This window comes from Leptosomus discolor, chromosome 13 (genome assembly GCF_034619465.1).
Source record: "Leptosomus discolor isolate bLepDis1 chromosome 13, bLepDis1.hap2, whole genome shotgun sequence".
NCBI classification, from domain to species: domain Eukaryota; kingdom Metazoa; phylum Chordata; class Aves; order Leptosomiformes; family Leptosomidae; genus Leptosomus; species Leptosomus discolor.
This window is the reverse complement of record NC_141403.1, coordinates 22,819,743-22,889,711: the sequence shown is the minus strand read 5'-3', so window position 1 is coordinate 22,889,711 and position 69,969 is coordinate 22,819,743. Positions and strand designations below refer to the sequence as shown.

Here is a 69,969-nt window from a genome sequence, read left to right as displayed (position 1 = left end):
GGCCCGCCCACGGGGGGGGGGCGGTGCCGGGGCGGGGCCCGCCCACGGGGGGGGGGGCGGTGCCGGGGCGGGGCCCGCCCACGGGGGGGGGGGCGGTGCCGGGGCGGGGCCCGCCCACGGGGGGGGGGGGGCGGTGCCGGGGCGGGGGCCCGCCCACGGGGGGGGGGCGGTGCCGGGGCGGGGCCCGCCCACGGGGGGGGGGGCGGTGCCGGGGCGGGGCCCGCCCACGGGGGGGGGGGCGGTGCCGGGGCGGGGCCCGCCCACGGGGGGGGGGCGGTGCCGGGGCGGGGCCCGCCCACGGGGGGGGGGGCGGTGCCGGGGCGGGGTACGGGGAAGCAAGGCACGCCGACGGGGGCGGGGCAATAGAGGCACTCCGGGGGGGCGGGGGGGGGGGGGGCAGTGCCGGGGCAGAAAAGGCACACCCGGGGTGGGGGGGCAAGCACGGGATGCCTACAGTGGCCAGTGCTGAAGAACGGCAGCAAGGCACGCTCATTGGGGGGAGGTGCCGGGTGGATTTAGGGCCAGGCACACCCACCCTTGGCAAGGCCACCAAGTTGGGGGTGGCATGGGAAAAACCCCACCTGCAGGCACGGACAGGGGGATGGGCGGGATATAGACAGGTGCACACGTGGTGCACATCCTCACGGCTGCTCGATAATCTCACCTTCAAGTCCTAGGAAGGGAAATGCGGTCACAAACACTCCTCACAAAAAACAGGACGTTCAGAATTCCGGGAAAATCCAGTGCACCTAGAACAAAACAGCAGCGAAACTATCAGTTAACAAACCTGTGTGTTTTAAAACCCTCTTGTCGCCCCTGAACAGCCCCTAGGAAGCTGCTGACGTAAAAACATGAAAAAGGAAAAAAAAAAGCCCAAGCTGCATCCCAGGGCACTCTACTGTGGGTGGTTCTGAACCCTGCCTAGTCCCAGAGTTCTTGCCTCGCACAGAAGGAGCTCCCCGGGCAGAGCCCGGGGCTCATCTACCCCAGGCCCCAACCACCACCCTTCCCCTAATCATAGGGAACTGGGTAAACTGAAACATGGACAGAGGGGACCTAGAAATGCCATTTTCACAAGCAATGGGGAAGAATGAAATCAGAGCTTGTGGGGTGCCAGAAAGGAAAAGACATAGAAAGGAAAGGTAGAAGGTGACACTTTACAGGGCAATGCTGGCAAAAGAGCAAAAAGCATTGGGGAACCAGACAGCCTGAAAGCAGACAGACACAGGAACAGGCAAGGAGGTAGGCAGAGATCTAGAGAACCAGGGCAGGGATGGCCCTGGACACACACAAGGAGACACGTGGCTCCTGGCGCCAACGGCAGACCTTCACCACCCCGAGGCTTTTCTCTCTGTCTCTGCCCCTTCCTCCTCCACAGTGCCAGCTGCCTGACCTTAGGAGTAGGCAGTGGGTGACTCAATGCACTTCTCCCATGAGGTTTTCTGGACATGCAGGAGCTCATGTGTGCAGCCAACAGAGGTGCCAAGGTCCTGGTGCGGTGTTATGGTGGCATTCTCTGTTGTGGATGGGTCGGAGGGATCCTTCCTTGCCACAGGGACTGGCTGGAGACAGCTGCCTGTGGAAAGCCCTTGGTTTGACTCCTCAGCCAGCTCCTGCAGTTGGGCATGCCCAGGCAGCCCCCTTCATAGGCCAAAGCAGGGCCAGCCCCATCATTAGCCTCACTGGCCACACCTGCCCCAGCTGGAGCCCATCAGGAACAGGGGCCTGGCCAAAGCCCCACAACAGCACATGTCCCCCTCCCTGGCACCTGCCCACAGCCACAAGCTCTGCACCCAGGGGCTTGAAAACCATCCAGGGGCACAGAGGAGGCAGGAAAAGTTTACTCACTCCTGCCCAGAACAAACCCTGGCACTGAGCTGGCTACCAGGCTCGGTGCCCAAACACAGCAGGACAACAGGAGACAAAGGAAAAGAAGGAGGAAGGTAGAGAAGAGGTGGGGGACAGGCAGCCAGCAAATGAGATGCTGCAAACAGGAGAGGGACAGGGAGCAGGACAGTAGCACAGAGAGAACAGTACTGGGACACTGAGCAAAAAAACCCAGGGAGAGATGGAGGAATACATAAGAGAGAGGGGGAGCAGGAGAGAGAGGCCAAAGGGACCAGCAGGACCACAAGGCAGGGACAAGACGAGGGACAGGGAAATATTCTAAAGCAATAGGGGAAAAGAAACAGAGGCAAGAACTAACACATAGGGTCAGGAAGACAAAAAGAGGGAGCCTTACAAAGGCAATGTAAAAAGTGACACCATTTCCACCCCCTCTTGACATCCACATTTTCCCTGCCTTCGCACCCCATCTCAGCCTCCACTTTCTTCCAGCCCTGCCACCTCCCCCTGGCTTGAGGGGAAGCCCCAGTGCAATCAGGAAGGTGGTAGGCTGTCCAGTGGGCTCCCACAGCAAAGGGGCCAGGACAGAAAGGCATTGCTGGCCCTCCCCATCCCTGGGCAGCCCTTTCCCAGGCAGCGGAAGGAGCGACAAGCAGGGCAGCAGAGATGGACTGGGATGTGCATGGGAGAACGTGTGACTCACCCCAGCTCCCGGCACCGGCTCAGACCTTCAGCGCCCCAACACTTTTCCCTCAACTCCCCTCCACTGCCAGGCTGGCCAGCGGCTCACACACACAGCCGATGCAGGTACCAAGCTCTTGGCAACATGTGCTGGTGGTCTGCTCCATCATGGACAGCTCAGGGGTATCCTTCCTCACAGGGACCAGCCATTCCATGCTAGAGGCACCTCCAATTCCCTCGTCATCCAGTTCCCCTTTACCAGCTCCCTCAGGCAGCCCCTTTATAGCCCACAGGAGGGCCAGCCCTGTTATTAGCCACACTGGCCACAGCTGGAGCCCATCAGGAACAGGGGCCACAGGCAAGAACAAACACCCAGGGACAAGGAGCTCAGAAGAGGAAGATGTAGGAAGAAAATGTAAGAAGTGATACTGCTTTTCCATTCTCCCACCCACCCCTGCCCTTGGGAAAGCCTGATGGAAACAATGAGACTTCAGGGTGTCCCTGCTGGGTGCCCCTCATTCCCCCTGATACCTACTGGTGATGGCGTTTTGGGCCCAAGGAAGTGCCAGAGCAAAGTTTCGAATGCAAACAGTTTATTGGTGGTTTGCATCTGGAGCAGCAGTTCTTGTAGAGGTGGGGGCAAGGCAGGTGCATGGAGAAGGGGGGGAGGGTGATAAAACATGCTCATGGGAGGCAGGTGCAAGGCACACCCATGGCGGGGGGAGGGGGAGGGGGAGGGGGAGGGGGAGGAGGCAGGTGCACAGGGGGAGGATAGGGTGTGAGCTATGCACACACATAAAGTGGGTACAAAAATCTGTCGGGGATAACCTGACTGAGGAAGATGAAGTTGACCTTGACAGCATTCCAGTATACCCTTGAAAAGACAGAAGAAGTGGATGAAGAATGTTGTAAACAGGTTTGAGGAAGTGATAAGAGACTGAGCAAGAAGAGACTGAGCAAGTAAATACCACAGAGCAGAAACTTGGCAAGAGAACAGTAGGTACAGTGAGAAAGACAGTAGGAGCTCCAGCCAATCATTATGTGAATGGAGGTGAATGGACAGAGCTATTGAGTGAATCATTTTAGCAGCCTTAGTGCATGAACAGGTGGACAGATAAGAAAGGTTATAAAAGGGTATGCTTTTTCTGCTTCACCATCTCAGCCATCTTGGCTTTTGCAACTTAATAAAGACTGCCTTCTTACATATACTCTTGTCATTGTCCATCCCTACCGTGAAAAAAAGCAGGCAAGGCAGGCCCATGGGAGGCAGGGACATGAGAAGTAGGGCCAGGCACACACACGGGAGTCAAGGCCACAAAGATCAGGGTGGCATGGGAAAAACCCCACCTGAAGGCAGAGACAGGGGGATGGGGGGGCATAGACAGGTGGAGACGTGGTGCACATCCTCATGCTACTTGATAATCTCACCTTCAGTCCTAGGAAGGGAAATGGGGTCACAAACACTTGTCAGAAAAAACAAGTTGCCATCCTGAAGGAAGTTCAGAGTTTCAAGAAAATCCAGTGCACCTAGAACAAAACAACAACAGCAACAACAAAATCAGTTAAAAAAAGCTGTGTGTTTTAAAACCCTCTTGTCACCCCTGAACACCCCGTATGAAACTGCTGATAAAAAAAAAAAAAAGGCCCAAGCTGCATCCCAGGGCACTCTCTACTGTGGGTGCTGCTGGAGCTTGCCCAATCCCACAGCTCTCACCTCGCACAGAAGGAGCTCCCTGGGCAGAGCCCGGGACTCATCTACCCCAGGCCCCGCCCACCGCCTTTCCAAACATCCCCCGGGGAAGGGGCCGCCGCGGGGCACAAAGGTAAGAGCGTCCGGTGCGTAGCCCACCCACTGTAGGCGGTAGCAGGAGAGAGAGCGGCAGCGCGCACCCGGAGCTGCAGTACCGTCTTTTGGTCACAGGGTGGCAGCAGGGTGCGCGGAATGCTCCGCTCGGCCTGCAGTACCGACTTTCGGTGATATGGAGGCAGCAGAGAGCGCGGCAGCGCCTTCGGGGCTGCAGTACCGCTTTTCAATCACAGGGTGGTAGCAGGGTGCGCGGCAGTGCCGCAGGGGCTGCAGTACCGCTTTTTGATCACAGGGTGGCAGCAGAGAATGCGGCAGCAGAGAGCGCGGCAGCGTGCCGCCGGTGCTGCAGTACCGCTTTTTTGGTCACAGGGTGACAGCAGAGAGCGCGAAAAGTGCCTTCGGGGTTGCAGTACCGCTTTTCGGTCACAGGGTGGCAGCAGGGAGCGCGGCAGCGCCCTCCTGGCTACAGTACCACTTTTCGGTCACAGGGCGGCAGCAGAGAGCGTGGCAGCCTGCTGCCGGGGCTGCAGTACCGCTTTTTGGTCACAGGGTGACAGCAGAGAGCGCTAAAAGTGCCTTCGGTGTAGCAGTACCGCTTTTCTGTCACACGGTGGCAGCAGAGAGCGCGGAGGCGCCGCCAGGGCTGCAATACGGCTTTTCGGTCACAGTGTGGCAGCAGGGAGCGCGGCATCGCGCCGTCAAAGCGCACGCGCGGCTCCTAGGCTACAGTACCGACGTTTGCTCACACGGTGGCAGCAGAGAACGCGGCAACGCGCTGCCATAGCGCATGCGCGGCTTCCCGGCTGCAGTACCGAACTATGGTCATAGGGTGGTAGCAGAGAGCGCGGCCGCACGCCGCTGGGGCTGCAGTACCGCTTTATGGTCACAGGGTGGCAGCAGGGAGGGCGGCAGCGCCGCCGGCGCTGCAGTACCGCACTATTGTCATAGGGTGGCACCAGAGAGTGCGGCAATGCGCCGCCAAAGCGCATGCGCGGCTTCTAGACTGCAGTACCGGCCTTTGCTCACATGGTGGCAGCAGAGAGCGCGGCAACGCGCCGCCAAAGCGCATGCGCGGCTTCCCGGCTGCAGTACCGCACTATGGTCATAGGGTGGCAGCAGAGAGCGCGGCAACGCGCCGCCAAAGCGCATGCGCGGCTTCTAGACTGCACTACCGGCCTTTGCTCACACGGTGGCAGCAGAGAGCGCGGCAACGCGCCGCCAAAGCGCATGCGCGGCTTCCCGGCTGCAGTACCGCACTATGGTCATAGGGTGGCAGCAGAGAGCGCGGCAACGCGCCGCCAAAGCGCATGCGCGGCTTCTAGACTGCAGTACCGGCCTTTGCTCACACGGTGGCAGCAGAGAGCGCGGCAACGCGCCGCCATGGCGCATGCGCAGCTTCTAGACTGTAGTATCGCTCTTTGCTCACACGGTGGCAGCAGAGAGCACGGCAACGCGCTGCCATAGCGCATGCGCGGCTCTCCGGCTGCAGTACCGCACTAAGGTCATAGGGTGGCAGCAGAGAGCGCGGCAGCACGCCGCTGGCGCTGCAGTACCGCTTTTCGGTCACAGGGTGGCAGCAGGGAGCGCGGCATGCCATTCGGGGCTGCAGTAAAGCTTTTCGGTCACAGGGTGGCAGCAGAGAGCGCCACAAATCGGTGTCACCGCACACGCGCGTGTACCACGCCCCAGTACCCAACCCTAGTCAAATCGTGGTAGCAGAGAGCGCCGCAGGGGGCCGCCAGCGCGCATGCGCGTACCCCGGCCTGCAGTACCGCACGCCCCCCACGCGCAGGCAGCACAAAGCGCCGTTTCACGCAGCACCCCCGTGCGGTCACAGCGGCGCAGCAGCACCTGCGTCTTTCTCTGACACTGGGGGTACAGGGGGACCCGGAGAGGGGTGGGGGATGACTGACATCAAGGGCTCCCCCCGGTATAACCCACAGACGAGCACTCACCTGCCACAGCCCACGAGACAGAATCCACGCTCGATGCCTGCCCCACACCAGATCATCGACGCCGGCTGCCGCACAGCAGAGGGGTGGGGGGTGTCCGCCAAAGGACGGTGCCGTGGCTCTTGCTCGCACTCGGCTCTGCCACGTTCCCCGTCCCGGACCACGCCTGGACGGGCTCCCCAGAGCAACAACTGCCCCTTTCCCCACCGGACAGCCGTGGCTGCTGCGCCTGCGGGGCAGCCCTTGGACGGAGACAGAGCTGGCCCCGTGGGGCGAGAGCGCTGAGCCACCGGCAGGCAAACCTGGGGGTGGGGGGGGTGGGGGGAGCTGCTGCGCAGCACCGGACACTCACAGCAAGACATCGGGAAACAAAAGGCCCCAACCATAGTTCAGCACATTAGAAGAACAACACAGAAGAAAGGAGAGGAATTCAATAGAACGAGGGACAGGAGAGCAGTCGAACTGAAGGAGACCAGCCCGAAATACAGACGCATCCTCTACAAACCAGAGTGATTTGAATACTTAACACTCCATAGAAAGACAAACAGATATGATTTCCAACCCATTCTTAGCAGAAAAGCAACTGCTCTTGCTCATGTTTGACGCCCTTCCTTACAGTGCTGCTGCAGGACAAGGCTGTACACCCCCATCTAGATCTATGCTTACACCTGTCTCCAAAATACAGTTGTTATTTGACTCTGCTCCTGCCCCGCCTTGTTCTATCATGTCACATGATTAGAAACGAAGTACTTCAGAGCGCTCTGTCAAAACACAGGGAAGAAACTCAGTAACATGCAGCTGCCTCTGGCTTGGAAGAATTAGAGAAACCCCTGACCGCTTAAGTACACCTCATATATTACACGCTGTACTGATTCAGCAGCGAGTTTAAACTGCGTTAGTCATTCTGCCAATTATACAATTGTAACTTTCTCTAGAGTTTCATGTATGATAGGAAAAGATCAGTGAAATAATAGATCCCCCACATGGTTATACTTGTTAAAAAGAAAAAAAAAAAACCAGAAATTCAAATCCCCAGGGCTGCAATAGGTAAGGCCACCGAACAGGACTGGCAGATGCGCTAAGGCTTCTGGCTGTACCAAAGCACGCAGAGGAACATTTTTTAATCATATCTTGACCGTTGCAACCGAGAATCCAAAGACCAGCGACGCCATCCACTTTTGGAACACCTGCTGTGCTTCGGTCTTCGGAAACAAATTGACTTTTCTGTTGTTTTGTTTTTCAAAAGAGGGCGAAAAGTCTCGCTGCTCATGATTTCTACAGCCAAGCACACAGAGTCCGACAGGCAGTTCGTACAACGCAATTTCTTTGAAGGAGAAAGATTTCCATTCCGGGAAAATCTCTTTTCCAACTGAAATCAAAGTTACGCACTGCAGGACAATGGTCCCTGGTCCCTCAGCTTCGCTTCCAGAGGGCTGGGGACCCGTGTCCATCCTCAACAGAAACCACATCAACTAACCCAATTACTCCTGCAGTTACCATGTTCCTCCTTGTTGCCTGCAGAAAAAAAACGCCACACACCGCTGACAGCAGTAGTTGTCACACGGGTCACCACAGACCTCCTCCAAACACCCTCCTCCTCAAAAGGAACGTGGCCTTCCGCTCAACTGCTCCGCACCGATTCCCGTGTTGGACGCTGCAGCTGTCATCGCTTGCGGCACCTAAGGTAGCAACAGACAGAGAAATACTGTTACGCTTGGGAGAAATCACCAGCCCCACGCTCTTCCTTGCTGCTCCTTAGCTCACCACCTCAAAAGCTCACCCAGCTCCAAAGGCAGCTGCATAACACCCGCACAACCAAACAGAAACACTTGACCGAGCTGCCACAGGACGCTCCTCTCTCGGACGCCAGCCCGGCTGACAACCGCCTCGCCTCCTCAGGCCGCTGGTCGGTGCACGGCTTCGGCCCTCCGAGGCTACGTGCGTGACCTGCGAAAGCCAAAACAAAAGGCACGTGCTGAGATACCACCCAAAACCACAGCCTGCCTGCACCCATTCCCCTCTCTTCCTCCTCCTTTACCGCGGCCGCCCACCCACCCTACCTCTGCCGGCTGCCACGTTGAGGCTCGGGTACCACCTGTAAAACACAACCAATAAGGGATGCTTATAAACTTCACGAACAACTCAACACCTGAAAAGTAACTGCGCTGCTGCAGCCCACCAGTGCCAGCTCGCCTCGCCCCAGCCACCCATGGTGCCGATACCCCGCTTCGCTCACTGCTTCGCACCTTCGGAATACAACAAACCTACCAAGATCTGTCAGCTGCTCACACAGCCACCGGCCACATCTGCCCGCCGACACCACGCACCGACCTGCCTTCTTACGGCCGCTCCCCTGCCCCTCCTCTAACCCTCTGGTGCACGGCTCATCTCACTGCATCTGAAAATGGCATCGAATGAGTCACCCGGATGCAGAGCAACAGCTTAATGGTTCCGAAGGTCTCCCTTCCACGTAGGAATACCCTCTAGACTCCAACAACAGCCAGCCAGCCATCACAGAAAACCAAAGCCAAAGCAACACCCGGCCCTACGCGTACGACCCTTAACACCTTCTGCCCCGGAAGTCTAACACCGCGGCCCCTGACGAAAAGATACGGCCGCGGCCGCGACGGTGGATGCGCAAGAAGCCGGGCCCCAAGACCCAACATCCACAGGATGCGGAGAAGTCGTCGTCCCAGAAGAGGGCTCTGTGAGAACAGACCGCTCGACAGCGGATACCCCGGCGCATCCTGGACCGCCCGTCACCTTCTTGGACACGAGATGCGCCGGACAGATCTGTGTGTGGAGCTTCTCGCGCGAGACGGGGAGCGCTCGGTCGGCGGTACCCCGGTGAGTCGAGGAGCATGAGACCCTCGGCGTGGCTACCAATGCGCCCGCCTACCGCAAAAGAATAAACCTCCGGAGCATCGAGACCCCCGTAATGTGCGGTATAGCGCACACGGAACAAGCACCACTGACCACCTCCTTACCACTGAACCCCTCAGGGAATCACAGCGGCGGTCAGCTGACGGAAAAACCACGGCAGCTCAAAGATCTAACACAGGCACCTTACAACCACAGAAACCGGTGCTAAACACACAACAGGTGAAAAACAACACGGAAACGTAACTGCTGTGACCGGCACTACGACACGTCTCATCGGGTGCGTCATGAAAAAGTCAGAAACGGAGTAACGGGAAGGCTCGTGTGCCTGGGCCTATGACAGAAGACAGACCCCAGCCAGAGACTGTTACCAGCACAAAGAACACAGACCCTCTTCTCTGAGAAGTTCTGGGGAAGATGCCTTCTCGAGAAACGCTCAAGCTCCGTATACAGGCGAGTACAAGATGCTCACCCTAACCCCCACTGGACAATCTCGCCATCAGTCCTATCAAGAGAGAAAAATCAGAGTAGATCAAGACATCAGCAACTTACACAGCATGCAGTAAAAATGGTGGGGAAAAAAACTAAGGTTCCATCTCCCATAGTCAGGAATTCCAGGAAAACACAATGCATCTAAAATAAAAAAAATAAAAAAAGGCAGGCTATTAAATCATTTTGCCACCCCCAAACCCTCAGTGGAAACCCGCCAGCCTGAAACAACAAAAACAACTGCATACAAGGGTACTTCCTACTATGCCTACAGTCAAACCTTGGCTGGTCCCGAAGCTCTTCCCGCACAGCGATGCCTCCGCTTCTCACCGTGACCAAACCCTCGACGCCTGCACAGCCGATCTGGGTCCAGAGCTGCCGCCGGTGACTGGACCAGCGGAGCACCCACACCACAGCAGCCCCGAGCAGAACGGGCTCCCTGTGCAGAGGCCAGGGCTCGTACACCCGGGGCCCTGCTCAACGCCCTTCCCGCAATCCCCTGGGAAAGGGGCTGGGGCGACCCCCAGCAGACACAAGGGCGGCCAGAGGAGCAGCAGGGCGTTTCCTCACCTGCCTCTGTGTTATGGGGTACAAAGCACTGAGCAAAGACAGCAACCCATACCGCAAAGGACAACAACTGCTCTTCTACTGCATCTGTGGCATCAGCAACGTGACCAGGCAGGAAACTAATGGAACCACTTTAACTAGGAGAATAAGGACACAAACCTGAGCCAGACGCAGTCACCAACATCCCCAGGGGAGGAACCGGCAACCGAGTCCTCAGCACTGCCCCTGGGAGACATAAAGAATGGCCAACTGTTGTCCACAGCGATGGCCACCCGTCTCCCCAGGCAGGAACCCCTCCTTCTGCAGGAGCTCCTGGAGACGCCCCTCCTGCCCCAGACCGATGCCAACGGCACCCGCGCTTATGGGGCAATAAAGCACGTTCATGGGTCAGCTTGCTGCCGCCAGGGCAGGGTCTGGACAGGAATCGCGAAAGAGTGAGAAAGAGAAGGGGGGGAGGGAGGGGGAGGCGGGGGACCCCTGGACACACGACACCTGAGAGTCAACAGGACAGAGAGGGAGGTATTAAAAGGGAGGGACTGGGAGCTGGGAAAGGGGGAGAAAGAAAAAGAATTGCGGCAAACTACAGGGCTGAGAAGGAAGAAAGTGAACAACAGGGACAGGGAAACGGCCAAAGAGAGCCCAAAGAAAGAAAATATGCCGATGGCCTACAGGACAGAGAGGGAGGAGTGAAAAAACAGGGAGCCAGAGCCAGGCACAGAGAGACCGAGACAGAAAAAACAGCAATGGGGGGAGGCGGGGAGGGAGATGTGAGGATCTGGAGCCAGACAGAGAAACAGCAAAAGAAAATGACAGCGATGGGCTCCAGGGAGGAGCGGGAGGAATGAAAAGACAGGGACGAGGAGCCGGACCCAGTGTGACACACGCAGGAAGCATAGCAACAGCTGGAGGGCAGAGAGGGAAGAATTAAAACACAGGGACAGGGCGCCAGAGGTGGGGTGGGGAGACAGATAAAGGGGGAGGGGGCGGACAGAAAGACAGGCTACAGGGAGAAGCAGGAGGAATTAAAATATTGGGATCCAGAGCCGGACAGAGAGATGGAGAAAGCAGCACAATCACCACAACCTACAGGGCCTATGTCCTGGTTTGGGCTAAACCAGAATTAATTCTGTTTTAGTGCTTTAACTTTTCAGTTATGTCTCCTCTAACTAACAGCACTTTCTGAAATCGCAGCCTGTTTTTCCAGACAGTGACTGCTTCTGGCAGTGATAAGGCCTGATGCTTATAGTTCGTACCAAGGAGTGGTATGCAGAGAGGCCCTTGCTTGTACTTGTTCTTGTAGTGACCAAGGTCACTGCTGAATCTTGTACTGCGTGTTGGGGTGCCAGGAGTGAAAAGGGTCACAAGCACAAAAAAGGCCGCCCCTGCAGGGAGGAGCGAACTGGACAGGTGACCCAAACCTGACCCACAGAGCGTTCCACCCCATAGACGTCATGTTCAGTGTAAAGCTGAGGGATCACTAGGGTCTCTCTCTTCTTCGATGGCCAACATCTGAGGAGGGCTCTGTCTGTCCTTCTGTCGTCGATCCCAATCCGTGCATCCCCAAATCCAGTGCCTGAGCCCAGCTCCTGCATCCCGTCCCTGTTTGCTGCCCAGTCCAGCCTGCGACTGCCCCAGTGCCAGCCCTGCAGCGTGGTGGTGATGTGTCGTCATCAGGGTGGGGGAGTTGGGTTCAGTATTGGTTTTGTACATATTTGTACATATTGTATATATTTCCTTATTTCCTTATTCTTATTATTATCTTTTCTTTTATTATTATTATTTCATTAAAGCTGGTTTAGTTTTCTTTTCCAAACAGGAAAGTCTCTCTCCTTTGGTCTCTCTCCTTTTCCCTTTTGGGAGGGGAGAGGGGTTAATAGAGAGCGTCTGTCATTTGTTAGTGGCCGGCTCAGCCTCAAACCGTGACAGCCCGGAAGGAAGAAATTGAAAATAGGGAAGCGGGAGCCATCCAGAGAGAGATGCAGAAAGGGAAGATAGTGGGGAGCTGCCACACGGCAGCAAGGGAAGAATTAAAAAGGTGGGGCAGGGAGCTGGACAGGGAGCGATGGAGAAAGAAACAAAGACCCGCGATGGGCTACAGGACAGAGAGGGAGCAACTGAAGACTCGGGAAAAGGAGCAGGACAGAGAACGGAAAAACAGCAGCGGACCACAGGGCACAGAGGGAGGAACCACATATGTGGGGAGAGGGAACCGGCCAGAGAGAGATGAGGACAGACAGACAACAGCACTGGGCTACAGGGCCGAGAGGGAGAAACTGAAAAACGGTGACCGAGAGCTGGGAACAGGAGAGACGCAGAAAACACCAAATCGCAATAGGCCACAGGACAGAGAGGGAAAAAATAAACATCTGGAACCAGGAGCAATCTACAGAGAGATGTCAGGAAACGGAAGTTTCAAGAACAATGCGTACGAGGCAGAGAGGAAGGCATTTTTAAAAGTGGGTAAAGACAGGGACAGGGAGCCCAACAGAGACAGAGAGAACAAGAAAGCAACAACGGGCTGCGAGACAGACAGGGAGGAATTGAAAAAGCCCGGCAGGGAGAGACGGCAAAAGGAATGAAATCGCGACACGAACTTCAAAACTGACAGGCTGCAGGGAAGTGAGGGAGGAACTTTAAAAAATCTGGATCTTGTGCTGGACCAAGAGAGACTGAGCAAATAAAAATGGTGAGGCCTAAGAGGGCACAGAGGAAGGGATCAAACAACAGGGATAGAGAGCCAGACAGAGAAAAGTCCCGACAGGCTTCCAGAGAGAGGGGGGAATTGAAAACTAGAGACCAGGAGCTGGACAGAGAGAAAGCGAGAAAGGAAAAAAAAAAAAACCAACAAAACCGCATCAGGCTACTGGGCAGAGTAGGAGAGTTTGACAACGGAGATCATGTGATGGACAGAGAACGAGGGGGAAAGGAAAGACACAACAAGAGACACGGCACAGAGGAAGAAAGAGGGACGGGGAGCCGAACAAACCAAGAAGGCAAAAGAAAAACATAGCGACCGGCAAGAGGGAAGACTTGGAAAAACAGGAACAGGGAACAAGATAGGTGAGATAGAGAAAGGAAAAAATACTAACAGGCGACAGGACAGAGAAGGAGGAATTCAAAATGAGGAGCAGGGTAAAGAGAGACGGAGAATGAAACAGACTGGCAGCGTGGTACAGAGCCGAGAAGGAAGACCTCGACCAACAGGGACAGGGAGCCGGACTGACAGAGCCAGAGAGAGCAAAAATACCAACTAGCTACAGGACCGAGAGGGGGGAACGCAAACAGTGTCTGGGAGCCAGACAGAGATGGAGAAGGAAGAAATAGCCACTGGCTGCACAGCAAAGAGAGAGAGGACCTAGAATATGAAGACAAGGAGCTGCTCAGAGGGAGAGGGAGAGAGCAGGTATGGGGGGGGGAGCAGGGGGGAATCACAGCAGCTCGTGAAAGACGGGGGGCCAGGGGAGGGACAGGGAGGGCCTGGGACACACAAGCGGGCTGACGGGGCCCTGAAGGCCCAGGACTCACCGCATCTCTTGCTCTCAGTGCTGCCAGGAGAATTTGCCTGTTCAGACGCTTCCTTCTCTTCCTCTTCTCCCTTCCTCTTCTGTAGCTCCGGTCACATGGTGGTTCTCCACCTAAAAGATTACATAGCTGTCTCAACTCTTGTGAAACAAGGCTTCCTAGACATGTAGCCTCGCTCCCTCATGCCGTACCGCGCCTTGGGTTACGCACACGGACCCTCCGGGGCACACTGGCAGGCTCGGTCTTGCCTGCAGCGGGAGGCAGCTGCCAACCGGATGGCCTTCGATTTCTTCTTCTTTACCTTTCTCTGGCCTCTCCAGCTTCAGCCGCAGCAGCTCCTGTCCACTGTCCACAACCAGCAAGCACTCCACCCATCCCTTTTCGCCGCGACGAGAGCGAGGCCAGGCAGAGACAACCCAGGCAAGCCTGAGGTGGGTGCAGACAACAGCATCCCCAGGGGAGGAAGGGACAACTGTGCCCTCAGTGCAGCCTCTGGGAGACAGAAAGAAGAAGCAGTGATCATTATGACCGCAGATCATCCCTGGCCAAATCCCCTCCTTCCGCAGCATCTTCTAGAGATGCTGCTTCTTCCCTGCACTGCAGCTAATGGCACCCACGTTAAGGCAGAATCAAGTGCATTCGAGGGCCAGCTTGCTGCCATCACAACAGGGTGACCTGGGGCTGCGAGACAGGCTGCAGGGGAGGTGCTGGAGCTGGGGGCAGCTGCGCAGGGCGAGCGGGGCCGGGGGAGGCTCAAGGGGAGCTCTGGTGAGTCGGAGAGGCGTCCGCCTCCCCCTCTTCCCTCCCACCAGCTCCCGGGAGCTCCCCGGGGCTGCCCTGACCCGGCTCGCCCCGAGCAGACCGGCTGCCTGCCGCAGCATGGGCTTTGAGGCTTCCCGTCCCGCCACCCCTAGCGGCCAGCAGAGACCCCCGCACCCGCCGAAGGGACTCGCTCGCCTCACCGCCTGCCTCTGCCCTCACCCGCCGCCATGCTGCTCTCGCGCATCGCGCATGCGCCGGCCGACGACGGCGCGCCGGAAGGGCCACAGCCGGCGCGCGTTCGTCGCGCTGAAGGGCCGCGCTTCGGCCGCGCGGCAGCAGCGGCCGCCGGGCCGCGCATTCCCGGGGCGGTCCTGGCGCTGCAGTCCCGCGCGCTGCGCGCCGAGCGCCCGCCGGCCCCGCGCCCGTGGGGCGGGAGCGGCGCGACCCGACCGGGAGGCATCGGCCAGCGCCGGGCACCGCCCGCGAGCACCGCGGCGGCAGCAGGAGGACACGCCCCCGGCGGGGCAGGGGCGTGAGCGGGGAAGGGGCGGGTCTGAGCTTGGGCTGGGGGCGAGGGGCAAAGTCGGGGGGTGCAGGCGGCACCCGAGGTCCGGAAGCAGAGGGGCGGCGGGAGGGCGGTGCCGAGCATGGCGGGGCGGAGGGGGCACAAGGCAGGAGGTTCGGGGGGCACGTCCCGCAAAAACCTTCCTCCGTGGGAATCACTTGGGGGGGGGGGGGGGGGGCAGGGGGGAGGAGACCCTCTTGGCCCCGGACTCTCCCCACCGGACAGCCCCGGCTGCAGCACCCACATGACGTGCGGAAAAAAAAACTTTACAACCTGCAAGGTTGCACAGTAGGTATGTTTATTGCACGCAGATGCACGGGGGATCGCTCCACCACAAACGTGCACGCCCATGGTGGCCGCTTGTCCAGTATTTATACAATTAAACCACTACGTATTCCAGAGACACCTATACATATTTATGATCTATCCCCGAAAAGGCAGTTCCTTCCGGTCACTCCATTTCCATAATCTCCGCCTCGGGCCCCTCCTTGGTGCGCTTGCGCAGTCCCTCCAGGTGGTCGTGAACAGGGGTCTTAAGGGATGAAGGCCGTAGGTCTTCCTCGCTGTGTACTTTTCACCTCTCCCCTGAAATCTCTAGTTTGGCTGAGCTTGCAGTCCCAGACCGGTTTTGGCCTGGTCTGTCCTTGAGTGTACATCTGGCTACCTCTTGTTATTGTTTGAAGATGGATGTTAGCTAGCTCTTGTTAGCCCTTATCTCCTCCTGCCTTTGACACCTTTGAACCATGAATTACATCCTTGGTTTTGTCTTTTCTGTTTCCCTTTATCAGCTTCTTTCTCCAGCATTCCGGGCCTCCTTTTCAGGTGGTTTGCAGGGGTTAGTAATTAATTGCCTACTTGCATGCATGTTAGTTTTGGGAAAGCAGGTTTTAATAGTTTTAGCGTTTTCTATGTAGCTCTCTTAATATTTTCGATATATCTTTGGTTAGAAAGTATATTTTTTATATGGCCCCCTATCACACAGGGCCCCCGCTGGAGACAGAGCCAGGAGCCTCCGGCCACAGGGCTGGCGCCACCGGGCGAGCACGCTGAACGGCCGGCAGCCAAACCTGGGCGGGGGGAGCTGCTGAGCAGCACCAGACACTCACAACACGACAGCTCAAGAACAAAAATCCCAAATTATGTCTCAGCATATCAGAAAACTAACGCAGGAGAAAGCAGAAGAATTCAGTGAGAATGAAGGATAGGATAGTAGTTGAGCTAAAAGAGGTCAGCTCAAAATACAACACGTCTTTTCAAAACCAGAGCCATTGGTACCCTTAAAAAAAAAAAAAAAAAATCAATATTAGATACCACCCCCCCTCCCCAAGACCGCAGGACGACCTCGTACCATCATCGGATTCACCACAACAGCTACAGCCCTTGCACCGCCGCTGCTGCTGCTGCACGTCTCGCTTGCTCGGTCAATAAATGAAAATGTAAACGTAAAACTTCATAAACATAATACATTCAAGTTTGAAACTTTCTTTAAAGAAAGAACAAATCTCAGTCACTCACTTTATACCAAAAAAAGGCACGTGGATGTTCATGTACGTCCAACAAAAATGCTTACGCTACAAAAGTATTTGATTTGATGCTTACGTTAACCGAACTCACCTAGCTGCGAACAGATACCATTAAATCACCTGTCTCCAAAATACTCTGTTCCCATCCGACTAGGGGGTTTCTTGTGCATTACAGAATTAAGAGGGACACCTGGGCAGCTGCACCACCCAGGAGAGATGCCACCGAACAGCCACAGAAACGTGCCATTGAAAGCCAGACAGAAATAAAACACTATTAAGGGCACATGTGCAATGACTCATCCAGCTTCTCCACTCAACAGATGCTACAATCAAAACTGCATACAGCCTTTTGGATCTCATCCTCAACATACTCCTACAACTGTCACACGGCCCTTGTAGTGCCTGTACTTACAACACTGCTCCAGGGTTGTGTAAAATAGATCCTCCAGCAGGCTTGAAGTTCTAGAGGAGAAGGAAAAGGTCATCAGGATTTTGATGCAGTAAACAAACTACTTAGAAGCATGTTTAAGGTTTGCACTTTCAGCAGCCTGACATCAAGAAATACCGATACTGTATCTGCCCAAATACTCTGTTCATATGGAATCCATGCTATCTGATCCCTTCCTGCTCCTTCATGAAAAAAATTCTACACAGTGGCTGAGTTCAACTTAGCTCCGAGTCTTAGCACCACAAAAAAAGAGATGAGAAAATCCAGAGGAGAAACAAAAGATAGATTTGGGGGAAAATACCCTTATGGAAGGACTGCATTTCATAAAGCTTAAGAGTTTAATTCTGGTTTTACAGGACATCAAGCTGACCCAAACACAACAGGTAATGCAGAAAAGTATCCATCAAAACTCCATTCAGAAAATCCAAGACGGTACTTCAATGTAAACTGGATTAATACTATTATGCTCTTCCAAAATTACACAAAATTATCAAACTATATTGTAAGACAAAGCATTACTTGGCAAAAAAATGGTTACTGGCTTTCACCAGAGCACTGGTATTTTCTTCCAGGTAAGTGGCCATGCCCCAAACTAGATTTAGAGCCACTGTTCTGTCTGCAGCAGATCTAAACACAAAATACCAGTTACAGTAATTTCTGCATTATCTTATATCATTGCACTATGTAGCAGTGCGCCCTCCTCCTCACCGTAGGACATCGGGAGAGGTAAATAAACAAGGCTCAAGAGATAGTAGGCGTCACCTTGGTTGTGCTGGCTGCAGCACATGGAGTTGGTAGACAGTCAGGCACAGCTTATTCAGGTTAATATAGAAATTCACAAGAATGTCTGGAGGCAGAGCAGGGGTGAACACTTTCTGGTGAGAAAATAAGTAGTTTCTTTGTCAGTGAAAGGACCATCATTTCTAATGCTGGGAAATCACTACCTTTTTCTAAGTCATATTACAGTTATCCCATACTGAGAAGGACGTTAGGAAAGAAAGACAGACTGAGCAGTTTGCAGGCAATGTTTGTTCCTCTTGCTGCACTTGATCAAATGGTGTGTGCATGACAGAGCCAAAAGAAGATGGAGCAGTGTTCACAATGACAAATAATCCCTGGACAAGATTCCTGGGCAGAGAACAGCACTTACCGAGTGCCTCATGCCCAAGTCATCTGCTTTCCCAGGGTTTGCACCTACTTCAGCTCTCCCTTTCTGCCTCAGCAGACACTTCATAAATCCACTTCCACTAGGAAGCAGCACAATACCCTAACTGTTGCATGCTGCCAGACTGTACAGAGATCTACATCGCCACATACTTACTGCAAGACCACTGGAGGCGATCTCTGGTAGAGTCAGAGTGGCTGGAGTGGTAAGCCAATTTCAGGCTCGTGAGAGCTGTAACATCACAGCATCCATAAGCTACAATATAAAGTACAGTACACTGCTGAGCGGTGATCCCTGGACAGCGTGCTGCAGAATGCTACAGCCTTTTGCAAGTGTTACACCACACCAACAACCACCAACACCAAAACCCCCTCACACAAATTCAGGGACTTATTGGGAAGGGAAGGCTCCCACATAATTGCAGTTTAACTGTTACCACCATCATAGACATTTGTGAGACAGGCCAGGAGTGTTTTACACCAAGGACTGAAGAGAAAATAGTTACTCATCAGAAGAAGAAGAAAAGAAAATGAGATCAATTACTGATGCCACAGAAGCATTGACAAACTCATCGCCTCTTCTGAAGAGCGGGCATTAAGGAAAAACAGCAACCTGTGTTCTAGTTCCCCCCATTCCCACATCACAAGTACAACTGCTGAATGGGTCCCCCCTGTTCATAACCACCTATGAGCTGGGGCACTAGAGAAAAGAACCAGCTCATTGTGAGTCCAATCCTGCCAGAAACCACTCTGCCAAGGCTCTATTCATGTAGACTTCCTTTTCCAGGAAAAAAGTGGGAAGTAACATACGTCTGTTATAGAGCTCATGACTGCTAAGATGAAGGCATTTTGTATTATGACTAATTTATCCCCTCTACTTCCACCCCAAAGTAAAAAGGAAGTAGGACTATTACCTAGCTGCCTCCTGTTAGCAGCCCTTGCCCACATGGAGACTAAAAACCTTTAGCTTTCTCATATTTGATATTGTGATGGAGTCTAACAAGTTAAGTCACAACTCCGGTAGCTTCAGAGAGAACTTCCAAGCAGAGCGCTGGGCTTTACTGCTCTGTATCAGACTGCAGCAACCACTATCAGCAAGTGAGAAGTCACTCTCAAATCATCAGTAAATCACGAGTACTAACTGTAATCTTTTGTTTGCTGATTACTGCCCCATTTCTTCTCTCCCCAAAAGCACTGACTGACAGGGAAGAACATGAGCTGTGTAACCACATGATCCAAAAAAGATCAAGGGAGATGCTCCCAGAATACCATCACTGTGCAACAGGGCATTGACTGCTCAGATTACCATTCGCCATGATGTATAACCCTGTTACTGATACTAAACTGGCATAGATTCATATCAAACAGGAGGTCACATGGATACTCCTTGACACAGGTACATATGGATACAACTGGGGAATCCATTTCCAGTAAGAGAGTCAACAGCAATGCACCTTAACTGTATTTAAAACAACCAATGGAGGGAAGAAAAATGCATGTTCCTACCCAAGTAGAGAGGGCTTTCTCCTCACCTTGAGAACCTCCGAGCCTGTTTTGAACTGGTAGTTTACATCTCTGTTCATAAGCAGGTAAATGGCTTGGTTAACATGGTTTCTAGCATCCTGGATCTGCAGAGGTACTGATTCAAAATTCGGAGCTTCCAAACCCCCTTGCTTTCTAACACTCCTCACCGAGGTGGGAGGCTAGGTGCGGCTGGGTAAAGATTCCGAGATGAAAACTCAATAACAGAGTGTTATTAAGCAGGCATTCTTTATTGCAGCCCTGGGCAGCACTGGGGATGCTCCACCATGAGTGCTCCAATGGGTTAGCAAAACACACCGGTTCATATACACAAAAATCATACATATTCATTAGATTTCCTGAGAAGGGCAGTCTTATGGTGATGAGTTCCCGGAATTCATCTACATGGTCCAAGCATGCACAGTAAATTTAGGGTTAGGGTCTTTTCATCTTCCGGTGGTTGCTCATAGTCTTCCTCATGCTAGTTGAATCTTCCTTCTTGAGCACAAGCCAGGGCCCCTTTTCTGATGCAACCTCCTCTTGTAACAAGCAGCCGTGTAGATGTTTGCTGGGTGTTTCCTTAACGTCTGGCACCTGTAGATAGCTTTGTCTCCTTGGTGTCAGGCAAGATGTTACCTATTTACCAACTTTGCTCAGCAAATCGCTAAAATCATCCTTGTGGGGGAAGAAAAACTCAGGAAAACAAAGACACAAGTAAAACTAAACAGATCACAGTGAGGCCTAAGCCAGGGACTGTCAGAGTTTAGCTCTTTCACCCCTGCCATGGGCAGGGGCACCTTCCACTAGACCAGGTTGCTCAAAATCCCGTCCAACCTGATCTTGAACACTCGCAGGGAGGGCACTCACAGCTTTTCTGGGCCACAACATGATAGAAGCAGAAAGGCTGATACACCTGACCCTTACTTAAAAAATAGACACTCTTAATGTGTATTAAGTTTAAAAACAGGACTAGCACTATGCCCACCATGAACAACCAAAGCATTCAAACATTACAGCTTCAAAGAGTAATATAAAATCTTCACAGGTCAAGCCATAGTTCAGGGCCAAATCTCTATGGGATTCTTGGCTGATGAAAACAATTATGAAAAAGAAGTATCAGCAGCCTTGGGCACCGCCGTTTTACCCAGCACATACTTTGCACCAGGAAGTGGTCACATTTAATGGCAACTAAGGATCCATTACTACATCTCAGAAATAAAAATCGATATCAGAGAAACACATGGAGCAACAGCGGGACCACATCATCGTCTAAATACCTTGATAAAGTGACTACATGCTTAGTAAGGACACTGGCAAATACATGTTTATGAAACTGAAGCATCATTTACGCTGTCTCTAAATGACAGGAAGACTATTTACCCCTGAGCATCTCAGGGTGAGTGGACCCTCTGAGTACGTGGGGAAATCTGTAGGGAGTTTGTGGAAATCCTGCCTGGGCCTTAATTTCAATGTAGTCTGCTGAAATTTTTTCCAGCCTAACGGGATTCATCCATCTACAAGATGCAAAGCAATGGCAAAGATAGTGTTATGTTGCTGCTGATTTGGGTGGAGTCTTTTGTGAGTCTTCTAGAGTTGTAACAGCAGAGCTCAACATAAAACCAGGCATCATTTGCAATCTAGTCACCCAGTAGTACGACCTGTAAAATTAGCTTCTTCACACGTTCATTGCCTCAGTAAATCCACCCTGACCTTAGGGAGGTCTGGACCTTTGTTTTGCAAATGCTTTCAAAGGACATATTAACCAACCTCACCAACTTGTGATCTGTAGAGGTATATTACCCTGTAGCTACTTCAACTCAAACTACAAACCACGTTAACACTTCCTTCAGTTGCGAGACATGTAAGCCATTTATTTTGGTGCCTCTCATTCAGTACAGACCAAGAACAGCCCTCTCCTTCTCACACCAGCTCTTCACTTCCACAGCTTTCCTCAGCTTTACCTACCAGCAGGCTGAAGGAGTCATCTAGCGCCCACAGGTAATTCCCGCAGCCTCACCCGCTTCTTCAGTCCAGCTGTCAGGGCAAGACACCAGAGGTGTGAACCCTTCAAGTACACGCAGCCCTGACAAGAGTCCGGGCGGCGAGCCGTTGAGTTCCACGTCACTCGCTGTATGTATTATCTCATTAGTATTGTTGTTGTTACCGTTGTTTCTTCACTCTTCGTGCTGTGCCATTAAAACTGTTCTTATCTCAACCCATGGGGTTTGACCCTTTTCTCCCCATTCTCCTCCCCACCCCGCCACAGTGGGAGGGGTGAGTGAGCGGCCGCGTGGTGCCTCAGCTGGGCCCAAACCACGACGGTCCTTTTTGGTGCCCAACATGGGGCACGAGGGGTTGAGATAACGGCATATCTGGCCAGAGCGCGTTGAAAGGTCTGTCACACCCCTCTGTGACATCAGTTAAATCACCGCTGGTCACGCTGGTTCGGCTGCTCACATGGCAGTGCTGTATCAACTCGTACATGCACTCTGTGCTCCCTGCGATGATGGTTGTGACCTCTGGGAGGGGGATCAGGACTAGCATCTTGCTGCACTGGCTGATGTCGACTCATGATCTGATTGCATCACTGGTCACGAGGTTAAGCTGGTATTTGTATGTGGCATTACTGTCATGCCCGTCCCCCAGGCACCTTCTCACAGCATTTGTTACTCATCGCACCAAGCCCACAGGAGGGACAAAGGAGGACACTTTCTCCCACTCTTCCACCTCTCCTTCCACATTCAGGCTCATTATAGCAGCTTTTGAGAATTCCAAATATCCCTGGGATGCCCAAGCCAGTATGTTCTTCTTGCTGTATCTCCTGAATGTGTCCCAGGTTATTGTTCACAGTTAAACAAACTTTTGCTAAGAACACTACCCAGAGATCTGCCCTGAGGCTGGATAATCATGAGTGCAGGGTGTGTGGGAGAGTACGGGCAAGTGCCTGGGACAGTGATTACCCCCAGTGTTTTGGAATTTCACCCCTGAACAAATACAGAATCCTGAAAAACTAGTAAAATACTTGGAAAATGTATGCTGTCACCCTGACGATTCCAGAGAGACACAAATCACTGCAATATGCTGGGGCCTGGCCCATGCCTACCGAGTGCTTCTCGGCACTGCTCAGTGCCCTCAAGGGAAAGAAAGGTCTCTGGACCTTCTAAGTAATTTTCACAAGGAGTGATTCTGATGAGGATTAGAGGGGCCCTGCCTCCAGCCAGGGGGAGGAAAGGTACAACCAGGTTTACTGGACTGCGTGGGTCTGATGGCCTGGCACGTGCACACTGTACCCTAATGCCATCAAGCTATAGAGGGGCAGAAGCCATTTGTCTTTCTGGAGCGACAGGGGCATCCCAACAGCTAACTGTACTGGAAGCTGCCGTGAGTCTAACTGGGAATGAGTGGCCCAAACACCCCATTGTGACTGGCCCAGAGGCTCCGTGCATCCTTGGCACAGACTACCTCAGGAGGGGCTATTTCAAGGACTCAAGAGGGTACCCGTGGGCCTTTGGTATAGCTGCCTTGGAGATGAAGGAAGTTGAATAGTCGTCCACCTTGCCCGGTCTCTCGGAGGACCCTTCTGTGGTGGGGCTGCCGAAGGTTGAAGAATAAAGGGTGCCAATCGCTACCACAACAGTACATTGGTGGCAATATTGCACCAACCGAGACTCCCTAATTCCCACCCATGAGCTGATTCGTCAGCTGGAGAGTCAAGGGATGATCGGCACAACTCGCTCACCCTTTAACAGCCCCACATGGCCAGTGCGAAAATCTAATGGAGAGCGGAGACTAACCGTAGACTATCGTGGCTTGAATGAAGTCACGCCACCAATGAGTGCTGCCGTGCCAGCCATGCTAGAACTTCAACACCAACTGGAGTCAAAGGCAGCCAAGGGGTACGCCACAACTGGTATCGCTAATGTGTTTTTCTCAATCCCTTTGGCAGCAGAGTGCAGGGCACCGTTTGCTTTCACTTGGAAGGGTGTCCAGTACACCTGGAATCGACTGCCCCGGGGTGGAAACACAGTCCCACCATTTGCCACGGACTGATTCAGACTACACTGGAACAGGTGAAGCTCCAGAACACCTGCAATACATTGATGACATCATCGTGACGGCCAAACCATCTGGTTCCTGACATCTGGATACCAGCATCTGCACAAAGCACCTCTGACCAGTGCAACTGGCACAGCAGCTGCCCCTGGGACTCAGCTGGAGCCACAACTGGTAGCAGATGCTGTGCTGGGACATCTCTGTGGCTCACCAGCCCACACAAGGCATGAAACAGCGTCGCTGCAGCGAGGCTCTGACTGATCCCTTCCTGCTGTGCAGGCTACAGCACGTCCATGCATGGATCTGAACCTCAGCTTCCAAAGTTGGATGGTTACCAGAGGGAAAAACACTGACCGGGTGCTGCTTTCTCTGAGGCTGTCAGGATTTCCTTTGGAACTTCGGAGGTTTTTTGGGAATAGCTCCCTATTCTAGCTTTCTACTTTCCTCTTTGACAACATTAACAGAAAGTATGAAGGTAAATGTCACACGAATAAAACACTGAAAATGCGTTCTTACTCTGCAAAGTCAGCAAAGCTGGACTACTCACCCCTGAGATGCCAGCTAGGAATCAGCCTGGGATCCAGCTGAGGAGTTGGAAAAGCCCTCCCGGTAGCCACATCTGCAACCAAACACCCACGAGAAGTTACTGTCATGTGTTCTGACCCACGTGGCCATAACTGAACAGCAGAACATAGAAAGGCGTCACGTCATGACACGGCACAGGCGCGCAGGGCTGTGTTCTCACCCCCGCAGTGGCGCCTGGCTGACTTTGGGCTTTGAGCTGGCAGCTCCGCAGGTTTAAGGACAAGGCCATGACGCACTCGCGCGACCTCTCTGCAGGCCAGCCCTGGAACCCAGCCGGGAAGCTGGGCAGCCCTCGCCTGCAACTGTGTCCGTGAATGAACACAGGACAGAGCAGCTCCTGTGAAACGTTTCAATGTGCTGCTTCAGGTCTGAATGCCAGCGAACGCAGCTTAGACAAAGGACTGCTCCAGAGCACTCCTCTCTCCTTCTGCTCAGGTGCCTCTTGCAGATATTTACCAGCTGCCTGCAGTGGCATGGAGATGTCAGCTCCCCGGAACTCCCAAGGCTCATAATCAGGCTCCAGCTGAGAAGCCTGATAAGCCAGGCCAAGGCCATCACCTGCAATCAAGCGGAGCTCAGAGAAGTTTCCACGCACACAGAGGAAGCCCACCCCTGGAACTGGAGGAAAAAGCGACAACAGACTGTGACAGGCGGCAACAGTGCTACCCCTGCCTGTTCCTGCAGGCTGGGGACCTGCGGTTCATCCGAGGGGAGCAGGACTAGAGCAGAAATGCTCCTGTTTTCCCGAGCAGACCTCTCCTGCGCGTGCCCCTCTGGGGTGGCCCCGAGGCTGACAGCTGGGATCCAGCCAGGGAGTGTCAGAGCCATAGCCCTGGGCACGGCTGCAGCCAGCCCGGGGAGAAACGCTGCCGTGGGCTGTTGTCTGGGTCCCGCGGTGCCACGCGCTCACCCGCCCTGGCACACAGCTGGGGCAGGCTGCCCTGGGGCAGGGCAGTGTGGCACGGGGCTGGGTGTCCCCACAGGGACTTAGTGCTGGGTTTCTTACCCTGCACGGCCGCTCCCACCAGAAAATGCCCCCAAAGCAGCCACAGCCCCACTACAGCTCCCCAGAGGGTGTCTGTCCCCTCTGCCCACACTGTGGTGCCTGCCTGGCTTGCCCGGCCCGGCCCAGCTGCTCTCCCAGACCCAGCCTTAGCTTTGGCCCCGCCACCACCCCACTGAGGCGCACTGGATGCCACACCGCACTCCTCGGGGCTGGGTGCTGGCCCTCTGCCTGCCTACCTGCTCCCTGTGCTCATCTTGGAGCAGCCTGCGGGCTTGCAGGACCACCAGGAAGAGGAGAAGGACACGGGTAAGGACCCAGGCCCCACATGCTGGCACCATGCTGCTACCGGCTGCTGCTACTGCTGCCGCCGCTGCTGGAGTGTTACCCACAGCTGGGGTGGCACAGCACAGCAGGGCAGGGCTCAGTCACCTCAGAGACCTGTCAGGCCCCACACTCCACCAGGCCCCCCCAGCGTACACCCGGTGCCATTGAGTTACTGAGTCTGCACACTCTTGCGTTTCCTCTTTCTCCGTGTGTGGGGAAGAAGTCGAAGCGGAGAAGGGTGGATGGACCTGTTTTGGGAGGTGTCATGTCTCTAGTACCTCACCTGTTGTGCCTCTAGGCTAGAACTCTTGTGTGAATATATTTCAAAACACCTTTCTCTGTCTTTGAGATGAGAGGGAGAGTTATATACCCTGTTTGGTTTCTGGGTTAAGAAATGAAGGAAAACAAGGCCTGTCTTCTCAAGTGTGGCTTCAGGAACCCACTGGTGAAAGAGCCTGAAAGGCTGGAGTGGATGGTGAGCCTCCGAGGACAGCAATCTGTCTAACTGCAGTGCACGTCAAAGTTAATGGCTGAAATCTTTTGTGCCTTTCCTCGGAAGCCAAATGCACTATGTCTGACCTCACAGGCACGCTAGTTCTCCAGATGCCCGTGGGCTATACCCAGACGGGTCCGGAAGAGCAGTCCAAGGTCACTTCTATTGTTCCCTCCATGTGGGCACCAGAAACGTCAGTGTGCTCAGAGGTGCAGGTCCCGCCCTGCCCAGCGACCGGTAGTTGTTATCACCTGATACAAAACAGTACGTAAGCGCCTTGACTGAGCACCGGTTTGGTATCAGGAAGGGCTGTTGAGGCCTCTTCCATTCGGTACCAAAGCCCGCTACCAGCCTGCAAACAAAGACAAGGCTGTATGAGGGGGCTCCATCTGATGCCTTTGAGTTCAGCTGATGAGAAAACCACGACACAGTGCAGCTCTTTCACCTGCAGCCGCTTCGTGTTTTACCGGCACAAGGTCCTTGGCAGACCCTCGCCTGCCCACGTCCACCTCCAGGCAGCAGCTCAAAAAGGCCCGAAACTCAGCGGACAGTTGCTCGGGGTTCTGCAGCTCTGGTGTCCTGTTGGTCGCTATCAGATACGTCACCTAGAGAGACAAGAAACACGGGACTCCACCTGTTTCTTTCTTACCCAGAACTGCTCATAGAGAGCCCATTTTTTAAGGTCCAGTCTCCGGTGCCAGTTTCTTCCCTGGCAGAGGGTTAGAGATGATTTTTCTATACCTACAAAAAAAACCCTGATGCAGCCACAGCTACTCCAGCATCAACATGATCTTGCCTTGACAGCTGATTGCAGTGGCTGACCTGGTTAGTATGAACTACCTCAGCAAAAGCACATTTTGCTTCTCCATGCATCGACACCAGCTTTACTGGCTATTTTAAAGAGTGAATTTGGGCCAGCTGTATTATTTCAAAGGATGGTTACATAAAATGCATCCCTGCAGTGCTCACTGCTCCCTAAAGAACAGCTTCCTTAAAACAAACCTAGTCCAGATTTTCGCTCTGTTCTAGATAAAAATGGTAACCAGATAAAAAAAAAAAAGTAGATCCATCAGCGTATTCCTTGGATAAACAGAAACATTTGGAATCTCATTTTCTACACAGATGTGTAAGCTGCGTGCACAAATTTACTATGAAGAAAAAGCATAACTGGGCAGACAGGAGCCACCTCAACTGTCTTTCAGCAGTCTCCAAATTCCGGATCAGCAAGTCTTCCTGACAGACCTCAGGCCAAGGAATTGGAACAGAATTTTGCAAAACATCGGGCAAGCATTATACAGGGCAGTTCACTTGGAACAAAGGTCTCACATGCTGAGAAGCTGGACAGATGAGTTCATTCTGCTTTTGCAAGACGTTCTTTAGAAACGCAAGACAAACATTTTGAACTGTTTGCACCTAAACTCGCAGAATATGTCTCAAATATACAGCAATAATAATAGAAATAGGTCTAGGAGTCTTCCATAAAAACATCTGCCACAACAAGAACAGCTCTGCGCTACTGGCATTTAAAGAGACGGTGGCCAAAGGGACTTTGCTCTTATCCTCTTAAACACAGGAAAAATTCCAGGCCTAAAAAGGCAAATGAACCATCCTAGAGTAAAAACAATAAAAGGAAGTTTCTCTACTTTTCCCACAACAGAAGTGTCACAAAATCAGTCCTGTTCCATCCCTCTGCAGCTGCCCTCAGGCACTGGGCACAGCGGTGAACCAGAGGGCCTGTCCTCACTGCGGTTAAGTTGTGCTGCCCCAGGGACGTCCCTTCTCCTGCGGTAAAGGAACACAGCACCAATGTCAGCCTTTGGAATTTTATTCCAGCTCCATTCACCTGGCTGTGAAACAGGAGTGCCAGGACAAAGGGAGCTCTTTCAGTTGCTCCTTTCTTCACAGAACACCAATCAGCAGAATCATCTGTAGCTGGGTACTGCACCTTTTAAATAGTTCTACAACCACAGAAAAAGGTCTAGGGGAAGCTGAAGCACCTTCTTACTATGTCTCTTTTGCTTTCCTGTGATCCAGCTGGCAGAGAAAAACAAGTACAGTACAAAGGAAATAAGTGTTTGCAGTAGCTGCAAAGGGGCAATAAGCTCATGGATTTCTTTAACGTACCCAGAAACAAGAGCGGATTTGGCATACAGCTGCAGTCTGTGAAAATGAGACCGTAAGTTATCCAGGGCACCCAGATACATGACAGAACAACATACAGACGATTTAGAAGCCTGAAACTGTAGGAGATCCACAACATTTGGAAAATTGCTACCGTTTTGAGGAACACTGATGCACTGCGGTTAATAAATGAAAAAGCAAACAGAAATGCCTAGGATTTGGTTTGTTGGGTTTTCTTAAAACTGAAACTGGGAAGGTCCAACCGGCATTTCAAAGGATATTTATCACACCAATATTTGTCCCTCAGGCCCCAGGCATACGCCTGGTGGAAGGAAATCACAGTGAGAGAAAACACCATCACAGAAATATCGAGGACACTCTTGGCTGGGAAATGATTCATTCCCGGGAGTTCTGCATCGGCTGGGAAGAACCTAAGCACCAGGGGATGCGTTTGCTCTGCACGTGGAAAACAACAAACGCATCGACATTCAGACTGGAGTTAACTCTACCATCAATGATCCTTTAATGCCCTTATAGTATATTTCGGTATTTCAATTCATGTCACTAATGGAAGCTGCTGTGTGCCTTGCACTATTGAAACAAGCATTCACGAAAATGTGGAAGAGCATCCTTTGGTTTCCAGGCTCTGCAGAACTCCCTGGATGTGGCCTAAATGTGACTATTAAACCCAACAACTACAGTTTTTAGCCATTAGTGAAAAACCTGACCTGCAAACACAGGTCTTGCTTATCAGCTCTCCTGTCTGGATGCAGCTGAGAGCTCTCGCTGCACTCTGTGATTCCACACATAACAGCAGAGGGATCCTGTCCCCGTTGGGGATGATTCACCTTCATAAAACCATCTGGGAACTGGGGAACTTCAGGTGATCCATCACAAGCTGTTCACTGTTCCTAGCTCAGGGGCAATAGCCTCTGCCCAAGACTCCAGGAAGCGAACACAGATGGGACCAACTCCAGAGGCCTGATTTTAACCTCCTGCAGTTTTACTCAGACACCTGAAGATGCCTTGAAGCTCCAAGTGCTCAAGTTGATCTCAGCTCCCACAGCAGATAAGGCATGTATGAAGAAAAAGAGCATCTCAAATAATCTGAGCAAGGGCAGGAATCGCTGAATGTGATTTTGATCAGGGGTAAGAAATCCAGTTCCCTTCCTCTCAGTTGACCTAAGGCTTCTCAAGGAGCCTCAACAGTTGAGGTTAAGGAAGCTTGGAATTTTCAGCCTCCAAACCAGGGACACAGGCCTACTGCCACCCTGCCACCTGTGGTGCACTCAGCTTACTCAGCATCAGTCTGAACCCAAACCTGTTTGCTTCTTCTGAGCTAAAAGCCAAACCAAAAAGCTCACCCAGAAACAGGCAGCTCAGATGCAAACGAAAACTCTAAAGGCAAGCTAAAGCCCGAACGAAAAAGCTCACCCTGAAACAGGCAGGTCAGATACAAACCTGAATTCTAAAGGTGAGCTAGAAGCCAAACCAAAAGACTCATCCTGAAAGAGGCAGGTCAGATGCAAACACAAACTCTAAAGGTGAGCTAAAGCCCGAACCAAAAAGCTCACCCTGGTGCAGGCAGGTCAGATGCAAACCAAAACTCTAAATTTGAAGTTAAAGCCGAACCAAAAAGGCTCACCCTGAAACTGGTAGTGATATGGGAAAGTAGAAAATATCTGAAAATATTATTTTTGAAATACGTGATATGCTTTAGTCTCTGCGATATTAGCTAGCTAGCCTTGTCTTTGGTAAACAAGAGTGTAACCCCCTGCCCTTGGCAGGGCTCAAGTAGGGTCTTGATAACTTGAAGGCCTGCTTCATTGTGCTCAAGTAGGGTCTTGATAACTTGAAGGCCTGCTTCATTGTTTTAGGGAAGATGGGGATGGGGGAGGAATTGTGTTTGTGCAACAGACCTTGACCGAGGAGGGAGATGTTGCCTTGAGGAGGGGGATGTTGCCTTGAGGAGGGGGATGTTGCCTTGAGCTGTGGTGGTGGGGGAAGACTGCCCAGCTGTGCCTGAACTGCGCACTCTGGAGGATGAGTTCAAAAGGACAATCATGATGAAGACTCTCGAGGAACTCTTACTCCCTCCCCAAGACCACCAAAAGACCCCCCGAAAGGGAAGACTGTGCCCGCGCAAGGGAGAGGAGGTCTAATTTACACCCGAAGTGAGACAGAGCGACAAATATGGAAATATGTAAGTTTTGTTGCTTTAAGTAGGATGCAATTGCCGCGGCTCGGGGTGCAAGCATCCTTAGGGCACCGGACCCTTGCTGCACCCAGTGCTGCAGAGCTGTAATAAACATACCTGCTTCACAATCAACTTGGATTGCGGAGTTCTTTCGCAGATCAGTAGGTCAAATGCAAACCCAAACTCTAAATTTGAAGCTAAAAGCCAAAACAAAAAGCTCACCCTGAAACAGGCAGCTCAGATGCAAACCCCAAGACTAAAGGTGAGGTAAAAACCTAACAAAAAAGCTGAACCTGAAACAGGCAGCTCAGATGCAAACCCAAACTCTAAAGGTGAGCTAAAGCCCAAACCAAAAAGCTCACCCAGAAACAGGCAGGTCAGATGCAAACACAAGCTCTAAAGGTGAAGCTAAAAGCCGAACCAAAAAACTCCCTGAAACAGGCAGGTCAGATGCAAACCCAAACCCTAAATTTGAAGGTAAAAGTAAAGCCACATTTTAAATGAAATATCAAACTTCCCACAGATACTTCAGATGCATTTGAGGATTTCAAAAGCTGTCATTAAACACATACACATGAATATTTTTGAAACAGTAGAATTCACACTGCGACATACACTACAGCTACCTCCTTTTTCAGAAAGCTTCCTTCCTACTAGCACCATCTGCAAACTCATCTCTAGTAACTGTTTGTCATCCGATGGTTTTGGCAAGGCTGAACAAAACCTTCGGAGGGGGCAGTGATATTTATCCTCAGCGACAGGAAAACACAGGGCCAGTAACATTCCAGGATTAATTTTTCATTTGAGCCCAACTATTCTTTTTTAGCTATCCCATCAGATATCGATGGGGCTGTTAAAACCTCTAGAACACACGGCAGATTATACTAAAACCACCCACTGACAACGTGCCAGGAAGGCTCTTAAATTCTGCTGTACGGGCCCCCATACCTGCCCTTCTGCAAAGCACACATGGCTCTACACAACTCTCACAGAAGCCTCTCACAAAACAGTCTGCCTAAAACAGCGGAATCACCGGAGAAGCAACTGCCCCCTGTAGCACTAAGCTCATCACCCACAGAGGCGGTGCCAGAGCTTTTAGGTGTGCAGCATTTAAGGTAACTAGAACCAGAAGCGATAAATTGTTATACAATCAACTTCAATCACAGTCATTCTGTAGTTATTTAACTAAAAGCATATCTAATAGATCAACGCTGATTTACTTGCTTATAAAATATACACACAGATCAACACAAGGTATTTTTAGCCTAAAAACTCAGTATTTGACAACATCCCAAGACACATTGTGATAGGTAGAGACACGGACAATTTAAAGTGTCAAAATCCAATGCGAATTTTATTATATTAGCAAGCGAACAAGAGCAAAGGCAGCGCTGGGCGGCCGGGGAGTCTGCGCTCCACCAACGGCTCGCGCCTTCCCGCCTCGTGTAAGCACATTATATACAGTCTCATTTCCTGCATTCGTGATGTCACAATCAGGTCGATACTCTGCGCATGTTCCTTCTGTTGCTGGGGGGTCCTTCTCTGCCTCCTGGTGATCGTAAGGATGAAGGCTGAAGGTCTTCCTCGTTGCCCTGTGGGTGGACTTATGCAAGAATGTGACTACTCAACCCCCTCAGCTACGGGTCCTGTTGACTTATGCAAGAATGTCCTTCGGTTGGGCTATCAAGCCTTGCGGGCACATAAATCTTCCATCCATACCTTCCCATACAGGTTTAATGAACAAAGCACAATATGTTACTTATTACAACATTAAAAGTGCCTTTTGCCCTGAACCTTCTCCAAATGCTAGAACCTTCCACAAACTGCACGTTTTACACACACACATAACATGTAAAAATGGACTCATTACACTTGCAACACTGCAGAACACAAACATTACTTTTTACATCTTCTCAACACTATTTCCTGGTAACGATACTGTCAGAACTTAAAAACATTAAGGCCACTGGAGTCATCTCAGAATTCAAACACCACAGAGCTTTCAGTTTTCTTCTGTTAAGTTCCTCATCACCGTGAGCCGCCCAGGAGAACTCCTCCTTTCCACTCACGAGGGTGTCGTGACTTTAAAAAACCCCAAAGGCAAGTTCCCTACGGCGCACCCCCGCACTCCGCCGTCGAGCCGCCCCGCAGGTCACTCCCAGCCCCCGGCACAAAGTAAAACGCAGCAGGCAGACACAAACCCTCCCCAAACGCACCCCCCTTTCCCCCCAGGGCCGACCTTTCCCCGCAGCAGGCGCTCGCCCGCCCCGCACCCCCCGCCGCCCCAGGGCCGCTGCGCCCCTCCCACCCGGCCACTGGCACGGCCGGACCCGCCGCTCCTGCCCCGCAAACCGCCTCCCCAGCCACGCGCCCCTGAGCGATCGCGTCTCTTTTCCGCCGAGTCCCTTGCGACCCCCCGCCTGCCCTGGCCCCGGCTCCCCTCCCCAGCCGCTGCCCGGCCCCATGGCTCCCCTCGGTCTCCTCACCGCCGCCCCTGCGCTGCCCCCGCCCTTTCTTTTTTTTTTTTTTCTTTTTGCCCCTTTCCTCCCAGCCGGCCCCAGAGCACCACCACCGGGGAAGAGGCTGGAGCAGGGACCTACCGACGCCGCCGGGGCCAGGCTGGGCCGCGCCTCCCCTCAGCGCAGAGGACGGACGGACGGATGGCAGCCTCGTGCCAGCAGCCTGGCGAAGCCCTGCGCGCCAGAACAGCCTCCCCGACCAGCCACCAATCACCGAGCGGCGAGGCCCGCCTTCCCATGGCAGCCAACCACGGCGAGTCGAGGGGCAGTGGCTGCTGCGGCCCGCACGAGCAGCCTCTGGCGCCCTTTAACCCCCCCCACTACCAAAACCTTGCCACGCAGACCCGTTACATCCATCTTCCCTCCATGGAAGAGTCAAGGCAACGATTAGAAATGAGGAGCTGTAATCAGGTGTCCTTTTTTAACCCCAGTGTCAAAGCTGTCCTTTGAGCATTTCCTAATCCCACTGCAGCTGAAGCAGGTCAGATACCTCAAAAGCATCTCTTGACTGACCCAGCTGATATCTGCAGTTGTCCATATGTGAAGTAGGAAAATACCCAGTTTGAATAGTGGCCTAATTAATCTCTTTAGCTTTAGGGTCTGGATATGGACTGTGACAAGCATGAGGAGTTGAATAGACCTTTTAATGGGTCTCCCCCTTTTGCTACTAGTGTTTCTGTAGAGATCCTTCATCTATTAAGTACAGTTCTTGTCTCCTGTCCCACTCCTCTCTCTCTGCTGGTTTTAGGTGGCAGTGAAAAGTCGGGGGTTTTCTCCATTTTTCCCTTTCTAAAGCAAGTGTTCTATGGTGTAAAAAAAAAGCTAATGCTGCCTTTAATTGAATGTTGCCCTGTCCTGTCGGTCCTGTGCTGCTTCTGACTGCAAATGAGCCTCAACACGCAGGACAAGTGGAGGGTTGGAGGCGAAAATTATGCCTTGCTGTAACTGGAGTTCCAGGGCAGTAACCTGGGGGCCTCCAAACCAGGTGCCTGGTGTCCTGCTCTGCCTAACGGGGCAGTGAGCTCACTGAGCCAGATCTGAACACCCTCTGCAACCAGAGCTTGGCTTGGGCTGCTTTGTATGCTGGCTGGTTTAGATAAAACAGACGTGTGTACAGCTGAGCCTCTGGACTACAAAAACTGAACACTGTGTTAAGAGCAGGAGGCTCTCCTAGCAGCATTCACTGCAGATTGGTTCATGTTTTCATATACTTCCATAAACAAACCCAAGGTAATACTGAATTTACTGCATCAGCTCCATTTAACAGCCCGCTTCGTTAGCTGTCCTTCCACTAGAAGGCCCTTCCAGAATCAGCAGCAGCACAGCAAATACATTGAACGAAAAGAAGCCGGTGTTAACCTGTCTTGTTTAATGTCAGCAGGAAGCTGATGGGAATATTGTTAAATCACAACTGATATGGAACTGGAAATGGGTCCAAAACTTCTGCTGTGTGACCCTTAGTGGGGTTCAAACCTTTTAATTTCCTGGTGATTAGTTCTGCCTGTCCAGAGCAATAAATAAGTTGTGTTAAGATGGCAGCAACTTGGATCTTTTCTTCTATCCCCAAATATTTTTTAAAAAAAGTAGTTGTGGCTTCTAAATTGGGTCAAGTTATCTCAAAATCATCAGCAGGATTTTTCTTCTCATTTATATTAATGCTGGGTGAAAAAGCAGAAGCTGATTCGGAAACCTGTAAGCTGAAGGGTGTTTCCCAATAAGTTTCTTTTTTTTTGCTTTTTCTGAAGTCTTCAGCATTTTATTTTCTCCCACAGTACGTCTAGGCTGCAGAACCAGCCCCAGAGGCACTATGGAATTACTTCTGCAGTTAGCTTGGCTCCCTCTAAGGACATAGATTGCCATCATACTCAGAAGCTGGTTGAAGCGATGAAGCCATGTGGGGTATTTGAAGATGAGGAAGAACTAAATCACAGGTATAACAAGACTGTAAAACTTGTTAACCTCTTCATTTTTTTAGGACAAACTTATGAGTTTTCTTTACAGGCTGGTTGTTCTTGGAAAACTAAGTAACTTGGTCAAAGAATGGATGTCAGACCTTGGTGAGAGCAAGGTAAAGATTTTTTATACGTTCCTCTCAAAACAGCTGAAGCTTTTTTAATTTCTTTTAAAGGCCACACTACTGGGATTTATGCTAAAGCTCAACTTCTAACTTTCTTCTGGAATATTGTTGTAACTTCCACTGAAATAAGGTATAAAAGATACTTCAGGTGAAGATCTTGAAGTCTTTGGGGCACTGATTGAATCTGTGAAGTGGCTCCATCAGTTGACTTGTAGCAGTTAACAAAGGTGAAACAAGGTGTTGCGGGGTGAGGTAGATGGTAAATGGGCACTGATTTGCCCCAAACAGCCTGCAGCACCCAATCTGGTTTGGCATTGTGACACGAGACTTGCCTTTTGTATAGCTGCTTCATGTGTGCCTGCTGCAGGGAAGACTAACAATAGGTCTTGTTTTGGGTAAATTAATGAAAGGAACGCTCCGTCCTGGTTGATAAGGGTGGAAGGGGACACTTGCTTTTGAAGTCAGACACACGCAAAGTTGCCTTCATCCAGCTGTTTTTGCTGTGCATAGCGTGGCTCTCCCTAGCGCTGCACTGGGGGAATATGGAAGGCAAAGACAGGACCTGAACAACTGCTCCTTTCTCTCCTGTTGGTGTGTAACTGTGGCACGTGTATTTGTTTCCATATTGTCATCGATAGACGGTGATACACGGGCCTTTGGAGATCCCGATAGAGAGTCCCACTGTGAGAGGCGCAGTATAAACCTCTCGCATATCTCTGGGTTTCTCACAACTGTTAGTGTGAAGTCATGTCACATCAGATCTACAGAGCAAGCCTGCTCAGGACCACGGTGAGGATATGTCAACCAGGCACACCTTAAACTGGTAAGGAGGGCAGCCGAGGAGAGGGGGGATCCTGGGGGGCAGAGTACTTTCTTGAAAGGTGTGAGAGGATGTGACTGGTTTGTGTTCTACAGGAGCGCTTTAAGCGTGACTTAGTTCCTGATTTTGTGTTAATGACTCTCAAATACTGCAAGTGAGCACTGTAATGCAGGAATTTGCTCTCTACTGCTTCCTAAAAGGAAGTTGTAGTGAGGCTGGTGTTGGTCTCTTCTCTCAAGTAACTAATGACAGGACAAGAGGTAATGGCCAGGGGAGACTGGATATTAGGAAAAATTTCTTTATTGAAAGAGTGGTCAGACATTGGACCAGGCTACCCAGGGAGGTGGTGGAGTCATCATCCCTGGAGGTGTTCAAAAGACGTACACATGTGGTGCTGAGGGACCTGGTTTAGTGGTGGGCTTGGTAGTGTTAGGATAATGGTTGGACCTGATGATCTTAAAGGTCTTTTCCAACCAAAACAATTCTATGATTCTATAACATTTGTTCAGTAATTTTTCCAGTGAAATGACAAATGTATTTGGTAGAATGGCAGCTCCCCTCTCGACTGTTACAGAGGTACCGCTGGCACTAGAGAAGATCCTACAGACAGCTTTGTGCTGTGTTATTCAACCATGTGGTAGTTAGTCTTGGAGCATGCTGGTTCTGCAGGGAAGCCAAATATGTGAGGTACCCACCAGCAGGATAGATGTTTGCATGTTTGTTTATGCTGTGTGTTATCAGGGTGTTTGGGAGTTGTCCAGAACTGGCATTATTGTGACTATTTCTCAGTGAAATAAATCTCTGTTGAACATGAGGTTTTGATGCATCAGAGTGAAGGCAGCTTCTCTCAGCCTTTATTCCACTCATGCTTTATCAGGTGCACTAAAAGTGGGCTGAAGTGAGATTTGTGAGTCGTAAAAAGTGCAGAAGATGGATGACCACAAGGAATGTTACTTTCAAAAGTTGTTTTCAAAATCGGAGATGAGAAACAGGGGGGAAGGGAAAGGAGAAATGTCAGGACGGCTTCTCCTTCCTGGCTTCTCCCCTGGCTGTTGGGGTGACTTCTCCCCTGGTTTCTCCCCTCGTTGTTGGGATGGCTACTCCCCTGGCTTCTCTGCTGGCTGATGGCCTGCCTTCTCCCCTGCCTTCTCCCCTGGATGTTGGGATGGCTTCTCCCCTGGCTTCTCCAATGGTTTTTCCCTTGGTTTCCTGGATGGCTTCTCCCCTGGCTTCTCCATTGGCTGGTGATGGTGGTCTTCAGGAAGGAGCAGTGAAAGCCCTGGGGCACTTGGCAAGTACATGGGGGCCCCATCGGGCTTTGTGGATGCCCAGTGGAAGCCCTGGGGCACTTGGGAAGGCAGCAGGGCATGCGGTGGGCTATGGAAAAGCCCTGCAGAACCCCTGCTGCACTCAGTAAGGCAGCAGATCTTCTGGTGGGCTGAGGGAGAGCCTGGATAAAGCCCCAGTGAACTGGGAGAGTTAGTAGGGAGCTCGGTGTGCTTTGGGAAAGCTCGGCAGAAGCTTAGTGCACTTGGGAATGCCGCGAGGGTGACGGTGGTGTTCAGGAAGGAGCAGCGGAAGCCCTGGCACTCTCGTTAAGGCAACATGTCCACTGTAGTCTTGGAAAGTCCCGGGTAAAGCCCCAGCACACTTCTCCAGTTAGTAGGGAGTTTGGTTTCCTTTGGGAAAGGCCAGCAGAAGCCTTAGTGGAATGCAGCAAGGGTGATGGCGGGGTTTGGGGGATGACCAGCGAGTGCCCTGGTGCTCTCCCCAAGTCAATGGAAGCTCTGTCGGGTTTGTGGCAGCCCTGGGAGTTTTGGGAATGTAGCAGGGCGCCTGGTGGGCTTTGGAAAAGCTCGGCAGAAACCCTGCTGCTCTCAGTAAGGCAGCAGATCTTCTGGCATGCTTCTGGAAAGCCCGGATGAAGCCCCAGCGCACTCAGGGAGGTAGCAGGGAGCTTGGTGTGCTTTGGGAAAGCTTGCCAGAAGCTCTGGTGCCCTTGGGAGTGCAGCAAGGGTGACTGCGGTGTTCAGGAATGACCATGAGACTCCCTAGAACTCTCACCAAGTCAATGGGGGCTCCGTTGGGCTTTGTGAATGCCCAGTGGAAGCCCTGGCGCCCTTGGGAAGGCAGCAGAGCACCCGGTGGGCTTTGGCAAAGCCTGGCAGAATCCCTGGCGCACTCAGCGAGGCAGCAGGTCCCCTGGCGGGATTCGGGAAAGCCCAGATAAAGTCCCAGCGCCCTCAGGGATATAGCAGGGAGTTCAGTGTGTTTTAGGAAAGCCCATCAGAAGCCATAGTGCAGTTGGGAATGCAGCAAGAGTGATGGCTGGGTTTTGGAAATGACCAACAGATGCCCTAGAACTCTCACCAAGTCAATTGGGGCCCCGTGGGGCTTTGTGAATGCCTGCTTGAAGCTGTGGGGCTTTTGGGAAGACAGCAGGGTACACAGTGGGCTGTGGAAAAGCCTGGTAGAAACCCTGGTGCACTCGGTGAGGCAGCAGGTCTCCTGGTGGGATTCGGGAAATACGGGATGAAGACCCAATGCACTTGGGGAGGTTGTAGGGAAGCTCTAGTGTACTTGGGAAGGCAGCAAGGGTGACTGCGGGTTTTGGGAATGACCAGCAGATGCCCTGGCGTGCTCAGCAAGTCATTGTGGGCCCCATCGGGATTTATGAATGCCCAGCATAAGGCCTGGGGCACTTGGCACGGCAGCAGGGCACCCAGTTGGCTTTGGAAAAAGCTGGTAGAAACCCTGGCACACTCAGTAAGGCAGCAGTCCTTCCGGCGGGCTTGGGAAAAGCCCAGATAAAGCCCCAGTGCACCCGCAGGGGTAGTAGGGAGCTTGGTGTGCTTTGGGAAAGCCCAGTGGAAGCTCTAGTACACTTGGGAATGCAGCAAGGGTTACAGCAGGTTCAGGAAAGAGCAGCGGAATGCCGGGCACTCTCAGCAAGTATACAGGGGCCCTGTCGGTCTTTGTGAAAGACCTGGTGTGCTTGGGAAGGCAGCAGGTCCCCTGGTGAGCTTTGGGAAAGCCCATGTAAAGGCCCAGTGTGCTTGAGGATGTAGTAGGGAGCTGGGTGTGCTTTGGGAAAGCCCGGCAGAAGCCTTAGTGCACTTGGGAATGCAGCAAGGGTGACTGCGGTGTTGGGGAATGACCAGCAGACACCTTGGCACTCTCGGCAAGTCAATGGGTGCCCTGTTGGGCATTTTGGAAGCCCTGGATCACTTGGGATGGTAGCAGGGCACCCGGTGGGCTTTGGAAAACATGGCAGAAAAGCTGGTGCATTCGGTGAGGCAGCAGGTCCCCTGGCGGGCTTCAAGAAAGCCTAGATAAAGCCCCAGCGCACTCGGGGAGGTAGTAGGGAGCCTGGCGTGATTTGGGAAAGGGAGGCAGAAGCCATAGTGCCCTTGGGAATGCAGCAAGGGTTACTGCAGGGTTCAGGAATGACCAGCAGACTCCTTGGTGCTTTCAGCAAGTCAATGGGGGCCCCGTGGGACTTTGTGAATGCCCGGTGGAAGCCCTGTGGGGCTTTTGGGAAGGTAGCAGGGTACACGGTGGGCTTTGGAAAAGCCCGGCAGAAACCCTGGAGCACTCGGTGAGGCAGCAGGTCCCCTGGCGGGATTTGGGAAAGACCAGATAAAGCCCCAGTGCACGCGGGGAGTTCGTAGGGAGTTCGGTGTGCTTTGGGGAAGCCTGTCAGAAGTCTTAGTGCGCTTGGGAATGCAATAAAGGTGACCGCGGGGTTCAGGAATGACCAGCAGACGCCCTGGGACACTCAGCAAGTCAATGGGGCCTCTTCAGGCTTTGTGGTATCCCTGGTGCACTTGGGAAGGCAGCAGGGCACCCAGTGGACTTTGGGAAAGCCCGGCAGATACCCTGCTGCACTCAGTAAGGCAGCAGGTCCCCTGGTGAGCTTTGGGAAAGTCTGGATAAAGCCCCAGTGCACATGGGGAGTTAGCAGAAAGCTTGGTGTGCTGTGGAAAATCCCAGAAGAAGCATTAGCACACTTGGGAATGCAGCAAGGGTGAGTGCGGGGTTTTGGGAATGACCAGCAGACGCCCTGGCAGCCTCGGCAAGTCAACGGGGGCCCCATTGGGCATTGTGAATGCCTGGTGGAATATCTGGGGCACTTGGGAAGGCAGCAGGGCACCCGGTGGGCTTTGGAAAACCCAGCAGAAACTCTTATGCACTCATCGAGGCAGCAGGTCCCCTGGCGGGCTTCAGGAAAGCTCAGATAAAGCCCCAGTGCTCTTGGGAATTTATTAGGGAGCTTGGTGTGCTCTGGGAAAGCCCAGCAGAAGCCACACTGCTCTTGGGAATGCCGCAAGGGTGACGGCGGATTTTCGGGAATAAGCAGTGGATGCCCTGGCACTTTCAGCAAGTCAATGGGGGCCATGTGGGGCTTTGTGGGAAAACTAACTAACTAAAGGCTGAGGAGCTGTGGGGCTTTGCCGGGCCCCTGTTCCTGCTGGGCTCCAGCTGGGGCAGGTGTGGCCAGTGAGGCTAGAGGCAGGGCTGGCCCAACTGTTAGCTGTGAAGAGGCTGTGTGGGCCTGCTGAGGACAGGGCTGTTAGCCCGTAAGGCTTTAAAAACGCTGCAGGAGGGGCTGGGCTGGGGCAGGCAGTGAGGCTGGGGGTGGGCTTGTCTTGCTGTATGAGGGGCTGCAGCTGGGGAAGGGCTGCCTGAGGGGTCCAGCCAAGGGGCTTCCCCAGGCAGCTGCCTCCAGCCAGGAAGGGCGTCTGTCTTTTCCCACCCACCCCGCAGGAACATGGCATTGAGTGCCCCACCCAGTCATGTTGCTGATGGAATGGAGGCAGTAAAGGAGCAGGGGTTGTCATTTCCAGTATGGGGGGGCTGTCCCTGCTCAGCGCTTTGTACTCCATCAGCTGAAGGCAGGTGAGAAAACTCTGCTGCTCCTGTGGCTGCAGCTCTGTGTCCTGGTGCTTGGGCCCTCTGCCAGGCACCTGCAGGGTCAGCTGCATCTCCAGAGGACAGCACCCTTGGGTGCTGCTCTTCTGAGGTCAGTAGTTTTGTTTGGAGAGCTCTGGGGTGGCAAGATGGCTCAGCAGTACAGCTGGTGTTTTTTATTCTCAGTGTGTTTCATTTTCCTGGAATTCCTGGCTTTACTGAAGAAGGACCCTTGCTTTCCTCACTAGTTTTGCTGTACCCTGTGTGAGCTGCTCCCTTAAGAGAACGGATGGTGAGATTATCTCACAGGGGTTCGGGTGCTTGGGGTGGGCTTTCCAGAAGCCTGTTGGGCACCCTGCTGCCTTCCAAGCATGCTGGGGCACCTGCAGGGATCTGGGAAAGCCCAACGGCAGCCACAAGCACTCAGCGAGGCAGCAGAGGGTTCAGGAAAGCCTGCTGGAAGGCCTGGGGCAACTGGGAAGGCAGCAGGGCCAAGGGCACGCTTCAGGAAAGGGTGATGGAAACCTCATTGCACACGGGAAGGGTTCAGGGAGATCAACGTGCTTTGGGAACACCCGATAAAAGCCCCAGGGCACTCGGCGAGGCAGCAGGTCCCCTGGCGGGCTTCGGGAAAGCCCGGATAGAGCCCCAGTGCACTCGGGGAGGTAGCAGGGAGCTCGGTGTGCTTTGGGAAAGCCCGGCGGAAACCCTTTGCCCGGCAAAGGTAACGAGTTAATAACCCTCTTTGGTCAGTAGATGGCAGCAATAACGCACTCTATTAGTAGTATTTCACAGCTCGGATAACAGTATGGGCTGCCCTCATTCTATCTAACACGGAGAGAGAATGGGAAAAAAGAGTGAAAAAGGGCAAGAGAGAGGGGGAAAGAGATAACTCCAGCGACACCTCACAGGTCTGGTCTGATCTTTGGTTCTTCGGTGGTGGGTGCACACCTGTGTCTTGATCATCAGTATTTCTATTGTCTCCTCCATCAATATTCATGAGTGCTGTTCACATTATCCCCTCCTCTTCCCACTTTTCATGCTAATGAGGATGCAGGCGCAGCACACATTTTGGGGGCTCCAAGGGGGTTTTGTCCACTATCGATAAGGAAGTGGGCCTCCCCAGTCCAGAAACACTCCTCCTCTGCAGGGCTTGTCTGGATAGGGGAGGTTGGGTAGCCACTCCAACTGAAGCTCCCTTATCAATCACCCCAACCAAAGTTTCTGGAGGGGGAACACCACTCTGCTCTTATCTCCTTGGAGCAGGCTGTTTTTAGGGCCAATATACAAAACTTGCACTGCCAAACAGGCTCGTTCAAGACACAGACGTAGAATCTGCAAAACAAGTTGTGTAAGGCAATAAATCAGACAGTCCTTCACACCCCTCCAACCCCTCTCACCCTGGCCTGAGGAGCAGCAGCTGCCGGGATGCTGCAGGAAGGGTGGCCCTGTGCCATCACTGGGGCTGGGGACATGGAGGGGGGGGGGGGGGAGATCAGGGGGGCTCAGCCCTTCCCCACGCTCACCTCGTCCTTCTCCTGGAGGAGCTTCTCCTTCCTGTCATCCGTCACTGGAGGGATGACAGGGATGGGGAAATCCGTCCCGCTCTCCCATGTCAGCTTGCTGTGGGCAGAGAGAGGAGGTGAGGATGCTGCTCCAGCCCTGCCTGCCCCCCTGGGCGACATTCCCCTGTGGGTGCTGCAGCCCCAGAGGCCCCAAACCTTGCAGGTACCCAGCATCTGCCTGCGCAGACCCTGAGCCCCCCTGGCCAGTGCCACACTTGGCCCTTTTCTGGTGAGGGGAACATGGGCAGCTCCAGGCATCCCCCCGACCTGCTGCAAACCAGTGTGTGGGGACCCAGGGAGGCACCACCACAGCAAGGGGTGCTGGGGACACCCCCCAGGGCACAGAGCCCTGCCTGGGTGCTCCGAGCTGGGGTCAGGCTCTCCTCACCCAATATTTTCCCTCTGCTTTATTTAAAACACCTTAAACTCAGCATCTCCCTTCTCCCCTACAGACGCAGCCCCGCTGCAGGACAGGCTCCCCGGGCGCCCCGCTGCCCGGCCAGCCCCAGCCACGCCTCCCATCCCCCGTTTCCCGAGCATCAGCTCCCCTTCAGGGCCACCCCTGCTGGAGGGAGCTGTGGGTGTCCCCCTGGGGCCACCCCACTGCGCAGGACCACGGCCAGCTGAACTGACGGCTTCTGCCACGCCAACGGGTCCCTGTGGGTGCCATGTGCTGCCTGTCACAGGGACACCCACACAACAGGTGGAGCAGTCACCGGGAACACCCCCACAGCCCTGAGCATGCTGCGAGCCCAGGTGCCAGGCAGAGGCACTCACAAACAGAGCAGCTACTCAAAAAACAGGGATTTATTCCAAGTACAGTCAACTAACGCTCCAACAGACAACAGCAAGGTCTGGGTGTCAGTTAGGAGCATATTGCTGCACAGCTGTCTTAAGAATGTCTGCACAGCTGTCTTAAGAATGTCGAAGTTCTTTAAACAGCCCTTTTAGGAAAACAATCCTAATTGTGCAGTCATTCACCCATGAAAGGGGGGAAATCTCTCAAGGTTATGGTACCCAGGAACTATAATCACTCACCCACAAGGGCGAGGGCTCACTCCAGGCTGTATCCAGCAGCATTCGCTCCCCACAGATGGGGGTGAGGGCGCTCAGCCCCGGGGAGTTTCCTCAGGCAGCATCCCGAGCCCAGGGGAAAGTCCCCGACTGCAGCCCCACTGCTCCCAGGAGGCCCGGCTCCCCTCGCTCTCCAGCAGGGCCCCATGGACCCTTGAGAGGAATAGTTTTCTGTGGCCATTTCTAATGAGTTGGTGCCAGCAGGAGCAGATGCTGTGATCAGGTTCCCAAGGGCTGGAAAGCCCCTTCTCTGTGTGTTTTGGCTGGTGTCTGGAAAGACCTGACCCTTATCGGGCCTTCAGCAAGTCCTGGTCAGTCAGGTATGGGCAGGTGGACCTGTCATCCCCCGAGACCATCCCCCTTTTCCCCAAGACCCCCCCCTTTCCCTCACACCCCCTTATTTTCCCTCAGCCCCAAAAGCAAGGTCATCAATGACAAGACGTATTTGTTCCTCAAAGATTACGAGTCTCCCACCCTTTCCTCAGACCCCCCTTTCCCTGACTCCCGCCATTCTCCCAATAAACAATTTGTACCCACTGCATCCCTACAACCCACACCCCCCCCAGCAATTTAAGGGGTGCTGGCTGCCCCCCCATATTCCCCCCCCCCCAATCCAGCAGGTCCTGGCTCCCCTATGGAGCTCCACAGCCCCCCACAGAGCCCCGCCTTGAGCCTTTGCAGCCCCTCCTGAAGCCCCAGAGCCCCCCCCCCCCCCCCGAGACCCAGACACCCCCATACTCACCTGCACCCACTCAGAGCTGGGGTTTGAGGCTGTCCCCCGGCTGTGGGGTGCCCCACAGGTCGAGGGTGCCCCATGGTCCAAGGGTGCCCCACATCTCGGGGGCATCCCAGGGGTCCGAGCCACCTGCTCCGCCTTGAGCTGCTCCCACTGTGGGGGGGTGGAAATGGGGTTGGGGGGGGGGACACGACACGGACGGGACAGGGGGGAGCCCCCACTCCCAGGGAGTCCCCAGGCCCATGGGGGGGTCCCAGCCCCATAGGGGTGCTGTATCCCAGGGGTGCCCCATCCCCGTGGGGGTGACCCCTCCCAGGGAGGGGCTGGGGAGAACCCATGGGGGGGGGGGGTGTAGTCCCGGGGGGGTCCCACGGGGTGTGGGTCCCTCCACGGCGGGGGTCTGGGCAGTCCCATGGGGTGTGTGTGTCCCCGGGGGAGGGTCCCCGTGCCCGTCCCCCAATCCCCGTACCTGCAGGCAGTGGTGCTGCAGGGCTGGGGGGTCCCGGGCGTCCTTCTTCCTCGTTTCTAACGCAAATTCGTTCGCAGTCTGTCTTCTTCTTCCGTTGCCCTTTTTGAGTAGATGGCATCATCCGGGCAGGTGGCCAAGGAGCCGGCGGTCGCCATCTCCTCTTGCTGGAATTACCTTTTACCTCCTCCTTCTCTAGCCCTGGCAGTCCCGAGCCGGTCTCCACGGTTTGCTGACAAAGCCGCGACCCGTCGCTCTTCCTGCCGAGCCACCGTGGCCAACGGCCGGCTCCCAAAGCTGGCCCTGACACACGGCGGTTACTTGTCATCAACATCGCGTCAGGGCCGTGCAGAGGCCTCTGGGCAGCTTCCCCGTCGCTTCAAACACGTTTTAACATAATTCTTTCATGTCAATGACGACACCCCCAGGGACCACAAGGCCCCCCCAGGTGACCCGGGACTCCCCGAGGGACGTGAGGACCCCCCAGGGCTGGGGCCTCCTCAGGGCTTGGGGTGATTCAAGGGGTGGTTGAGCTCTCCCCCTCCAGGCTCCAGGCCCCCTCCCCGGGCTCGTTGGGGTGAAAAAAGACGTTTTTCGGGTCCAGGCCGCCGCTGCTGTAACGAAGATTCGGCAGGGCGGGGCCCTGGCGCTGCTACAACATCCCTTACGGCGCCGCGAAGGAACTTCCGTTCCTGCGCAGTGCAAGGGCCGCGGGTGCGCGGAGCGGGCGGCGGAGGCGGCGGCGGCGCGTGCGCGGTGCGGGCCTATGGCGGGCTTTGGGGCCCCTGGGGGGGACCCCGGGGCCTGGGGGTCCATGTAGGGGTCGGGGGGGGGGGTTTCTCCTAGGGCCTGAGGGTGTCTGTAGGCTTATGGGGGTCCCTCTAGGGCCCCGCTGGGGGCTCTTGGGGCCTTAAAGGGGGGGCCATGGGGAGGTGTGGGGGGGGAGGCTGGAGTCGGGGGGGCAGGAGCGCGCGGGGGGCGTATAAGGGCCCTATATAGGAGTTTATGTCCCTTACCGGGGGTTGCAGAGGGACGTATGGGCTCTATAGGGATCTCTAGGGCCACAGAGAGGGGGGGTGGAGGCCCTGTGGGGGCTCCAAGGGCTGGGGAGGGGTCCTGGGGGCCCTAAAGGGGTGTCTGGTGCCGTGGGGAGGCTTTTGGGGGCGCCGGGGGGGGGGGCAAAGGGCCCTATAGGTTGTTCTGGAGGGACATATGGGGAGCTTGTAGGGGCGGGGGGTGCTGTAGGGCAGGGCAGGACCTTCAGCCTCCCGCTGCTCCCTAGGACCCCTCTGAGCCTCATCTGAGCACACCCATGTCTTTGACCGCCGCTGCAGGGATGGCCTCAGCGGTGAGTGCGGGGGGGCATCCCCAGGGACCCCCAGGGACCCGCCGGACCCCCCCCAGCACCCACCCTCTGCTTTCCCCGCAGGGCACCAGCAGCCAGACGGTCACTGAGTACGTGGTCCGGGTGCCCAAGTGAGTCTGAGGCGGGGGGGGGGGGGGGGGGGCGGTCAGAGGGTTTGGGGGGTGTCAGGGGGTGTGGGGTGCAGGCTGGGGGGCTCAAGGAGGGCTGGTGGCACCAGTGATGGCCTCTGTCCCGCAGGAACACGACCAAGAGGTACAACGTCATGGCCTTCAATGTCGCTGACAAGGTCAACGTCGCCACCTGGCACCAGGTGACACGGCGATGGGGGGGACAGGGTTTGGGGACAGTGGGTTCAGGAGCTGGGAGACCCTGGGGACACTGGGAACAGGAGGTAGCAGGAGTTGAAGGGTGGCAGGGTTCAGGGACAGCAGGATTCCAGGGTGACAACCTGGGGGCGGTGGTGCTTGCGGGCAGCTGGGGATGGCCGGATTCAGGACAGTGGGATTTGGTGGGATTTGAGTCTGGGGGGGGGGGTGGCCGCAGCAGGATGTGGGGACAGGAGGATTTGAGGACAGTGGAATTTGGTGGTATTTGGGGCTGGGGAGATTTGGGGACAGTGGGATTTGGTGGGATTTGGGGACAGGGAGAATGTGGTGGGGTTTGGGCCTGGGGGGGGTTGGGGACAGCAGGATTTGAGTCTGGGATGGGGTTGGCAGCAGCAGGATGTGGGGACAGGGGAGTTTGGGAATGGTGGGGTGTGGGGCTGGAGGGGTTGGGAGCAACTTGGTTTGAGGACAGTGGGACATGGGGCTGGTGGGATTTGGGGCCAGAGGGGTTGGGGACAGCGGGATTTGGAGACAGCAGGCCGTGGGGCTGGTGGGATTTGGGGCCGGGTCTGAGCTGGACCCGGCAGGCGTGGATGGAGCGGGACCTGAGCAACAAGAAGATCTACCAAGAGGAAGAGCTGCCGGAGTCTGGCGCTGGCAGCGAGTTCAACCGGCGGCTGCGGGATGAGGCGCGGCGCAAGAAACACGGGATCATCCGTCGGGAATTCCGGGTCGAGGATCAGCCCTGGCTGCTGAGGGTCAACGGGAAGAGTGGGCGCAAGTGGGTGGGGAGGGGACGGGGGCAGGGTGGGGATGGGATGGGATGGAGACTGGATGAGGATGGGAATGGGGACGAGGACGGGATGAGAAGGGGCTGGAGGTGGGGATGTGAATGGGGATGGGCTGGCATGGGGACAGGGAGCATCTGGGGACAGATAGGGGTGGATGTGGGGACAGGGACAGCCCAGGGATGAGGGGGGGATGACACAAGGAGAGGGACAAGACGGGGACAGGCTGGGAATGGGGCTGGGGGGATGTGGGGCTGGTCCCAGCACAGTGTCCCTCCTCTGGTAGGTACAAGGGGGTGAAGAATGGCGGCGTCACCGCGAATGCCTCCTACTACATCTTCACCCAATGCCCCGATGGCGCCTTCGAGGCTTTTCCCATCCAAAACTGGTACAACTTCACCCCTGTGGCCAAGCACCGCACCCTGACAGCCGAGGAGGCCGAGGAGGAGTGGGAGAGGTGAGGGGACATGGCGGGGGGGCACAGGGGGGACACCAGGGATGTCCCAGGGACAAGGAGATGGACACCAGAGATGTCCTGGGGATGGAGGGGAGACACATTCCGGAGCTGGGGAGCACAACATGGAACATGAGAGGGACAGCGGGGATACCCCAGAGCTGGGGGACCCATCTCTGAGTGGGTGGGAGATGTCCTTGAGCTGGAGGGGACATTTGGGGACAGTGGGGACACCCTGGAGCCCCAAGGGACATCGCAAAGTCCCAGGGGATCCCCCCTAGAGCCAGGGGACACCCTGGAGGACAGGGGAAGTTGCTGGGGGACAAGTTCCAGAGCTGGGGAGCACAACAAGGAGCCGGAGGGGGGACAGGACATCCTGGGGACAGAGAGGACACGCCGGGGCCCCAGGGGGCACACCAGAGCTGGGGACACATCCCAGAGCCCCCCATCACGTGGAGCAGGGGGGTGACAGCACTGGTTCTCCCCTGTCCCCCTGCCAGACGGAACAAGGTGCTGAACCACTTCAGCATCATGCAGCAGCGGCGGCTGCGGGCCCAGGACGAGGAGGAGGAGGAGGAGAAGGAGAAGGAGAAGAAGAGCAAGAAGAAGACCGGGGAGCTGAAGATCCACGACCTGGAGGACGACTTGGAGCTCAGCTCTGATGACAGCGAAGACAGCGAGGCTGAGAGTGCAGGTGAGTGGGGTGAGGGGCAGGAGGGGAGCCTGGGGGGGCCCACGCCAGCACTGTGACACCCCCTCCCCAAAATCACCCCCCCCCCCGCCCCTCCTCCTCCAGGGGAGAAGGCACCAAAGCCAAAGAAAGCGGCAGTGGCGGGGAAGAAGAGGAAGAAGAAGAAGGGCTCGGAGGACGAGGCCTTCGAGGACAGCGATGACGGGGACTTCGAGGGGCAAGAGGTGGACTACATGTCTGACGCCTCGAGGTAGGTGAGGGGGGGGTTGGGGGGACGACACCAAATTTTTCCCCCTTTCCCCCGCCAACACAGCCCTGTTCTGCCCCGCAGCAGCTCAGAGGAGGAGGTGGCGGGCAAGGCCAGGGTGACGAAGGAGGATGAAGGCCCTAAAGGTGGGGATGGGGACCCCCCTCCTTATGCTGGGGGGGCCCTAGTGTGTGTGTGCATGTCCCCCTTTGTCACCATCATGTTCCCCTCAGGCATTGATGAGGCAAGTGACAGCAGCGAGGAGAGTGAGGAGGAGAAGGGGGGGGAGGAGAAAGAGGAGGAGGAGGAGGAGAAGAAGGCCCCGACACCACAGGAGAAGAAGAAAAAGAAAGGTGAGCCCCCACCCAACGTTTTTGGGTGAAACCATCCGGAAACGGGACCGATGGTGCTACCTGCCCCCCCCCAGACAGCAGCGATGAGTCGCAGACTTCGGAGGAGAGCGACATCGACAGCGAGACCTCCTCTGCCCTCTTCATGGCGGTGAGTGGGGTGGGGGGTCCCGCCACCCTGGTGGGGGGTTTGGGGGTCCTCAGAGCCCCCCCCTGACCACCCCCAACCCCCCTCCAGAAGAAGAAGACACCCCCCAAGCGGGAGCGGAGGGGCTCAGCCAGCAGCTCGCGGGGCAACAGCCGGCCGGGGACACCAACAGAGAGCGGCAGCACCAGCAGCACCCTCTGTGCTGTTGCCTCCAAGCTGGAGCAAGGTGGGGGCCAGCGGGGGGGGGCACAGGGACCCCCCCTAGGGCGGTTCAGGGTGTCTCGGTGCTCTGAGCACCCCCCCCTTGGGCTGGCAGTGAGGGGTCTGGGGCAGCTCCAGGGGGGATTGGGACAAAGCTTGGGGAGGATCCTGGGGCAGCTCAGGGGGCTCTGGGGGCAGCTCCTCTGAGGGACCCTGGGGTAATTCCTGACACTCTGGGTCAGCTCCAGGGGCCCTCGGGGCAGATCCTGACATCTTGGGGCAATTCCCTTTGCCCTGGAGGGGCAGGCAGGGTTCCCAACACCCCAGGGCAGCTTGGAGGGACCCTGGGGCAGATGCTGATGCCCTGGGGCAATTCTCTGTGGCCTGAGGGAGGAAGCTTCTGGCATCCTGGGGTAATTCCCAGTGCCTTGAGGCAGATCTTGGTACCCTGGGGTAAATCCCCGTGCCCTGAGGGGGGCGATTCCCAGCACTCTGGGATGGCTCTTGGCATCCTGGGGCAATTCCCTGTGCCCTGGGGCGGATCCTGGTACATGGGGCAGCTCCTGACACCTGGGGGCAGCTCCAGGCCCCCCAGGAGTAGCCCCAAACACCCCCCCAGCCCCTCCCTGGAGTCCCTCACCTCATGTCCCCGTTCCCCCCCAATAGGCCGTCGGCAGCCCCCAGGGGGGCTGGAGCTACCAGCGGCCAAACGGCTGAAGCTGGACGCGGGGCCGCAGCTGCCCTCTGGCAAATCCCCCCCCAACAGCGGGTGAGTATCGGAGGGGGTGGGCAGGGGCCCTGTGAGGCAGTTTGTTTTTGGGGACGCCCCCCTGACATCGGTGCCCTCAGGGAGGTGCAGCTGACAGAGGAGGCGGTGCGGCGGTACCTGACCCGCAAGCCCACGACCACCAAGGACCTGCTGAAGAAGTTCCAGACCAAACGGACGGGGCTGAGCAGCGACGCCACTGTCACCGTCCTCGCCCAGATCCTCAAGCGCCTCAACCCCGAGCGTAAGGTCATTGGCGACAAGATGCACTTCTTCCTCAAGGAGTAGGGCCGCCTGCTTTGGGAGCCCCTCCTTCCCCTGAGACCCCCCTGTTTTGCCTCAGCCCCGAGTGCAAGGACATGGGGGACAAGATGTGCTTGTTCTTCAAGGACTGGGAGGCTCCCACCCGCCTTTCCCTGACTTCCTCCGTTCCCTCAATAAACAGTTTGGTTGTACCCGCTGCCTCCCTGCAACCCCTGCCCCCAGCGATTTTGGGTGATGCTGGCTGCGCCCCCCCCCATCCCCATATTTCCCCCCACCCTGGCTCCCCTATAGAGCCCCACAGCCCCCCACCCCACGGTGGGGGTTTGGGGGGTCCCCTGGAGTGTGTGTGTGTCTCCAGGGGAGTGGGGTGAGAAGTACTGGTTGGGGGATGCAGGATGAGGGGGTTCATACCCCGGGGGCATTCAACCCCCCTAGACCTTGCCTGCACATTGGGGGTGTCCCCCCAAGCTGTCTATGTGTGTCCCCCCCACCCCTGAGGTGCCACATCTCTTGGGCGTTACTGCGGAGGTGCAGTGGGGGGAGGGTTCCCTGCAGCCCATCAGATGCAGACACACACCCCGCCCCCCCCCCCGTTTTCCCGGGACGTCTGGGTCCTCTGCCAGCTTTGGGGGAACATGGGGGCTGCAAGGCGGTCTGGAGGGAGCCCCCTCAAAATGTCCTATGTAGGTTAAATCAGTTTGGAGGGCAGGAGGGATTATACCCCCTACCTGCACCCCAAGCCATAGTCTATCCCCGCCCTACACCCCCAGATCTGCTTACACCCCCAAACCAAGGGGTACCCTGATCCCTGCACCCTCAAATCTGGCTAAACCCCCATGTATACCCCCAAACTGGGGCATGTCCCCATCCTGTACCCCTAAATCCAGTTATACACCACACCTGTACCTCCAAACTAAGGTGTGCCCCCATGCTGCCCCCCTATATGGTTATAGCTCCCATCTGCACGCCCAAGTCTGGTTATATTCCCACCTGCACCCCAAATCAGGATGTACCCCCCCACCCTGCACCCCTAAATCCAGTTAAATCCCCCACCCTGCACCCCTAAAGCAAGGTGTACCCCCACCCTGCTCCCCCAAATGTGGTTAACTCCTGTCCTAGGTTACAGTGTAAAATATGCCCAAAAAGGAAAAAAAAAAAAAAGTATTCCATTACCATCTTCAGGAGCTGTTGAGACCAGGTGGGGCGGTGCTCCCTGCCTCCCCCCTCTGGACTATCTCCTGTTACTGGGCACAACAATGCCTTATCGCCTGACCCATCGGTAACTCGCTCCTGGGCTATCTCCTGTTCATGGCCCATCAAGGAACTGCCTCGCGACTCCCCATCCCAGGGTGAGATGCTCCGCCCGGGGGGAGGAGCCAAGCAGTCCATGCTAAATAAAAACTGAGATCTCCAACAGCCTAGCAGCCTTCTGCCACTGGATTCCCAGAGGAGTTTCCCCCCCCCTCACTGGAGTTCCAGAGGACAAGAGCTACCTACCTACCACTGGACCTTCGGAGGAAGACCAGACTCTTTTACCTGATCGCTGCTTCCACAGCACTACACCCATCGCTTCAGGAGGACTGCAGCCAGCATCTTATCGGACTGCTACTGCCACCCTAACAGGGTGTCAGGTTGTATTCCTGACTCTGCCAGTGTAAACCAGGAGGTTGTTTTTTTTTTCCCCTGCCTTGTGTTATGTATATATATATATATATTAGTAAAGAACTGTTATTCCTATTCCCCGTATCTTTGCCTGAAGGCCCGTTAATTTCAAAATTATAATAATTTGGAGGGAAGGGAGTTGCATTTTCCATTTCAAGGGAGGCTCCTGCCTTCCTCCGCAGACACCTGTCTTTCAAACCAAGACATTCCTCACCTTGCGCCTGCAAACCACTGCGTATCCCTCACCCTGCCCCCCCCCAAGTCTGGTGATACCCTCGCCTGCACCCCCCACATCCATAAGTGCCTGGGGGCTGGGAGACCGCGGTGGGAAGCACCGGGGGGTGGCACCCAAAGGACGATGTGGAGGCCACGGGTACAGTGTTTATTGCCGCCAGGGGAAACTGAGGCAAGGGGACACGGATGGACCACCCCGGGGAGCCTCTTAATGCCCCGTGTCCCCATCCGCCAGCTCAGGGGACCCATCCGTGCTTCAGCAGGCAAGGCCACTGCCCCCTTGGGTTCAACAGCTTAAAAAAGGTAGGGGGGAGATTTTAAGGGAAATAAAGGGGTGAGGAGCCCCAGAGCTCGGTGGGGACAAAGCCTGGGGCTCCCAGGTGCTTCGCAGGGGAAGCTGCGGCTTGGAACGGGGGCACAGCCAGCACCCCCTGGGGTGCAGCACCTCACCTGCCCTGAGAGCCTGTTCAGTGTTCGATTGGGGAGCATGGAGGCTGCTGGCTGCCACACCTACACCTGCCAGGCTCCTCCAAAGGGGACATGCGGGACCAGGAAGGGCTTCAGGGGGGCTAGTGATCACTCCCCTGGGCACAGTTTCTCCTTTCCGGGAGATGGAGGAGGGGTTTGGGGGGACTCTGGGGAATGGTCACCCCAAAACAGCCCAGGAGTCAACCCAACTGCCTCTGTGCCTCAGTTTCCCTCCCCTGGGGCTCCATGGGGGTGGATGGGGACACCGTGCGGCACCCCCAGGCCTCAGTTTCCTTGCCTGGGGCTCTGTGGGGATGGATTGGGACCCCCTGGGTGCCCAACGAGCACCACTGTGCCTCAGTTTACCCCCTCCGTTGGTTCCGCAGGGACATGCAGGGTGCATGCACACTGTTCCCCAGGCACAGCCACTCTACAAACATGCCAAGCCCCATCCCAGCCTTGTCTGTGCCTCAGTTTCCCTCGCCTGGCTCTCCATGGGGACAGACAGGGACAATACGCAGCATCCCTGAAACACCCCCGCGGCTCAGTTTCCCTGCCTTTGGCTCTGCAGGGACACACGGGGTGCACACACGCAGTCCCTTGGGCACAGCCACCCTGCAAATGCCCCCGGCCCAGTCCCAGCCTCCCCTGTGCCTCAGTTTCCCACCCCCCCAGTGCCACACCCGGGTCTGGGCCACGCCAGAGGGGCCAGGGCTTATGCCGAGGAAGAGGATGCTTTTGGGGAGGCATATGAAGCCTTCGTGGGGCTCCCAGGCACAGTTGCGGGTGGCAGATGTGGCCAAGGGGCTCCCCGAGGGGCAGGAGTGCCTGCAGCGGCAAGCTCTGCTCCCGCACCAGCCACAGTGACCACCTGCTGGGGCGTCCCCATCTTCGTCCTCATCATTCTCCTCATCTCCATCTCCATCCTCATCTCCATCTCCATCCTCATCTTCGTCTCCATCTTCGTCCTCCTCCTCATCCCCATCTTCCTCATCCTCCTCCTTGTCCCCATCCTCATCCTCGTCCCCACCTTTGCCCTCCTCTTCATCCTCCTCTTCATCTCCATCTTCTCCTTGTCATTCTCCTTGTCCCCATCCTCGTCCTCCTTCTCATCCCCTTCCTCGTCCTCCTCCTCCTTGTCCCCATGTTCATCCTTCTCCTCTCATCCTCCTCTCATCCTCATCTCCATCCTCATCCTCATTCTCATATTCATCCTCGACTTCATCTGCATCTCTGTTGTCCTCCTCGTCCCCATTTTCGTCCTCATCCTCCTCCTCAGCCCCACCTTCATCCTCCTCCTCCTCCTCCGCCACTATACTCGTCCCCCCTCCCCTCAAGCCGCCATCGCACAATGCCCACAGAACTGACAGATGGGGGATGGGGCAGCCCCGGGGGGAGGGGGGAGGGCCATGGCCAGGGCGGCAGTGAGGGTCCTCCCCATCTCTGAAATGGGGAAGGAGGAGCCCAGCGCCGCTCGGCCCCAACCGTTATTATTTAGATACTTCAATATAAGCAGGAAAAGAGCCGGCGGAAACAAATACATCTGACGGTGGTTTTTTATTCTCTTTTAGCTAAAACGGTTAACCAGGCAGCACGTTCTGTGGGCAAGCCCCAAGCATTTATAGTTTTTTTCAGTTTTGTTTAGCCAGAAGCACAGACTCTGTTAGTTTGGTTTCAAAGGCAAAAACTGCTTTTGTAGGCTGATGACAGGTAGAAGAGTCTTGATTTGGTTTATTAATTTTGAAGGAAGACAATGTAAAGCCCATGTACATTCCTTTAATCTATTAAAGGTAAAGTTTCAATCAACTCTTTTCCTTTGTCGTTTCTCTGCCTGCTAGTCACAAAAAGGAGGGGAAAGCCATGCTCAGGCTCTTAGAACGTCTGGTAGTTAACGTTACATACACATGGCTAAAGCTTTTGATTATATTTTTTTTAAATTTATTTGTGGTATTGCTGCCAGACCAAAAATCCCACTGTTTCAAAGTCTGTGAGTCCTTAGTGTTCACTCATCTTGTAACTGAAAACCGGAGCTGAGTGCGGGACAGCCTGGGTGGCACCCAGGGGGGAATAAAGGGGGGCAGGTGTCTCCACAGGGGAGAGTTCTGCTGTTTGTTGGAAAACCCCACACCACTGCACATGACAGGTAAGAGCTACAGTGATGGGTTATGGGTTTGTGTGGTTTAACAGCAATCACTTGGTTGCTGCCTTTCTCCTTGTAGCTAATGCGATGCCACCGATCCTGTGGTGGAGCCGGTGGGGACAACACTCAGCCTTACACTGCCCCAGTCGCCAGTGCTGCCACAGTGAGCTCGTCCCCCGCTGCTGGAGTATCGTGCCAGGCAAGTACGAGTTTTCCCTGCTGAACTGTGTGGTGTGTCATCACCCTGCTCCCATTCACAAGAGAGGAAAACTCAGTGAGAAACACGCCAGCATCAGCAGCATGCTATGGTCTGATCCTGCCATGCTCTGTTGTTGTCACCAAGCATTCCCATCCTTCTGAACTGATTTCTTTAAATTTTATTACAAACAGCTATTCATGTTAGTGACCCATTACATGAAAATCATAGTAAAATGGATTTATATAATGGCTATTTATCATATTACAAGTTTACATGGTGAGATCCCAACACTGTGAGTTATTGGTCTTTTAGCGTCATGAAAACTGACTTTGCCAGTGCGTGGTGTGTTTTGGACTCGTCATGTTTTAATCTCTCTGAAGGAGGGCAGCGCAGTGCTGGAGCTAATTAATTACCTGGAGGCTTTCTCCGAAGTTAGAGTTTATTAATGACTGTTTATAATCCACAGAATCAGTTTGGGTTGGAAGGGACCTTTAAAGGTCATCCAGTCCAGCCCCCAGCGTACAGGTTCCATCACCTAGTTTTCTCAGTTCAGACGACATTACAGTACCCCTCTGTTTTCAGAGAAATGTTTGGGTTTTCATAGTATCAAAAGACAACCATGGCTTTGAAAAATCTTAAATGAGCCACAGAGCATGCAGAACCGTTGTTTCATTATTCCCACCCCCCCCTCCTTTCCTTGAGCACTTGCCAAGTAATTTCTTTTCCTTGCACACAGACACAAAGTGAGTTTTTGCGCTATCTGGCAAACTTTGTGCGGACTCCGAGCTTTCATGGCAACCACTAGCCTTTCCATTTCTGATGTGCACAACAAAACAAATCCAGCACCAGGAATTAAATAGCAATACAGAACAGAAAGCTCAGCATCACTGAAGAAAACAACGGTTACAGGAACCCACCAAGAAAGCCATGGGGCATGCCACCTCATGTGAAAACAAGACGAAAATCCAAACATATTCCATAGGTGTAGCTCTGTGCACAATCCCACTGTGGATGGAGGAGAAGAAAAGTCACAGGTTTTTACATTGCTGAGGAGAACGGGAACTGCTGTTCTTCTGAACACATCTGAAATATGCTGCATTGCTGCATACTTTCACCATCAGCAAAACAAATAAGAATGGGGGAAAATGTCCCCATACTCCTGCAATCTCAGCATCACTGACATGTTTTTTATAGCCCAGGTAAGTCTGAAAAACCAACTGGCTTAGTGTGATCAGCCACAGTTATGATCTGATGTGACAAGAGCTTACGACCGGGTCACTAACTGCCAAAGCCCAGCCCACTCGGGACTGAAGAATGCACCAAACCATATAACGATTGTCACAGTGTTCTGGTAGGTGTTGAAGACTAAGCACTGTCCTGATTAATTTTTTTTTGACAGACTAAAAAAATGTGCAAAAGGAGGATGTCTTTTATGGCCCTTTCCCCAAAGACTGTGGACAACTACATTTTAGAGCCAGTAAGGACCAGGTGATGACTTCTCCTGCTGAGCAGTACTAGCCAAGGACCGCAACACAGAGAGTCCCACGTAAGCTGAAGGTATGCAAACACTGAAGTAGTGGTGTTGCACCACGTGAATAGATACTGGAGATAAAATCATAGGAAAGAAAAGATTGATAGCCTCTGGACAGAGACAAAGTAATAGTGAAAGTTTGGAAAACAGATAATCACGAGGGCACAATCTCTATACGGCTTTGTGTTTTGCATAGCACATTGCTTGTGCTCTCGGCAGGCTGTTACATGTTACTGTAAAAGACAAAACTAATACTAATATAGTTTTAAAAAACTGGCACAATTTGGCTCTTGAGTGTCTCTCAGCTTTACTGTATTAATTTGTTGTTCAGGTCTGAGTGCGCAACACTAAATCAGAAGTGTTTAATGACTGATTTAATCGAATCTTGGCTTACTCTTCTAGCAACTTTTCATCTCTGATAGCTGAAATGCTGACTTTCTGGTTGGCAAATATATACTCCAAATATCTGCTGCTCTTTGTCTGTCTCGTTGCCTCACCATAAACTTTACTCCTTGCTTAAGTAAGTCTTAATTTGTAATCCCCTACTGCTGTTACATCTTGCCAGCCTGCAATGGTTTGTAATTCACTTCCTTTGGTCAGCAAAGGTATTGGCTTTTCTGAAAGTGGATTTCCTTTTCTGTTTCCTGCACTGCTGCTTTTTGGTTCAGAAGTTGTTCCATAAAAGTTCCTATTTCGTCAGACTCCCTTGGCTTACAATCTTTTCTCTGCTTGGGTTCCAATTTCTGATTGAAGGAAGTAAAGAACCTTCATGCAAAGGAGGAAGATAAAGTTGAGATCAAAGAGTAAGTACAGCGGGGGCACTTTTGAGAATTACCTTTCTGATCCTCTGTAGCAGGTCCTCATTGCAGTACAGAATATTTACTTTAGTGGTATTCCCTTTGCGAAAGGTTTTGAACGGCCTGGCAGTGAACAGTGGGTTTGTTCTCAGTGTGATGGCCTGCTGGGTGCTACACTTGGTGCAGCAAATGCATTTCCTCCTTAAGCAAGTGCCTTGGGAGACAGAAGCTCCCCTGTTAACTGAGAATACCGAGGTCAGAATTGTGTTGGAGTGTGCTCTTTACTGGTGCCAAAACTCTGGTTATTCTGGTAACAGTACGAAGAATTCATTTACATCATTGAACCACTGATTTTTATAATTTCTAGAAGGAATTTATTGTGAACATTAAACTTTCTCCTGTTTATCCTTAGATGCATCTTGCAAGAGCATTGCTTTCTGCTGCTGCTGGAAAAACACAGGCATGTTTTCCAGGTCAATCTCTTATTTTCATTTCCCTGCATTTGTCTGGTGGCTTTCTGTCTGCTCATATTCTAAAAAGATCTGATAATTTCTGTAATTTGACAAAGCAGAACATCTATGGAAATAGAAAATATGTCAAGATTCCAGTTTAGGTTGAATTTTAGCAAAGATATAAATTGATGCATTTGAAAAAATTAAATATTGTTCCTTAGGGGATAAAGATTCTTTTTGCTCCAGTTGAACAAACACAGTAGAATGGACATAGGATATCTTTCAGAATAAACCCCATTATTACTTAACACTACTAGTGATGGAGAACATTCAGGTGCTTGGTTTGAGACAAGCATCAACATGTGAAACTGTTCGTTATAATTATCCGTATTTATCCACTGGGCATGCAGAAACGAATGGCAATCAGGAAAAGACATTGTTATGTCTCTGCTTTGTGGATTTTTTCCCCGTGTCTTGGTGAAGAGAGGTTTGGTCCTACCATATTCCTGAGTGAGTCATGTTTCAGCTCACTCTCTGCCCAAGGGGTGTTTGTGCAGACCTTCCCCGTCCCGATGTACCTCGCGGTTGTACGTGCTGTGGAAGATGAATTTCCTAATGGGTTTCTGCCCTCTCCTGCCTCTTTTCAGAATGTGACACCAGAGCAGGAAAGGGAACGTCTTTGCAAAGCACGAGCGTTTCAACCAACATTTAGTTTGAACTTGAATCTGTCATTGATTGTATGTTCACTTTGTTCAAACTAACCACCAGGGTTTCCTCTCGTTGATCACCAAGGCATGTCTTTTTGATGTCTCTTTCTTCTTTCTATAGATTTTTCATTTGTAAGGAAATAAGTCATGTAAAATGTAGTCATTATGAGAAACAGGATCAATATATTGTTTTGTCACTAAAAGGATGCAAGACCTTAGTTAGAACAAAACAGCCTAACAGGCAGTGAATGATACATTCTAATTTCCTCATCTAATTAAAGTCCGACTTATTTTTCAATTAAGTGAGGTATGAGTGCATACATTTAATTTAATTAACACATGTCTTCATATTTGAATGAACGTGAACAGTATTCTTTCTAAGCAGACAAGGTGTACGTGAGCATGCAAATAATTTGCGTGTTTGCACAACATTGCTTACATAAGGAACTGGATTGAGTATTTTAGTTTTGTTTATCAGAAAATCTCAGCGAGTATGCACTGGCAGGTTCCCACCAAGAGCAAAGGAACTGGGATGGTGCAAACTTTAACCGATTTCATTTAAAATGTATTGGATCTGCCAAATGTCTGCCATCGAATTACAAACCAAGTTCTTCTCACCTCCTAACTTCTTTGGTTGATTCTTTCCCCATATTGTTTAATCCCATAGTGGTGAAGTGATCCAGCAAAGGCTGCACCTGTTGTCTCTTGTTACCTCATCACTTGGTGAGTACTAACAGGTTCTGTGGGAGCAAGGTCGGCAGCTCGGGTGGGCGGAGGGGACAGCTGATGTGGCATGGAAGAGGGTAAAGATTGCCAGAGGGGTTTTTGCAAATACAGACCCAGCACGAAGAAGTGTGTCCTGTCACGGCTTTGCACTGGTATTTCTGAGCTGACAGCCTCGGCCACGTCTTTGTGTGCCTATTGCTCCTCAGTCATGCTGCAGCTGCAGGCTGCTCTCACATGTAATGGTCACTCATCTTCCTAGACAAGCATGTTGTCTCTTTTCTAGAGAGCTCTAAGTTTATACTTGGCACTTTGATGTCCAGTTTCTCTCGTTATAATATTAAAGGTATATTCTAAAACAGGTCAGTTACCTTTCTTGGTCTTTTAACTTGCACAGGTATTTTGCCATGTAGCACTTCTAGACTGATTTCTCTCTCCTGCTGATAAACTACCAGTGCACTTTAATGATTTGAACTGTTGGCCACAAAACTGCCTTGTCAGTTGTTGTAAGGAAAGGGTCTGTTGAAATGCACTCTTACGACGGTATTGAGTCTGTTTTAGGTCTGTTCCTTGGGTATCATCATCTGCTTTCTGCTACTTTTTTCTGTCTTCTGAATTTGCCACTGTTAACATCTGTTTTATTCTCACTTGTTGTACGAGAGTATAAAAAGAAACAATAAGAGAGAAACGGCAGGATATCACTAAAGGCTTTAAACACCCAAGACATTCCTATGATAAAGGCACGTCTCTCTTTTAAGTGGTAAGGTCCCTGAGAGCATTAATGGGGTCAGTACCTCAGCTGAGGCATCTCAGGGGCTTACCAGGCTCCTGGCCAGATGTTACTGTCAGCGCTGCGTGGTGCCGGATTCTGCCAACCCTGCAGAGGGTTCCTGACCACACCCCGACAGGCTGCCTGTGGGGCGGTTCCTGTGGTTTACTCAAACAAACGTTTGGCTGCTAATTGATGAGCACTAGTGCGTTTCCTAATCTCTGCAGGTTGTGATTTTAGCACTGAACAAAGCAGTTGCAATTGATTTGTGGCCGCTTCTTGGTTTCAGCCTGTGATCTGTATGGGTTTTTTTCCTTTTCAATTCAGCCTTTTTAGTTAAGAATTGGCTTGATGCAGTGCCATTCCTTTCTGATCTCTTTTGCTATTTCATATTTATATGGCAGAATAAATCAGGCACAGTCCTTGGTTCAAGGAGAAAATATTTAAAGTTGTAGTTTGGGTTGTTTTTCTTTAAATCTGTATCTCTCCTACTGTGTGTACTCTCCTTCTTTCTCCAAATAAAATAAAACAACATAAACACAATCTTCAGCATCTTTCGATGACAAAAGCTGGTGCAGTGACTGTGTTTTCAAACCTCTGTCTGGGGAATGTGCAGGCTACGGAAAGTCACATCATTTGCAACGGGGTGTCCATGCGCTTTGGGCAGAGCTGGCCTTTCTGGTACCTTGGGGATGATGCATTTAATTTTGCTGGGGTTGAGTCCCATGATCAGTTTTAATGCTGTAAAGGCATAATAGCTGAGAAACAAAAGAATGTGTCTGTCATACCTGTCAGAGGCCAAGCTCCCTTCCCTTGCACTGGTACAAAGACACAACCATTTCAGCATTTCCCCTGTGGGGCTCAAGCATCTCTCTGTGCAGCACTGCCATCTGCACCCACCCATGTTGGCTTCGTCGTTTGTTCCTTCCCACTGTCCATGTTATGCACCTCTCGGAATGGGAAAAAACCAAAAGCAAAGAAAGAAAAAACTGTAACATTTAGACAACATTAAAGTATTTCTTTTCCTCAGAATGTTTTGAAAGGATTTAATACCAAAATGAAGGTGAATACTTCAAATTGATAGGATGCTAAATTTCTTCAAGATACTTCTGTTACATACAGAAGTGCAACTTCTCTAGCACCTATCAAAACATCTGGTTTGGGTGTGCCTGGTGTGCACAATCTAGTTGTATTGATTGCATTGAGGAAAAATTCAAGATAGATCCACAAAACAGCCCTGGACATTATATATTCATTCTCTTTCTTCTTATGAATGATAAAGACTGGATGTACAATGGTTGGGAAAGCAGTTATGCAGCTACAGGGACTCTACCTTCAGGAGCAGCTGAAGAAGAAATTCTAGCTCATAGCGACAATTGTCAAAGTCCTCTGGTTTCTAGAATCGTCACTGCCATTGATACAGAGGCAGCTGCACAAAGGCAGGTAGTGACAGCTTGCACATAAACAGAACGTGCATCTGCTTTCATGAAAATCTCAGAGAAATGTAATTTGTACTTTTGAAAACAAAAAATAGATGAGATTTTTGCTAGGGCAAAAGCTGAAGGCATCTGAAATATGCTGTACCAGTCCTACCTGTCATTTCAGTTCTGTTTTAATTTGCGTTACATTCTTTGCTTTACATGGCTCCTCTGAGCCTGATGATTTGACAAAGTGACTGATTCTTAACAAAAACTATTTAGCTAAGATTGTTCTGACCAGCTGTACTTAGTGATAGTAATAAAGTTTGCCTGAATAAAAGCAGTATCTGTCTCAGGAATGTGTCTGCCTGCACAGAGGTTAGAAGGTGTGGGAAGCCTGAGGAAGTTTTCTAAAGGTCAGACTTTACAATGCCAGAAAACAGGCCTTCTTCTCAAAAAGGTAATGAGCACCCTCATTCAGGGTGAATGCTTCAGCAAAGTGTTGGCTTTCCTCAGCTCCTCTTACCCATTAAACCTTAGTATAAATCCAATTCTTTTTAGTCCGAATTACAAGTTGTTCCCAACTAATGTGCTTTGTTGATTTTGAAGGAGATTAATTTGATGGGTCACACCTTAACAGTTCACTATCACAGTGTGCAATCTATGACAGAAAGAGGAAAGATCTCTGAGAAATCAAGCAGGTCACAGCAGACGGACATCCCTCTATCAAAGGCTGTTCTCCCCGAGCTCACGCTGAGGTGCAGGAGCAAAGCAGTGCATGAAAGTTGCTTGCCTGCAGACAAACAGAAGGTTTCTTTCACTAGAGCTAATGCCTCACATTTCCTTGATATGAATATTTAGGGTGTAGGAATTTACTCACTCTAATGCAGACATAAGTACTGGCTCCTTTGCATAAACACCACATGTGCAGCTGTACTAAATATAGCAACAGGGCACTGAGTAGAGCAGTTTTATTTCCTTGCTCAGCACAGTGTGTTGCCCATGTGTAAATTATATGCAGTCAATATACCCATGTATAATATAGTGCATCATTTATTCCAATAATCATATATTATATGATATTATGCATTCAATAATTAAGATAACTGATCATATTAAATAATTATACATATGCACTCACACCTGTGTATATTGCATATTGATTAAAGATTTCTTCATACAGGTGTTTGCAACCAGAAAAATCCAGGCCTATGAATCTGTCATTCAGTCAAGATATGCAGTGATAAACCCACAGGTGTGCGGGCCGAAAGAAAAGTAATTCTTTCTGCACCTGGATCCAACTGTTTGTCCATCATTCACTGCTGTTCTGCATGAAATGCTGCATTCACGCCACTTCTATAATGCAAGGCTTTCCGTACTGCGGGCTCAAAGGGAGTATTTGGGACAGACATAGTGCTGATCCTCACTGGGCACTCAAACTAAAACCATGGCCTCTATATACTCCTCCTGGCCCAGAGAGTCATAACCAGACAGCATGTATACGTAAGACTGAAAATGGAAGACAGGCAGGAGTTCCGGGGAAGCAGAAAGAGGGTAGACCAGGATTGGCTTTAGGCAAGAAGAAAGCAGATAGCTGCACAGGTAGCAGTCTTCATCAGGCAGCTAAATGTTCTGAAAGAAGAGCTGATCTATGAACAAGCTGTCTATTTTTTGTGTACTGAAAGAGATGGGGACTGGCTGTTGCAGCACAACATGCTTCCAAAGCAGCCACCCTTCGTTACCAGGTACAACCTGTTAGCTGACCCTGCTGCCAGGGTGGAGGAATCACTACACATAGGTTTGCAGCTACTGTGCATGGAATGTCCTCTCCCAGCTACAGGAAGTGCCACGACTCATCCCAAAGGAGTAGATCCTTGGCCGGGCAAAATTCAAACCATTTATATCTGGCTGAGAAGTCATGGATCAAGTCTAGGATGGAAAGAACAGCAAGGGCAGAGGGAGGGAAAGGTAAAGAGTAGAGGTGAGGACAAGGGAGCCCTGGAACTCTGTCCAAATATAAGCAAGACCATATGGAACCCAATCCTGGCATTTTCTAAATCACAGCTTCTTGGCTTGGCAACTTAGATTACTTCCATTTTTTTTTTAGCGCTCTGTAAACATAAACAGGTCACATCCATTCACTTTCAATTTTACCATCATATGTTTAATCAACAAAACATGTTAGAAGGAAGAATATATGCTAAGACGACATTAAAAAATCATTTAAATGCATGCTGTGGAACCTGCTTAGTACTCAGTCCATTAATTTTTAAATTTTTTTTTAAAAAAACTAGGTTAGTAGCTGCATATTCTTGTTGTGGATAAACAGCAAGCTTCACAAACCAGCACTGCCTAAATGAAGAAAGTTTCTGCCTTACTCTCAGATGATGAGATCCAGCATTATTGGGCTCTGACACAGTTGACAGAGGCCGTCAGCAGAGGTCTCAAATTAGCTGACAATAGGTAAGTTTTGCTAATATCTTTCTCTTCGGCCTAGTCTGAAGCATGACAGGTGAGAAGCCGAGTAGACGATGACACTTGCCTACTACCCAGAGATTCCCCCCCTCATTATAGTACTCTTCACAGATTTGTTTTGTGGCCCTACTGCTGCATCCTGACATTCTGTTGGCCCCTTTACCCACGTTCCAACACAGGGTGTGAGGGTCTGGGATGCTGTTTACTCTGTCACTCAAATACATTTCTTGCACTGGAGCTTGCCAAATAAATGTGATCCTTCCAGGCACTGGTTGCACTTCTGTAGCAGAACAATACACAGTCCTGAAAGAAGAGGGCAATATTTTATGCAGTAATTTCTAGTTACTCAGCAACCCACCCTGTCCCTTTTCCACATTTTTGAAATTGGCATTGGATTAATTTTTCTATGTGTGTTTTTGACACTAGTATTTTTTGCATTATTACCACTGTCCTAGACTTTCTTTAAAACAGCTGGAAGCAGCAGGATACCGATTCAAGAAGCTGATTCTACAAAATCAGCAGCTTGAGGCACTTACCTGCTGACATCACAAGCATGGCAGCCCTGTCCTGGCACGCCTTTGCAAATCACACTTTGCAGGAGCTTCAGCAGAGCCCCTCATATGCTGCTTTATATTGCTGAGGGAAGAGAGGGGAGAACTCCTGCTGTCAGCCAGCCATTTGGTTTGCTGCCTCCTCGATATGGAACCTTACTCCTCACCAGCACAATGTATTAGACAGACTCTGCAACTCCCCACACAAAAGGAGGTTTATCATGCTTGCCTCTACAGAAGAAAGAGAGGCACAGGGACTCAGAGGCTGTTGTATATCCCCCTCTGTTGGGAAGGTATTGGATAAGACACAGACTGGTGAATTTGGAAGGCCAAGGGCAAAAAAAAAATTGGTTTATGGAGCCGTAAGTGAGGATAGGCTCACAATCTTTCGGACATGGGAAAGGGCTTTCCTTCCTTTTCTGTAGGGCTACAAGTCTCACTGTCAAATCCAGAGGGAACTGTGTAAGAAATGAACCAAGCTTAGACACTATTGTTTTACTGAGAAACAAAGTGCTTTTCTGTAAAATAATAAGCTATTATGGATCCTCCCTGTAGCAGTGCTTGTGTAAGGCATATGCAATAGATACAGCATAGTTAAAATACCTCAGATGATCAGAGGCTGTTCAAACAGAAGTAAATTCAGCCAAGAAATTAAAGAAAACTCAAGGCTGATCAATGAAGGCGCAGTTCTAGAAAAGACTAAATGAACTTCTGATTTGACAGAGCATCTCATCAGTACTACATGACATCTTTAACTCATTTCATTAAGAGAAGTAGTGAACTTTTCTAAAGTCTCTTTGAAGGACTTGATCAAGTGAGCTCCCAGTTCATTGTTTGTCTCCTGAACAGCTGCATCGTAACTGCCAAAGAGTGGAGTTGAAGCCTTCACATCCTCCCTATTTGCTTGGCGTAAAATGCGGTTAAGGTCCTCTGCTACACTTTCATATTTTTGGTGATCAAACCTGCAGAGACTGGCATCATCAATTGGGTAGGTGATGCCAATAGGGTAGCAGTCCCTTGGAACTGGGAACTCCACATTTTTCAGCATTGGCAACTCACAGAGAAATGTGAAAAGCTGTTTAAGTGCTTGGGATGACAGTGGGTTTCCAAGAAACTTAAACTCCTGCAGTTTCTGGCAAGGGCTTAAAGCTACAATCAACATGTTGACATGAGTGTCTTGGATGTTACAGTCCTCCAGGGTAAGAATCCTGAGTACTGAAGAGGAATGGCTGAGAAGCTTAAAGAATACGGATGGGTAAAGGTCAGGTATATTGTGTCCACTCAGGTCCAGGGCTTCTAAGTGATTAGCGTGAAAGCTGTTGGCTAAATAGACCATATCAGCATGGTTCAATGAGCAGTTAGAAACATCCAGCATCTTCAGTGGAGTTTTGAGTGGGCTGCAGAATTAAAGAGAAAAAAAAGTTTTGGCGTAAAACATTGAATAGCTACGTTTACCAAATTTCATATAACTGTCCACATCATGAATGCAGCCATCTGTCACATTCATTATTGTTTCTAACCTCTTTTGAGAAACAGAAGCATGTGAGAACAAAGACAAGTATATTTTCCTCCCAAAATCAGTTCCATGAATTAGCTCCTACTTTATTTGACTCTTAACTGTTGTTTTAATGGGGATTAATTTGGTAACATTTTATGTGTCTATTTTGTAACCAGTTATATGTCGTCAGGTGTCTATTACTTGCTGAATTAATAGTAGATCATTACTAGAATAGAAGCATTGGTGGCTGCTTATAATAGCTATTATAATTCCAGAGATTTACATCAATTCCATTAAGGAAGGATTCATTCCAAGATGAAAGTCAATTAGCATTCTAACAAGACATCTCCTTCTGTTTCTAGATTTGTTTCTACTATGTTTTTAAATGCCAAAGAGGTTTACACACTGTATTGTTCTGGGGTTGCAAAGAGACCTTCTGATGAAGAACAAGGTTTGAAGAAGTGTGCCTGGGATTATGTGCAAATATTCTAGTTGAATATAAAATAGTCCTGACAGATGAAAATCAAGAGAACCCTTTCATACATTCTAAATCTTAGTGAGACTTCTGCCACAGACCTCAGCTGGCTCAAGGTTAGAAACATGTAATTTATTTCTATCAATATCAGCAGCGTGCCATTCACAACTTTTAAATGAAAGTACTTCTTTGTACAGGAGGAATTTTAGATCAAGGTGATTTGTCTCGATCAAACTTTTGTCTCCCTTTTTTTTAAAAGATGCTCTGAAAAACATATAGTTATTTTCTGTTCAAATATGAAAACTGTTCACTGGCAGCTTGTTATCTTTTTGAGAATTGCCAGTTTTCCTAGGAATTCATAATGAATATTCATATATTAGCTCAATCTGCTGTACAGGAAAACATCAGATCTCTCTTGCCTTGAGATCAACAGACACAACAAACAACTGAAATCAAAGTCTCAAACCAAATCAGAGCCTACTACCCCCCTGCCCACCTAAAAGTACAGTATCTGTGGAATCTTAGTATATTTACTGCCTGTTTTTTAGAGGACAAAAATTCACTAGAGACCTGGAAAAATACTTGGAATATGACTCAGATCTTGCACCAAAGGCCAGCCCAAGCTGACTGAGATATAAGCTCAAGAATGTGGCAAATCAAACATGCCTGCATGTACCCCTCTTTTAAGTGACAGCCAAACGTATATTCTCATCGTACTCATGAGATGGCCTCTGACTAATAAGAACAGGCAGTTCTTATTCTTCTAAGTGCATGGCATATACACACTGGCTTCCAATTCTCCCCAACAAATACTCTTTCCCAGCTTCCTGCTGCCCCTTCTCACACACCCCCCGAGATGTACTCACTTCCCAGAGAAGGGTATATTCTCAGAGATTCTCAGCTTGCTGATGGCACAAAGGGCTGTTCTTTACAGTCTGACTGAAAGCAGGATGACCAAATTACCTGAGCAGTTTCTGTATCCTTCCTGTGAGTATAGAAAACGCCACACTCAGCTCAGTCAGCTGCGTCATTTCACCCATCTTTTCCCCAATATTAGCAAGTATCCGTTCATCTGTAGCTGTGAACCTCCGTACATTAAATGTTCGTGCTGGCAAGGTCAAGGACATCAATAGAGGGAAGCGGATACTGTTGAAGAGTATTTCCAAGTGTTCCATTTCCAAGTGAACGTTGTGAACTATTTCCAGCTTGCGCAATAAAGAGGTATCAGTGAGCTTTATGATATAGAAGAATTTCTGCAAAGCCAGGTTGTCCGATCTGAATGCCACACAGCAGATCTTCAGTGGACAATAGCATTTCTTCATGAGGGCCTGCACTACCAGCTCATAGCTCCGTTCTGTAACAAACAGGTCAATTAGCACATCAATACTGATTTCAAAGGTACCTGGGTTGCACTGTGTTTGTTGCAGGTAAACCAGCAGTTCTAAACAAAGCTTAGAGAGAAGCTGTGTCCTGGCCCACCTGCCCATTGTCTTCTTACACTCACAAAACTGCACTTCAACATCTTTCATACCCGTCAGGTCGACCACTTTCAACCTTTTTGCGTAGGGAGAAGGATGGTTCAGCACATAGTCTCTCAGCCCTGTCAGACAGCTTTCCAAGCATACTGAGCAGGTTCTGTGGCTCAGGTCTTCCTGGCAGTCCACAGTAGTCGCCAAAAGCTTTCCCATGTTAAAGTCAGCAAGTGGCCAGTTCTCTACCAAGTCATGAATCACTTCCCCTTGCTCCAGTAAATAGCTGGCTTTAAAAAGAAGAGGAAAAAGATTATGGGCAACACCACTGAGACTCTTCCTGGCAAATTCCGCATTTGACACGAATGCTTCAGCACTAATGAATCGGAGAGACTTCATTGTTGCTCCGGACTGCTTGCCGTCATGGAGAGTGACTTCTGCATTTAACTAAAGATCCTAGTTGCTTATCACCTTCTATTTTTATTTGCAGCTGGCATTTGCTGCCAACAGAAGCCTTGCTGGGAAGGCAGAACGAACAGTCACATGCTGATCCTCTGCTTTCTATTTTGGGGCTATACTGTCATTCTGAAGTAATTAACTGTGAAATCTTTAGCCAGAGAACATTTATTCATTCAAACTCTCATATTTATAACAAAGCTAACTCAGCTGAGTACAGACCGCTGCCCAACAGGAACAGTAGGATCAGGGCAGCACACATACGTTAAGAATATTTCTGTATCTTTCGTATGCCATACCAAAAGGCACACAGGGTTCCAACTTAAACACATAACATGATCTGTATTTCACTTTCTTCCGTGAAAGATGATATGCTAGGGAGTCACATTCTGGTTTCAATAAGGAAGATTTCTCAGAGCACAGAGCTTCTCCTAAAAACTATAGCCATAAGGAAAGACTGAGGTGCTACAGTCATTGAGCTACACAATGTCCCTCCATTTTGTCCTTCCTGTCAGCAAGGAATAGTTACATACAGTGGCTCAAGTGGAAAAGACAAAAGACTCTAGAAGAGCTCAGTGCCTTGGTGACCAGGACACTTGCCTGTGACAGGACACTGAGAGTTAAGTACAAGACAAGCTGAACAAGACAGAGCACAGAGTTAAAACTTTCTCAAAACTTCCCAGGCAAGCATCCTATTGCTGTTGCTTTACATTTGAGTTGTGGGGCTTTTTGCCATACAACTGTGATTTCAGTATGTCTATTGGGTTATCGTCTGCCATCTCTTGACTGAACAGTGGGTGCAAGACAATCCTGTAAACATCTTTCTTTTTCCCTCTGTCATTTACAAAATCCCTCAGATCAATAATGTTAAATAGTTTCTAAGTGCCTACACCCCCAACCCGCATCTTCCTATTCCCCAGGCCATTCTCTTGCACACCTTCCACCCTCTGCAGATGACCTCTATCTCTTCTGTTCTGTACCTCCCATTTCTCCAATGTCATTTGTACAAAGGTTTCTGAGATAATCTGCCTGACTTGCAAAACCGACTGTCTTGAGATACCCTTGTTCAAATCCAGAAGTCCTGTAAGATTTATTGACTTGAGTTCCATGCCATGGCCCACCTTGTTTGAAACAGTCAATGCGGAAGGTTAAAATCTTGCTGAGAAATGCATCAGGATCTCACAGCATCATGCTGAGTTGAAAATGTTGCAGATGATAATACCAAACTTAACATGGAAAAAAGTATTAAATTTAATTCTTTTAAAACAATTATGAAAAAGAGTTGAAGAAAGGAGTCAAACTCTCTTGCCCAGCAAATAGGCAATAACTTTTTTGTACATAGAAACAGCTACAAATAATTATTTCATTTTTTTACCTCTATAAATGTTGCTCTATTCTAACAAAAATCTAGGACATTTCTAGAGCAGTTTATCTTGGAACTTGTAGACCACTTTTGAACTCGGTCCAAACATACTAAGTAAGCAAATAAATATGTCCAAATATACTATGTAAGCAGATAAAAAGTTGCGTATATACCTTAATAACTATCTGTTTAAATTTTGAAAGGCAATAAAACTATACTTTAAAAAGTTTCAAGCAATTTGTACATGTTTCTTTTCATACAGGGATCCGTTATATGTTGCTGTTTTCAGCATTCCCAAAATTGCACAA

At 51.8% G+C, this 69,969-nt stretch overlaps 2 protein-coding genes and 1 long non-coding RNA gene across 5 annotated transcripts; 1 reads left to right on the top strand and 2 right to left on the bottom strand.

Moving 5' to 3' along the window:
• Window positions 1–41,589: 41,589 nt before the first annotated feature.
• Window positions 41,590–45,308, bottom strand: LOC147414543 (uncharacterized). Its single transcript, XR_015183866.1, has 5 exons — window positions 44,677–45,308; window positions 44,214–44,360; window positions 43,436–43,767; window positions 42,359–42,455; window positions 41,590–42,167 (listed from the first exon to the last, which is right to left on the bottom strand). It is a non-coding gene; the product is annotated as an uncharacterized LOC147414543 (long non-coding RNA).
• Window positions 45,309–45,882: 574 nt separating this feature from the next.
• On the top strand, window positions 45,883–52,020 carry GTF2F1 (general transcription factor IIF subunit 1). Of its 3 annotated transcripts, XM_086472643.1 has the most exons (14): window positions 45,883–46,021; window positions 46,103–46,149; window positions 46,277–46,349; window positions 46,953–47,146; window positions 47,440–47,610; window positions 48,108–48,301; window positions 48,404–48,548; window positions 48,630–48,691; window positions 48,779–48,898; window positions 48,973–49,046; window positions 49,134–49,269; window positions 49,911–50,013; window positions 50,094–50,259; window positions 51,457–52,020. In XM_086472643.1, exons 1-14 carry the CDS (start codon window positions 45,986–45,988, stop codon window positions 51,544–51,546), a joined length of 1,611 nt encoding a protein of 536 aa, XP_086328769.1. In that variant the 5' UTR covers window positions 45,883–45,985; the 3' UTR covers window positions 51,547–52,020. The 3 variants fall into 3 exon arrangements, with proteins under 3 accessions (XP_086328769.1, XP_086328770.1, XP_086328772.1); XM_086472644.1 differs by lacking the exon at window positions 51,457–52,020 and having other exon boundaries at window positions 50,094–50,465; XM_086472646.1 differs by lacking the exons at window positions 45,883–46,021; window positions 46,103–46,149; window positions 46,953–47,146 and having other exon boundaries at window positions 46,278–46,349.
• A 13,131-nt stretch (window positions 52,021–65,151) lies between these two features.
• On the bottom strand, window positions 65,152–68,241 carry LRRC14B (leucine rich repeat containing 14B). Its single transcript, XM_009959075.1, has 2 exons — window positions 67,337–68,241; window positions 65,152–65,797 (listed from the first exon to the last, which is right to left on the bottom strand). The coding sequence occupies exons 1-2, from the start codon at window positions 68,239–68,241 to the stop codon at window positions 65,152–65,154; spliced, it is 1,551 nt and encodes a 516-aa protein (XP_009957377.1).
• Window positions 68,242–69,969: the final 1,728 nt, after the last annotated feature.

Bases quoted from the DNA above. Each gene is read 5' to 3' on its own strand.
- GTF2F1 (XM_086472643.1), top strand. From the start codon at position 45,986: ATGTCTTTGACCGCCGCTGCAGGGATGGCCTCAGCG. The intron at 46,150-46,276 runs GTGAGTCTGAGG...TCTGTCCCGCAG, and splicing joins TACGTGGTCCGGGTGCCCAA to GAACACGACCAAGAGGTACA. The intron at 50,014-50,093 runs GTGAGTATCGGA...CGGTGCCCTCAG, and splicing joins AAATCCCCCCCCAACAGCGG to GGAGGTGCAGCTGACAGAGG.
- LRRC14B (XM_009959075.1), bottom strand. From the start codon at position 68,241: ATGAAGTCTCTCCGATTCATTAGTGCTGAAGCATTCGTGTCAAATGCG. The intron at 65,798-67,336 runs GTAATTTGGTCA...TTAATTCTGCAG, and splicing joins AGGATACAGAAACTGCTCAG to CCCACTCAAAACTCCACTGA.